General features: G+C 58.2%; 2 protein-coding genes across 3 annotated transcripts; one reads left to right on the forward strand and one right to left on the reverse strand.

Annotated features, from left to right (window-relative positions):
• Positions 1–1523: 1523 nt before the first annotated feature.
• Positions 1524–39186, forward strand: TMPRSS4 (transmembrane serine protease 4). Of its 2 annotated transcripts, XM_070426153.1 has the most exons (13): positions 1524–1728; positions 16541–16655; positions 22643–22756; positions 25589–25741; positions 26931–27060; positions 30260–30361; positions 31409–31449; positions 33231–33390; positions 34741–34907; positions 36102–36200; positions 36358–36500; positions 38187–38336; positions 38683–39186. In XM_070426153.1, the coding sequence occupies exons 1-13, from the start codon at positions 1726–1728 to the stop codon at positions 38692–38694; spliced, it is 1389 nt and encodes a 462-aa protein (XP_070282254.1). In that variant the 5' UTR covers positions 1524–1725; the 3' UTR covers positions 38695–39186. The 2 variants fall into 2 exon arrangements, with proteins under 2 accessions (XP_070282254.1, XP_070282255.1); XM_070426154.1 differs by lacking the exon at positions 25589–25741.
• A 14201-nt stretch (positions 39187–53387) lies between these two features.
• SCN4B (sodium voltage-gated channel beta subunit 4) lies at positions 53388–58945 on the reverse strand. Its single transcript, XM_070426155.1, has 3 exons — positions 58732–58945; positions 56797–56926; positions 53388–53793 (listed from the first exon to the last, which is right to left on the reverse strand). Exons 1-3 carry the CDS (start codon positions 58862–58864, stop codon positions 53700–53702), a joined length of 357 nt encoding a protein of 118 aa, XP_070282256.1. The 5' UTR covers positions 58865–58945; the 3' UTR covers positions 53388–53699.
• Positions 58946–59713: the final 768 nt, after the last annotated feature.

Genomic DNA, 59713 nt, shown 5'->3' on the forward strand with positions numbered 1-59713 from the left:
CCACGTGCAAACCTCAGGTCTGCCCCACTGTGTGATGTGGGCCAGTCACCCCCTGAGCCAGGAGCACGATCTCCCCAGCTGTCAATGGGACCAAATCCTCCTCAGAGGGTGGCTGTGAGAACTAGAGATGGTGCATAGACCCATTTTCAGTGGCAGGGCCACTACCCAGGTCTGACCTGGGCTGACCTCCAGGGCAGGCCCAGGCTGAGAAGTGGAGGAAGCTCTGGCCCTGAGCCTGGCACTGGGTCACTGTCGTGTGGGACCCTGGCTTCGCCTCTAGGATGCGGTGTCCTCGCCACAAGAGGTCAGAGCACAGCTGCCCAAGTGTCCTTCGCTCCATGGCTCTGGGGTCCCACACCCCGTCCCGGCCCTCAGGCCTCACCATACAGCAGGATGCCAATCAGAAGAGACCCTGTGAGGAGGGGAGACCCGGGTCCGAGCCATGGCACTCACGGTGATGTGAAATGGTACGTACCTGAGGCAGGAAAGACGCTCTCGGCGGGATACTGTGGACACACAGTGGACACTGCGGGCACATTGTGGGATACTGAGGGCACACAGGGGATACTGCGGGCACACAGGGGATACTGCGGGCACATTGTGGGATACTGAGGGCACACGGGGGATACTGAGGGCACACGGGGGATACTGCGGGCACATTGTGGGATACTGAGGGCACACGGGGGATACTGAGGGCACACGGGGGATACTGAGGGCACACGGGGGATACTGCGGGCACATTGTGGGATACTGAGGGCACACAGGGGATACTGAGGGCACACGGGGGATACTGCGGGCACATTGTGGGATACTGAGGGCACACGGGGGATACTGCGGGCACACGGGGATACTGAGGGCACACGGGGGATACTGAGGGCACACGGGGGATACTGCGGGCACACGGGGGATACTGAGGGCACACGGGGGATACTGCGGGCACATTGTGGGATACTGGCTGGCACACGGGGGATACTGAGGGCACACGGGGGATACTGAGAGCACACGGGGAATACTGAGGGCACACGGGGGATACTGCGGGCACACGGGGGATACTGAGGGCACACGGGGGATACTGTGGTCACACGGGGGATACTGCAGGCACACGGGGGATATTGGCGGGCACGTGGCAGGAGAGCCCTGTGCTTAAAGTATGCATCAGGCCGTGTTTCTATCCTAAGAGAGGGCAGCAATCCGTCCCACGGAGCATAAATGGTGTCATCCCAATCCCCAAACTCCTCCCACTTACCCCAGCCCCGAGCAGAAGCACCCACAGGAGTGAGAGCTCACACACCAGGAGAGGGTGCCTCTCGCACCCGGCAGCCCTCGCCTGTTGGCTGGTGGAAGCCATTTGGGCGGGAAGACTTTGCGACAAGGAGGTGTGTCCCCAGCTCTCAAGCCCAGGGCCCAGCAGCAGCTCCAGGTGCTGTTCCAGCCCCTCAGATGGTGTCAGGTTACAGACGTACAATCATTCCAGTTTGGCAACTCCACCTGAAGGGCTGTTTCCCGCCCGTCCACACCCCACCTCACTCCTTACAGGTACAGCAGCGCCAGGAGGGGCAGCTCGCTGAGCGGGAGGGATGCCGGGCACCTAGGCCTCCTCCTGCCAAAGCTTCCGGGGGCTCTGACCTGCTGACCAGCCGGGGCCCCAGTCAGGAGGCCCTGCTCCCAACTCTGGTTGCTGACCTCAGCTCCAGGCCTAACAGAAAGCAAGATCTCAGAGCCAGCATGGTGAGTGTGGGGGCCCTGCTCTGAAGACGGGGTGGGGGTGGGGCTCCCTATAAAGAGCCCTTCAGGCAGCCTAAGAGGTCATCCGCTGAGAATTCCCTAACACCCTGGCCGGCTGGTGTGGCTCAGTGGTTGAGCATCGACCTATGAACCAGGAGGTCACGGTTCAGTTCCTGGTCAGGGCACATGCCTGGGTTGTGGGCTCAAACCCCAGTGTGGGGTGTGCAGGAGGCAGCGATCAATTGATTCTCTCTCATCATTGGTTTCTATCTCTCTCTCCCTCTCCCTTCCCTCTGAAATCAATTTAAATATATATTTTAAAGAGGTCACACTGCTTTGCCCCCACCCTCCAGCCCTCACCTCTCTCAGCACCCACCGGCCCGTCTCCCTCCCTCCCAGCAGTCCTTGCACCTGCACCGAGGAAGCTGAGACACGGCGGCCAAGGCTGCCTTCCTGACGGCCCCGTCCTGAGCCCACCTGCTCCCTTGCTGGAGTCTCCTGGCCACCTGGAAGAGGCTGGCACTTTCCCGAGAGCCAGGGGCTGTTCTGACACCTCATGACCTTTGCCACCTCCCTGGAGAGACGACTCCTTTTCCTTTTAAAGAAACCTGTGGCGCTGCCTCGGAGCCCCAAGGCTTCTGTGGCAGTTCCTCTTCCTCTCCCTCTGCCTGCCCTCTCTCCTCCTCCTCCCAATACTGGAGCTGCTCCGCTGCCTGAAGCAGAGAGAACAGACCCCAGACAGCGGCCACAGGGAGAGAGTAAATGTGGGTCTGAGGGGCCCAGAGAACCTGCCCTCTCCGATCGTGGCCAAGATGCTGCAGGTGCCCAGCAACCAGCATGGCAGCGAGCGGTGAGCGGGCAGGGAAGGGACAGGCAGGGCAGCAGAAGCTTCCTGTCCAGCAGAGAGGTGACTGAGGGCCCTCAAGGCACTCGGCCCGGCCGCGCCCTGGGGATCCTCTGGGAAGTCTTGCCCCGCTTCGGCCCAGCACTAGGGTGGGGAGGCTGGGGGAGGGGGGGGCCTGGCCCCGCCGATCCAGCCTTGTCCCGCAAGCTCCCAGCCTGTGCACAGAGCAGCCCGGGGCCTCGGACTGGGGGGGTAGGGGGGCGCGGTGCAGAGGAATCAGCACCAGCACCGACCTGAGCTGCCCCAGGGAACCAGGTGCCTGGGGGAGCCTGGGGGCGGCGGGAGGGGTAGTTTCTAGGCCAAGGACAAGAGCACTAGCTGTGAGTTAAGAGGGGTGTGCAGCTCCCTGTGCCGCTGAGACTGGACTCTTCCGGGACTCTGTCCGCTCTCTGTGAAAGGGCAGTACCGTCCGCACCGCCCAGGCGCACGCGGGTTCATGGAGGCGGCGGGCGGCTAAGGATGCATGTGAGCAGCTCTGCAAACCTGAGGCCTGTGCAAATGTGAGGGGTTGCTCCAGGAAGTGAATGGCAGGTCCGCAGCCTGGCCACCTTGCCCGATACTCAGGGAAGGGGCTGGGCTTTGCTGGACAAGGGCGGGAGGGTGGGCAGGCTCACTACGGTGGAGGCCGGGCCCCGAAGGCCAGGCAGCAGCGAAGGCCAGGCAGCAGCGTGGCCAGGATCCGGGCTGAGACAGGAGCCTCTGGCCCCAAGCGAGTTTAAAACCACCTGCGCCTAATTACCCCCATTCTCCTCTAATGAGGCCAGGGCAGCGTAGCTCCCAGGCCAGGAAAGGCGGGACAGCTCATGCCCAGGCCCAGCCCTCCCTCCCCCACAGCCCCTCCCAGGACAGAGTCAGTCCTGAGAGTCTGGTGTGGTTGCTGTTTCCTAACAATGTTCTCCCTTGAGCCTCTTATGTGGGTGTGCCCAGCGGCAACAGAGGCGGGGAAGGCTGGCAGAGGGCGGGGCACCGTCTCTGTCCCCAAGGGGATCGTGTCCCTGCAGGGACTCGGCAGCTCCCAGGGGGCCTCACCGTGAGCCCCCAGAGCAGAGTGCTGCGTGCCGGCCACTCCCACCCTCTGGCTGCCCTCCCGTCCCTGCCTTACCAGCTGCCACAGGCCCAGGGCCTTGGGAAGGACATTCACAACCAGAATCACCCAGAGACGCACGCGACTCTGAGACCTCGGGGTCCTCAGTGCACAGGTGAGGGCCACTCAGCAGGAGGAGTCGGGGCCGGGACTCCGAGCTCTGGGACCCCAGCACCAAGGGCCTGCCTTCCATTTGCCCTCCTTCTCCTCCAAGACGTGTCACCATGAGTCCTGAACTTGAAACTGGAACTTGAAATAGACACTAAAAACCAGGGGCCGCACTCCCTCACCTGGAAGCTGATGGGTGTTATGATGAAGTGGACACGGGCGGAGCCTGAAAGGCAGCACCTGCCCGCCAGGAGATGGCACCCCTCGCTCATCTACAAAAGGTCACCAACGAGGAGACACTCACAGACAAAGACAAGCGCGATTAACCTGGACCATCGAGAAGACAGAGGTGAAGTCTCACACCCAGGGCTGCTTAGGGAACAGAACAGCACGAGCTCCTTAATGTAAAACACGGATTTGAAGGGAGAATTGTCAGTAAGTCAGGCCTGAAGCGAGTCCCTCTGAGGGAGGCCGCTGCACTCGGGCGGCCAGCAGGGCCTCCACAGCGCAGGCCCCGAGGAAAGGGCCTGGGAGGCCCAAATCTCTTTCTGCCTCAGACCCCTTCGCCACCGGCATTTAAGTAGAACCAACATGTGGAAAACGGAGAAGACACCAGAGCTGCAGTGTTCACAAGCACCTTGATCCCCCAAATCCCGCCGCCTCCCTCCCTCTGCAGCAGCCTCTGGGGCCCCACCCCACCCCACCCACCCCAGGCGCTATGGAGCCTCATCTGGCCTTGCCTTTGTCTGTGGAACTCTCCTTCTCCATCCAGCTTCTACCCACACACCTCCTGTTGCTTAAAATAATCTTCCCACCCGACCAGCATGGCTCAGTGGTTGGTTGAGTGTCGACCTATGAACCAGGAGGTAACGGTTTGATTCCCGGTCAGGGCACAGGCCCGGGTTTCGGGCTCGATCCCCAGTGTGGGGCGTGCAAGAGGCAGCCAATCAGTGATTCTCTCTCATCATAGATGTTTCTCTCTCTCCCTCTCCCTTCCTCTCTGAAATCAATAAAAATATTTTTAAAGTAATAATAATAATCCTCTCTGTGCGAGGGGGGAGCAGGCCTCTGTCCCTTCCTCACTGCTCCCAGCATCCTCTCTGCCTCCTCATGGAACCGGCCCTCCCCTGAGCAAATGCAGGTCTTTGCTCTCTGGACTGCATCCTCCACCCTGGGCCACGCTCCCAGGACGTCCGGTCCGCGGCTTCCCTCCGAAGTCAGGCCCTCGGCCTGTGGACCAGACCACGGCTGCCACCCACTCAGCGCCAGCACATCCACGCGAGGCCCCGGCTCGTCCCCATTCATAATTAGTGAGTTTTCCGTATCTACTATGTCAGGCACTTGCTAGGTTCTGTGTTAATAGTGTTATTAATTGTTAATAAAATAATAGAATAATAGACTTTGCCACTTTTGTTTACTGCTGTATATTCAGCCCCCAGAACAGTGCCTGGCTGAAAGAATAAAGTATTATTATTAGAATAAAGTATTATTATTATTATTTTAATCATCACCCGGGGATGTTTTTATAATTGATTTTTTGAGAGAGAGAGGAGAGACAGAGAGAGAGAAACATCAATCGGTTGCCTCCCGTACGCACCCAACCGGGGATCAAACCCGAAACTGGGTATGTATCCTGACCGGGAATCAAACCGAAACCTTTTGGTGTATGGGACGACGCACCAACCCACTGGGCCACCGGCCAGGACACGCACCATCATTGTTTATCTTTGTTGTGATCACCAGCATGTACTGTGTTCTTACTGCGCGCCCGGCAGTGTGCTGGGCCCTCTGTGAGCACACTGGCGTCACTGAGCGCAGGCCTTCTAGAGTCTCCCTTTCCCTCTTTCTCATGACACTGGGGCTCCGGGTGGTTAAGTTGCTTGAGGCCTAGGCTCCACCCACTTTCAGTAAAATCCCGCCTCCCTGGCAAAGGGCTGCTCCCAGGAGGACACCTTCACGGAGCCAGGAAAGTGGTACGGAGCTGCGGAGAGCGGGGAGGCCCCCGGGCCACCTGCCCAAGATGCTGCTTCGGGGTCCACACTCGGCTCCAAGGGGAGATGGGCCACGCAGACTGTGGGAACCACTCCAGGTCCCCGGATAGCCAAGGCCGGTGGGAGCACAGAGGCCTTGTTATCAACACACCAGGATGGCCACAGGCCGCGCTGGGCATGTGCCTAAACGGATGTCCAAGGACTCTGAGCCTGGGAATCCTCATCAGGCCAAGATACCATGAGCGGGTGCAAGGACACACGGCACACTGTGCCCTTCAGTAGCCAGTGTGATTGATGTCACTGTTGGCACCAAGCCTTCGGTGTCTAAATGGTGTAAAAGTAGGTTACTGACCAGCTAGTCGGCTGGAGTGAGAAGTCAGCTGGACAGAGCAGCTGGGATGGAGGGAGAAGAAGTCTGCTGGAGAATGGAGAGAGCAGCTGGGATGGAGGGAGAAGTCTGCTAGAGAGAGCAGATGGGATGGAGGGAGAAGAAGTCTGCTGGAGAGAGCAGCTGGGATGGAGGGAGAAGTCTGCTGGACAGAGCAGCTGGGATGGAGGGAGAAGTCTGCTGGAGAGAGCAGCTGGGATGGAGGAAGAAGTCTGCTGGAGAGAGCAGCTGGGATGGAGGGAGAAGAAGTCTGCTGGAGAGAGCAGCTGGGATGGAGGGAGAAGAAGTCTGCTGGACAGAGCAGGTGGGATGGAGGGAGAAGTCTGCTGGACAGAGCAGCTGGGATGGAGGGAGAAGAAGTCTGCTGGAGAGAGCAGCTGGGATGGAGGGAGAAGAAGTCTGCTGGAGAGAGCAGCTGGGATGGAGGGAGAAGAAGTCTGCTGGACAGAGCAGGTGGGATGGAGGGAGAAGTCTGCTGGAGAGAGCAGCTGGGATGGAGGAAGAAGTCTGCTGGAGAGAGCAGCTGGGATGGAGGGAGAAGAAGTCTGCTGGAGAGAGCAGCTGGGATGGAGGGAGAAGAAGTCTGCTGGACAGAGCAGCTGGGATGGAGGGAGAAGAAGTCTGCTGGACAGAGCAGGTGGGATGGAGGGAGAAGTCTGCTGGAGAGAGCAGCTGGGATGGAGGGAGAAGAAGTCTGCTGGAGAGAGCAGCTGGGATGGAGGGAGAAGAAGTCTGCTGGACAGAGCAGCTGGGATGGAGGGAGAAGAAGTCTGCTGGACAGAGCAGCTGGGATGGAGAGATGGAGAAGCTGCTGAGCCGGAGCTCAGGTGCGGCTATGACGTGAGGCGGTGAGTCTAGGAGGCAGCATGCGGCTGCTCAGCTGAAGCTGTGGGTGCAGGGACAGATGCTGCTTCATGGGGAAGACCTATGCTCACCAGCCAGTGTCCGCTGCCTGCCTGGGTGGACTTGGCTGCGGGGACTGTTCTGTCTGATGGCCACTAGCTTCTGCAATAAGGACTCATCCTTATACACCCACAGCCTCTCATGGCTTCTCCATCTGAGACCCGGCATCCTAGAAGGTCCAGCCCCAGGCAGAGGGGCTCGGACCCAACACCTGCTGTCCAGTGAGCAGAGGAGAGAGGAGGAACTTGGGCCAAGTTCCCAACAGCCAGCTCAGTGGGCAGGGTTCGAGGAGGACCAGCCCTGGCGTGGTCGGATGGGAGGATTTAGAAGAAAACACGGACTCAGAACAAGACACAGCCACTCGGAGCACCAGAGCTCGCGTGGGGCTCCTGCTCCGTGCTCTACACAGACCTTCACCCGAGATGCAGCTGCCAAGCTCCCCCTCCCCCAGGGCGCCCCGGGAGCAGCCAGAACAAGGAGAACGCTCAGCCGCCCTGCACAGTCAGCCCGCGGCCCCGATGCTGTGGCTCTGCTCCCCGAGCCCCCGGCTGACTGCAGCTGAGGGAACCACCTTTCACCGACGAAACCCCTCTACAGGGCAAGCCCGAGCCAGGAGCACTCCGGCAGCATCCGGGCCAATCCTCACCCCATCTTTGAAGTGGACCATTTTACAGATGAGGAGACTGAGATGGAAAACAAAGTCACTTGCCTGGGAGCCCGTGGCTTGCAAGGGGCACAGGCGCCGCTGAGACCCTCAAACCCAAAGACCAAGAGAGGGAACGACCGAGCAGGGGCTCCCGTGGCTGCAAAGGACCTGTGACCAGCAGGGGCCCCAGCGGAGCCTCCCCTCCCCGCGTGGTCGCCCCCACTCCCGCTCTCCACCTCCTTAGCATTCAAACCAGAGGACAGGACAAGTCGGGGCCAGGAAAGGGAGCGGGGCTTCAGAGGCCGTCCACACGTGTGGGATTCCTTCGTGAGCATCGACGCCTCCTGGACGGCAGCTCAGGTCAACGGCCACGCGAGAGCCGCCGAGCGTTCAGGCCCCTCGCCCTTCCTCAGCCCTTCCTACCACGAGGCTGAGTCCCTGCGTCTGGGTCCTGGCTCCTGGCTGCTCTCTGAGTCCCCCTCGGCCACGCCCAGGCATTGCCCTCGGCTGTGCAAAAGTGGGGCGCCCTCCTTCCCCTCAGACCCGCTGACCTGCTGCCCTGAGACGGAAGGAAAGACCACTGAGCAGAGCGGAATTGTTGGGAGCTCAGAGGACAGGAGGGCTGTCTGCCGGCCCGAGGGCGGACTGGGAGGGCCTGGAGCCGCAGTGACAGCGGCACCCGGAGCCAAGGGCCTTCCTCCGGTTGGCCCCCTCGGCGACAGGCACTGGCCTCACTCCCGCCCCTCCGCTGCCTTGACATGCAACTTGGTGACAGAGAGGACAGTGGCTCTGTGCCTCAGTTCCTCCATTGGTGACGGAGGGGCAGTTACACCTCCCGCCTCTCCCCTGGCCTTCCTGGAGGTAAGACAAGGCTGGCACACAGAGGCCGAGTCTGAGCCGAGGGCAGCTGGGCAGCAGCTGGCAGTGGGGTACTAGTGGGTACCTGACCCCGTCTGAGATGGGAAGTGGGCGATTGGACGCTGCTGGGCATCCCAGCCTGGCTCACCCCGGGAAACCCTGCCCGCCTCCTGTGCCCCCTCACCTTACCTGTCATTGCTTGAGGCGCCCAGGAGAGAGGGTTTTGCTACCGCCTGGCAAAGGGATCCAATTGCTTTACCCAAGAGGCAGGGGGTGAGGACAGGGCCTCTGGCCGAGGGGCAGGGTAGGATGCAGGGTCAGGGGTCAGAGTGCAGTGTGAGGCCCTCAGGACAGCCCCCAGAACACCGGAGCCCGAGGCGGCCAGTGGCCAAGCTCTGCTCTGAGCTGCCTGTGAGCAGCCTCTGCTCGCCCAGAACTTCCCCTACTCCCCCTCCCCTGGGTCCCCCCACTGTGTCCCTGCCTCGGCAACCTCACTGCTGCCTGCAGGGCCCAGAGGACCTGTTTATTCCATCACCTAGCAACGCAGCATCCTGGCCCTGGGTTCTCCCTGGGAGACGTGGGGAGCAAGGCATTGGCCCCCAGGGGAGCCTGAATCTACCCCAGAACCAGGGCCAGAAGCCCCTCCAGGTGCCCCTGCGCTCTGCCTTCTCCTACACCCCGACCATCCCCGCTCTGCCCCTGCCAACTCCATCCAGAAAACGAATGCAGAGCGGCATTACAGTGAGGGGAGGGAACACGGCCGGGCAGGCTGCTTGGCCAGAGCAGCAGGCAGAGGAGCTGGCTCTCGGCTCCTGTGGCCTCTGCGAGCCTCTTCTAGGTCTCCTCGTGTGTCATGGTGCCATCGTTCCCCTGGTGGAGGACACCCCTCCACTGTGGGTTCTGAACTCTTATCCGAGAGAGAGTTCCCAAGGACCCTGACCCTACGGGACCTTGAGGTTAGAGAGGTTGAGGGCTGTGCCCAAGGCGGCCCAGCAAGTCAGAAGACAAGGCAAGATAAAAAAAAAAAAAGCACACTCCCCAGGCTGGGTTTTTGTGGCTTCTCTGCAGCACACGTAATCCTCACCCCCCTTTTAAAGTAACTCCCCCACCCCCAGCCCAGCCCAGCCCACGTGTCTGGATCCAGCATCTCTGAGCTGGAAGGTGAGACAGCAGAGTTTCTCTGGGATCTGACACCCAGAGGCCGAGCGTAGCTGGTAAGAGAAGCGGGGAGCAGGGTGCACATCCACCAGCAGAGCAGAGAGACGGCCGGTCTCAATAAAGACCCTGCTGGGTGCCACGCACTCAGTAGGCGCTTCCCCAGGCGCCAGGAGAGGGCAGGCCTCTCGCCCCTGTTCAAAGATGACGCCCCAGAGCAGAACCTAGCAGAGGTGGGGGCGCCCTCAGCTGAGGAGGGGCTGGAGAAGCCGGTGGAACCTCTGCGTGTTTGTGGCACGCTCACTACATGCCACCAGGCTGCACTGCGGGCAGTAAAGAAGCCAAAGGCCCAGCACCGGCCAGTGACACCCACGCAGGGTCCTGAAAGGGTGGGAGATGCAAACAGCAGCCCACGGGTCCAAGGGCCTGGCCCAGGGGCTGGACCCGTCACTCCTCGCGCTGGGGCCACAGGAGCCCCCTCATCGGCAGGAGCCGTGGTGTCCTCTCCGGGAATCGGAGCTCATCCCTCGGGGCTGTTCTGAGGCTCGGCTGTGATAGCATTGATGGAAGACACTGCACACCATGCACCCGGCCCGGCTGCTGTGGCTAATGTTCTGCCTCCGCATCTGGGTCTTGGATGAATGTCCTGCCGCCACCAGTAACCAACCGAGGAGCAGGCCAGGTGACCCTCTGACCAACCGGCAGCCGGCAGGTGTTTCCAGGCATCCTGACCCCTGCCAGGTCCCCTCGAAGCCTCCCGCCCAGCTCCCCGGCCCCGGCCCTCCTGGGCTCTGGGATCTGAGCCTTCTTCCCAGGCCAGCCCTCGTGGAACCCAGGTTGGGCGGGATCTGTGCGTCAGGGCCTGCAGCACTGAATCAGCAGGGCGCACAGGCCCGCCCCGCCCGCAGCCCAGCACAGAGCAAAAGGCCAGCCTGCCCGGGCTGTGTGGCCAGGGGCTGGGCCAAGCTGGGGATAAACAGACACCTCCGGCAAAGCAGAAGTGACACCGTTGGCCTCTGGTGGGCTCTCAGCCCATCAACTCCAGGGCCAGACATGTCCCGTCCGGCCTGTTTCCTCTGGGGGTGGTCCCCAGGGACCCTTTCGGCTCTGCGTCCTGTGATCAGGGCAGGGCCTCACCGCAGTGCAGCGGCCCGGACAGATCCCTGCGTCCTACCTGCACCCACCTCGCTCAGCCCGTCCGCTCCTTCCCCAGCTCGGGACTGACTGGGCGGAGGCCATGCGATGTGCTGGGTCCCCATCTCCGTCCTGCTCAGGAAAGCCCCTGGCACTGTGGACCCCCCTGCATGCAGAGGCCTAACGTGCACCCGCCTTTCCCTGCCCATCATCCCCAACACCCATGACCTTCAGCAACCCCTCTTCCCAGCAGCCCATCACCTCTGACCTCTGTGCCCAGGAAGTTTGCCAGAGAGGCTTCCAGAAAGGCCAGCAGCAGCAGCAGAGGCAGAGCGGGGGCAGAGCCAGAGACAGAGGGGGGCAGAGCAGGGGCAGAGCGGGGGCAGAGCCAGAGACAGAGGGGGGCAGAGCAGGGGCAGAGCAGGGGCAGAGCCGGAGACAGAGGGGGGCAGAGCAGGGGCAGAGCGGGGGCAGAGCCAGAGACAGAGGGGGGCAGAGCAGGGGCAGAGCGGGGGCAGAGCCGGAGACAGAGGGGGGCAGAGCAGGGGCAGAGCCAGAGACAGAGGGGGGCAGAGCAGGGGCAGTGCGGGGGCAGAGCCGGAGACAGAGGGGGGCAGAGCAGGGGCAGAGCGGGGGCAGAGCCGGAGACAGAGGGGGGCAGAGCAGGGGCAGAGCCAGAGACAGAGGGGGGCAGAGCGGGGGCAGAGCGGGGGCAGAGCCAGAGTTGGCTCCTCGGGCCCCTCCGCGTGTCCGGGCAGGTGCTTTGCGTTGTCTCTGACCCTCAGACACTTGGCGCCGAGGGCGTCAGAATCCTCGCTCCTTCACATTGGTCCATGCAGAGCCTGGTGTCACTCACCAGGTGGTCGATGGTTTTAAGAAGGAATAAGCCTCCACATCCCGCCACCCAAGGCAAAAGCTAGGACTTAGCAATATCTACGTCTGATCGTGACACCCTTCTGCTGAGGCAGGTGGGCAAGTCTCTGCTTTAATGATTCAAAGGTCTTTTTTTTAATATATGTTTTTATTGACTTTAGAGAGGACGGGAGAGAGAGAGAGAAACATCAATGCTGAGAGAGAACATTGATCGTCTGCCTCCTGCACCCCCCCCACCCCCCCACTGGGGATCGAGCCCGCAACCCGGGCATGTGCCCCAACCCGAATGGAACCGTGACCTCCTGGTTCATAGGTCAGCACTCAACCACTGAGCCACGCCGCTGGGCAACTCGGCAGGTCTTTGATAGGCCGGGGGCGGTGCCAAAGTCAGCAGCATCCCCAGTCCATGGCCACATCTCCTTGCTTCTTTATGAAAGAGGGCCTGCGTTCTGTGTGATATTTGGGGACTTACTAGTACTCTCTCCTCTGACACTGCTCTGCTAACACCATCTCTGTTATTTGGTGGCGCCAGACTCCATCTGTTTTGACTGCAGCTTAATATCCCTCTGGTTGAATATGACACAGTCAGTGTTCTCAAGGCTGGCCCGGGACTGCGTCCTTCCACACATATTTATTAAATACCAGCTGTGTGCCGGGGGTTGCAGGGGACCCCGGGACGCAGTCAATACCCTGAGAACACGGTCCCTCTCTTTCTCGCCTACGGTCTTTATTTAGTTTATTCGTTTCTCTTTCTGTCTTGCTTTCAAAAGGGCGAGACCCTTGTCCGCACGACCTCTGTTCAGTGCGGAGCACCTGAAACATGAGTCACGGGCTGAGGTCCCTGCAGGTCCAAGACGAGCAACTCAAGGTCCAGAAAATGCGGAGTGTGAGCGTCTTCATTCCCTGTGTCTCAGCTTCTAGCACATTCCAGGCCCATCAAAGCCTTACGGTCAATATTTGTTGAATTAATAATAAACAAAAGGGACTTGCCCTACCTACTCCCACTAAGGCGGGCTTGCATGTGCAGACTCAGTGGAAAGGAATGCATTGCCTGGGGAAGGGCCACTAAATGGGTGTCCATGCCACCCCTCCAGCCTGCCCCTCCTGTCCTACCTCTCAGCCAGTACCCTCTCACCTGCTCACTGAACCCCAAGAGCCTCCAATCCACGGGCGAGGCCTGTGCCTTCATCTACCCAGCCTCCGCCTCCCTGCTCTGTCCCCAGCCATGTGGGCCTCTCGCTTTTCTGCTGTATCTGTGTGGCCTGCTGCCCACCTGCCTGCCTGGCTACTTCATGTCATTCAAGCCTCAGCCAGCAGCCCGCCCTAACCCCCGGCCCCTCCCCTCAGCCTCCCACTCTAACTCCCCATCCAGCCACTGTCTCCTCACTGGCTTTACTCTCAGCACAACGCCCGTCACTCTCTGACCTTTTCTGCTGTATCCGTGGTCCTCCTCCCTGCTTCTCCCATCCACCCCCATCCCCGCCTCTCCTGAGGGGAGGGCAGGACCCCACCTGCTTGTCTGGGCCCTTCTCCCACCCCGCTGCACTTACTTCTCATTTGTCTTTGACCCATAGCTCCTAGACCAGCTCCTGATATAACAGAGACACTCAGTAAGTATTGGTTTGGTTAGTAATTATTTCGTGCTACACATACTGGTTATCAGACAATTAGGGTCAATCCTATTCACCCTTAAATTGGACTCAGACAGAGGACTTTGTCATGTGCCATGTGTGTGCCTATCACCGTCGTCATTATTGTCACCTGACTCTTAGCCACAGCAAGGCAGAGCGCCGGTTCACTCCATCTTTATTGTGGAAACTGACCCTGTCCAGCCCTGGTGATGGAGGGAAATGTCTGGAAATGAACCACAGTGCAGAGGCCTGAGTTCAGCTCCATCCAGCAGGCATTTCTTGGGTCTTTGCTAAGAATAAGCTAATGCAAAACCCTGAGGACACGAAGGCCGTAAGAAAGAGGAACCCCAGCCCTGGCTGGTGTGGCTCAGTGGATAGAACGTTGGCCCATGGACTGAAGGGTCCCGGGTTCAATTCTGGTCAAGGACACGTATGTCAGTTGCAGGTTCCCGGGCCCTGGTCGGAGTGCATGCAGGAGGCAACCAATTGATGTTTCTCTCACATCGATGTTTCTCTGTCTCTCCTCCCCTTTCTCTAAAAATCAATGGGAAAATATCCTCGGGTGAGGATTAACGAGAGAGAGAGAGAGAGAGAGAGAGAGAGGAGAGAAGCAGATGCCAGCGGAGGGTGAGTGATGAAGTCCTGCACGAACGGGCACAGGGTGGCAGGGCACAGGGCGGGGCCTCCGTGTCCAGCCAGCACTCCCACCAGGCGTCTCAGCTCATCCTCGCTGCGGCCCTCGGAAGTCGGGTGTTTCCCCGCGTTACAGAGGGCAATGCTGACGCTCAGGGCGGTGAAGCGCCCTCCCCAAGGCTCACAGTTCAGGGAGGCAGCGCTGGGTGACAACGCGGCCTGCAGACTCGAGGGCCTGGCTGTCTGCTATGACCCCGGCCGCCCGGGGCCTGGTGTCACCAGAGGGCAAGCCAGGCATTCCCTCAGCAGACTACAGTTTTTAAAGGAAGCTCCTTCGCCGCCAGCGTGGCTTAGTGGTTAAGCATGGACCTATGAACTAGGAGGTCAGGGTTTGATTCCTGGTCAGGGACATGCCCGGGTTGTGGGCTCCATCCCCAGTGGGGGCCGTGCAGTAGGCAGCCGATCCATGATTCTCTCTTATGGTTGATGTTTCTGTCTCTCTCTCTCCCTCCCTCTTCCTCTCTGAAATCAATAAAAACATATTTATAAAGAAAGGAAGCTCCTTCTTCCAGTGACTGTCTGCCGTGGTCAGCCATGGGAGCAGGCAGCACCCAGGGCCTCCCCATCTCTGACCTGGGGCACGCACAGGGGCGAGGAGACACACTCTCCCTCCCAGGTGGGACGGGAACATTCCCTGCCAGCAACGTCTAGGGTCCCGCGGTTTCTCCCCTCACCGCTGGTGCAGCCAGACCCTCAACACAGCACCCGCAGGTCCCCGACCGGAGACCTCGCATTAGGAGCTGCTGGGACCCAGCCTGTGCGGTCCCAGCCCTGGGCCCAATCCTGGGCCCGACCTGGAGAGGGGAGAGACAACGGAGGCTCTGGAAGGCACAAGAGCCAGGGCAGGTTTCAGGGAGTGTGCACACTGGCAACGCCCTCTCCCTTGCCCTTCGCCTGGCAGAAAGCGTAGCATGTGCCTTGTGCATGGCTCCTTCCGTGTGTGCCCGTGTGGCCGTATGTGCCGAGCCCGCACAGGAAGCCATGTGACTAAGTGCAACACAGAGCCTTGCATGCATCTGTGCACGTGTGTCAATGGGGCCCTAGGACTGCACCCTGAGGTGCTGTGGGAGTTCCGTGTTCTTGTTTGTCTGCTTGTTTTATGAGGAGTAACATCCAATGCAGTAAAGTATTCAAACCGGTGATACCACTCAATGAGTGTTTACCTATACCCGCCCCATGCAGCCGGCACTTCGATTAAGACCTGTAAGTTTCCAACATTACAAACAGCTCCTCCAGGCTCCTTGCAGCCCCTCCCCTCTCCCCAGCGGTGAGCACTGTCCTGATCTCTATCACTGCGCACCATTTGCCTTTCCCACGGATCTGAGTGAAGTCAGACGGAGAATGCTCTTCTGTGTATAGTTTCTTTCCTTCATTGTGTCTGAGATCCATGCAGGCCTCATTGCACTTAGCATTAGTGCTTGTCCACTTGGACTTGTTCCGTTAGGTGAACAGACCATAATGATCGATCTCCTCCCCCAGGGATTGATGTGTGGGTTTTTCCAGTGTTTAGCTATTGTGAGTGAAGCTACCACAGCATTCGTGCGCTGGCTTTGCGCTAGGTATATGCTCCTGTTTCTCTTGCTATAGTTGCCAGGTCATGGCCCCATAGAGTCATCACAGGGTTAGCTTTGGTAGGTTCAGCCACACTATTCTCCAAAGTATTTGTACTCCCACCAACAATGTCTAAGAATTCCAGTTGCTCCACATCCTCATCGACTTGGTATTCTCAGGATTTTTGTTTTTTTAATCCTCACCCCAGGATATTTTCCCATTGATTTTTAGGGAGAGTGGAAGAGAGAGGGAAAGACCGAAAGAAACATCGATGTAGGAGAAACACATTGATCGGTTGCCTCCTGAACGCACCTCAACCAGGCCAGGGCCGGGGAGGAGCCTGCAACTGAGGTACCTGTCCTTGACTGGAATTGATCCCAGGACCCTTTAATCCACAGGCCAGTGCCCTGTCCACTTAGCCACACCAGCCAGGGCTGTCAGGCTTTTTAATTTTAGCCATTCTAGTGTCGGTGTAGAGATATTTCCTTGTGGTTTGAATTTGCATGTTGAGCGCCTTTGGGACTTACTGGCCATGGCGTGCCCCTGTGTGGAGGACTGTTAAGTGTTTGCAGAATCACACCTGTGAAAACGGACAGTGACGGACGCAGCAGACAGAATCGTCTCAAGAAACTCGGCAGCACACACAACAAGGCAGCAACCAGCCATCTCTACTCTGGCAACTGCTCACCCCGATAAGGAAACGGGTTGCACCAGGTCGCATGGGTGAAAACTAAATTTCATTTTCTGAACCAAGTAGTTGGATGTCACAGAGACCCTCCGCTTCGCTTCCGCAGGAGAAGGGAACACGGGCGAGAACCCAGCGCCTCCCCGGGCCTGTCAGCCCCAACACGAGAGGTTTGTCCCTCAGCTCACTGCGTGTTGTCCTTCAATTTCAGGATCCCGACAGTGATCGGCCCCTGAATGGTGATCGGCCCCTGAACAGGGATCAGCCCCTGAACAGTGATCAGCCCCTGAACAGTGATCGGCCGGTGAACAGCGACCGGCCCCTCGGTAAGCTTGGGTCTGGCTTTCCTTTGTCTCCTCGGGTTCTGAGTTTCAATCCGGTCCCGGGCAGGTGCGAACCTCTCTCGCGTGGCCCTCACTACCTCCATCCAGGGCTAAATGCTGTGGGAAACACCCTCCCCCCTCCATCCACGGTGCAGCAAACACGTACGAAACAACGGGGAGAGCAGGATTCATTCCAGAAGGGGAAGGCCTGGCGTCTGGGGGAAGGACCAGCAAACCTGAAGCCCCGAGAGCAGGGATTCCTCCTCTCCTTGCTTCCATGACTCGTTCTCTCCCTCCTCCAACGCCAGCGCCTGCCACGTGTGGGCTCTGGGCTGGACCCCGGGCCACAGTGGCCATCAGGCAGCCGAGGCCCTGTCCTGGGGAGTCCACATTCTGGCCAGGCTGCCAGGGGACACGCCGGCTACACGCACTTTCACAGGTGGAACAGGAGAAAACTGGGTGAACAGACAGTGTTCCCAAGTTTAAGGGGCATTTCTTCTCCCAGTCCATTTTCTTTCCTTTTTAAATATATTTTTAATGATTTCAGAGAAGAAGGGAAAGAGGGAGGTAGAAACACCAGTGAGAGAGAATCATTGACTGGCTGCCTCCTGCACACCTGCAACTGGTGATCAAGCCGGAAACCTGGGCATGTGCCCTGACTGGGAATCAAACTGTGACCTGGCTCATAGGTCAACGCTCAACCACTGAGCCACGCCGGCCGGGCTCCCCTTCCGTTTTCTTAAACCACCGATACCCGCTCCCGATCGCCCACTGGATCAGCAAAGCAAGTGAGCAGAGCAACTCCGTGGCCAATAAGGAAATGACCAACCTCACTCACTCTGCAGCGTTTTTATTTCGGGTTGCAAGTTAATCATGGTCACAAAGGACGTCACCTCCCACCAGTTGTGTGCCTTGGGGTTCCATGTATGGATAGGCCACAGTGTCCCTCAAGCCCATCGCTGGCCAAGGTCTCCCCACCGAGTGAGCCTGAGACCGGCCGACCGAACAAGCCCACTCTGCAACAGTGCCCGCGGGGAGGGGGGCACAGGAGAGGCGCCAGTGCCCAGCCATCAGGGACCTGTCCTGAGGCAGGCAGACTGTGACAGGAGCCCCACGGGAGTAAACTGTCGGAAACAGAAGGAAGAGCCCTGGCTGGTTTGGCTCAGTGGGTAGAGCGTCAGCCTGCAGACTGAAGGGTCCCAGGTTTGATTCTGGTCAAGGGCACATGCCTGGGTTGAGGGCTCAATCCCCAGTAGGGTGCATGCAGGAGGCAGCCGATCAATGCTTCTCTCTCAGCATTGATGTGTCTATCTCTCTCTCCCACTCCCTTCCTCTCTGAAATCAATCTATATATATAAAGGCCTAAGCGACCAGAATGACCAGAACAACCAGAACAACCAGTCGACCAGTCACTATGATGCGCACTGACCACCAGGGGGCAGACACTCAAGGCAGGAGCTGCCCGCTGGTGGTCAGTGTGCTCCCATGGTGGGGGGTTGGGGGGCTGCTCAGCCAGAAGCTGGGCTCATGGCTGGCAAGTGCAGCTGCGGCAGTGGGAGCTCTCCTGACTCCACAGCAGCACTACGGAGCAGCGGCAGCAAGTGCAGGGGCTGGGATGAGCACGAAGGGCACTATGCCCAGCCCCAGTTCTGGCTCCTCCCTGGCTGCCTGCCGCTTGGTGCATTGCTACATCCCTCGGGGGATGTCCAACTGCCAGTTAAGGCACAATCCCCGCAGGCCAGGCTGGGATTGGGTCTAAACCAGCAGTTGGACATTCCCTGAGGGGTCCTGGATTGTGAGAGGGCGCAGGCTGGGCTGAGGGACCCCCCCCCCCCACACACACACACACAGTGCACGAATTTCGTACACCAGGCCTCTAGTAATATATATATAAAATATATTTTAAAGTGTATAGTCTTAATGAAAAAAGAAAGGAAGACAGAAGGAAGCACTGGAAGTCTCTGGTGGAGGGAAGAGCAGGAGCAAAGACCCAGAGCTGCACAAGGGCCAAGCCTGTCTGGAGGACCGGGCTGGCCGCAGCCCACAGTGGGAAGCCCACTTGGTGGGAGAGGCAGGCTGGACTGCACTGGCTCCGAGAGCCTGAGCAGAGCTGGTCCAGTTACGGAAGACATGGGAGCCCCTGGAGGTTCTTGAGCAGGGGAGGGCAGATGAACGCTCTCTCGGCAGCTGGGCAGGGCAGCTGGAGGCCAGCACAGTGCAGGCAGGGAGGCCATTCACAGCTCAGTGGGTTCGTGAACTGAGACCAACAGGAGACAACACACCGAGGAAGCCCGTCCTCTGTGATGCTCCTCTCCCTGCGAGCGGCTGAGAGGCAGAGGCCTCGGCCCCGGGCACGGGAGTTCAGCAGGGGGCTCCCCATAGGCCGTTCGTCTCTGAGGAAATGAGCCAGCACGTCCCAGAAGCAGGTGCTGGATCAATAGCCATCATGAATGAGTGAACGCACAGTTGCTGTGTCCATGGCCATGGGAAGGAGGAACAGGGTGGCTGGCGCTGTAAAGGCACCATCAGCTGACACTGAACCCACTCGGTGCGGGGTCCTGGCAACAGCGGGCGGTGCCAGCCTCGTCCTCCACCAGAGCCTGTGCCTGAGTTAAACTCTCCCTGGAGGAGACGGGTTCCCTGAGCTTCCCCTTCAGCAGAGCCCAGGGCTCCGGAGGCTGCCATTCTCTGCTTCTGAAGAGTTGAGGAAAGAGTCAGACACCATGCGATCCACCGCGGGATGAGATGAGGCCCCAAGGAAGACGGGGCACGCGCTGCTCCAGGCAGCAGATATGTGCTGAGCGCCTCCTGCAGGCCAGGCCGGGTCTAGACGCCAGGGGCCGAGCAGCCAACACAACAGACAAACCCCTCTTCATGGAGCCTTCCTGCCCGGCAGGGGCGGAGGGTACAGAAACATACCACACAGGTCCAATACAGAGCACGCAGAGGGGCTAGTGCTTTGGGGGGGAACGGGGAAGGAGGGTGGGAAATAATAGAAGATTGCCTTTTCAAAAAATATTTTCATTGATTTCAGAGAGGAAGAGAGAGGGAGAGAGAGATAGAAGCATCAATGATGAGAGAGAATCATGGATCGGCTGCCTCCTGCATGCCCCACACTGGGGATGGAGCCCGCAATCCGGGCAGAAGATTGCCTTTTAAATGGGGGCTTCAGGAAGGCCTCACGAAGGGGGTGATGGACAGTTTGAAAGGACGAGGGAGCAGCCACCTGGCAGTGAAGAGGAGGAGCTGACCACCGCCTTGCAGAGCCCTGCGCAGCTCCGGCCTCAGTTCCCCCTGGAAACTTCTCATGTGGCCTTCCCTGCTGGCTACCTGCAAGGGAGGGACACTGAGGAACCCCATCTGCTATTCCCAAGAATTAGCTTTCAAAGCCTCGCCCGCGGGCCCTCCCCTCAGATACAGTGTGAGATGGTCAGTATAGTTCTTGTTCCCCCTCCTTTAAGCACCAACAGGTTCCCACCTGGTCTCCTGGGCCCCGATTCTTGTTCCAACTCATCTCCTCGCCAAGGAAGGATGCGTCTCCTTAAATATTCATGTGTCTCTGAGGCTCAGCTTCCCATGGCTCCTCGCTGCCTTTGGGCTAAACTCCAAACCCGGATGTGGTCTTCAAGGCTCTCCACCAACGGACTCTGCCCGGTTCCACCTCCACGACACGCTCCCTCCGTCCCCACACCCCGGTCCCCCAGGAGCTCACGTCCCCACCCCCAGCTCCGTCAGCTGGTCCAGCGCCTGCCTCTCCCATCTCCGCCCACAGAGGCCCACTTAAGCGCTTTGCTGGTGTCCTGGGCGGGACTGACAGTGGTACCTCTGTCTGCCTCTCCCCAAAATTGTCATCTCCTTAAAGACAAACGCTGTTCCTGAGACAGAGAGGCATTCACTAGAGCGTATTTTTGTTTAGTTGTTGTTGTTTTTTCAAAATATATTTTTATTGATTTCAGAGAGGAAGGGAAAGGAAGAGAGAGAAACATCAATGATGAGAGAGAATCATTGATCGGCTGCCTCCTGCATGTGCCCTGACCGGAATCGAACCGTGACCTCCTGGTTTATAGGTCGATGCTCAACCCCTGAGCTACGCCTCTATGAGGCACACACTGACAGAGGCCCAGCCCTGCTGGAGCTTCTAGTTAAATCAAAAGATAAGTCAGGAGCCCTACTGGTGTGGCTCAGTGGATAGAGCATCAGCCTGGGGACCAAAGGGTCCGGGTTAGAGTCTGATCAAGGGCAGGTACCTCAGAGTCGGCCTGGTGGTCAAATCCCTCTAGTATTAACTACAACAATTAAGGCTTAACTAGAACAAGACTGTGCACAAAGACCACAAGGGGGTGCACCAAGAAAGCATAAAAGATGCGGAGACAAAAAAACATGACAGAAATGGAGGATATGGAGCTAAAAATCGCAATTTTGAGGGCTTGCAATAAACTTGAGCAGAGCCTCACGAAAACTAATGAGACCCTTGATGCTACGATAAAGAAATTAGAAAGTAAGCATACATGGACTGAAATAAAGAATATTATACCCAATAGCAGACCAGAGGAGCACAAGAATCAAACCAAAGATTTGAAAGCAAAAAACACCCAACTGGAAAAGCAAAATGAAAAAAGAATCCGAAAGTGTGAAGATAGTGTAAGGAGCCTCTGGGAGAGCTTCAAGCGGACTAATATCAGAATAATAGGAGTGCCAGAAGATGAGAGACAGCAAGATATTGAAAACCTATTTGAAGAAATAATGGCAGAAAACTTCCCCCACCTGGTAAAAGAAATGGACTTACAGGTCCAAGAAGCGCAGAGAACCCCAAACAAAAGGAATCCAAAGAGGACCACACCAAGACACATCATAATTAAAATGCCAAGAGCAAAAGACAAAGAGAGAATCTTAAAAGCAGCAAGAGAAAGAGACTCAATTACCTACAAGGGAATACCCATACGACTGTCAGCTGATTTCTCAACAGAAATTTTGCAGGCCAGAAGGGAATGGCAAGAAATATTCAAAGTGATGAATACCAAGAACCTACAACCAAGATTACTTTATCCAGCAAAGCTATCATTCAGAATTGAAGGTCAGATAAAGAGCTTCACAGATAAGGAAAAGCTAAAGGAGTTCATCACCACTAAACCAGTATTATACGAAATGCTGAAAGGTATCCTTTAAGAAGAGGAAGAAGAAAAAGGTAAAGATACAAATTGTGAACAACAAACATGCATCTATCAACAAGTGAATCTAAAAATCAAGTGAATAAATAATCTGATGTACAGAATGAACTGGTGATTATAATGAATCAGGGACATAGAAAGGGAATGGACTGACTATTCTTGGGGGGGAAAGGGGAATGGGAGATTCGGGAAGAGACTGGACAAAAATCGTGCACCTATGGATGAGGACAGTGGGTGGGGAGTGAGGGCGGAGGGTGGGGCGGGAACTGGGAGGAGGGGAGTTATGGGAGGGGGGGGGAAGAGGAACAAATGTAATCTGAACAATAAAGATTTAATTTAAAAAAAAATAATAAAAAAAGGGCAGGTACCTCAGTCGCAGGTTCCTCCCCTGCCCGGGTCCTGGTCGGGGCACGTGTAGGAGGCAACCAATCGAGTGTTTCCCTCACATCGACGTCTCCCTCTGTCTTTCCCTCTCTCTCCCACTCTCTCTAAAATCAGTGGGAAAATGTCCTCCGGGGAGGATTAACCAAAAGGACAAGTCAGGAAAGAGGATGAGTGATAGCAAAATGCATGATGGTACCTCTCAGGGCAGAGGCAGGGCAGGCTGGAGGGGCACATCCTAGCGCCCCCCTTAAGGCCGGGGGGCGCCACGGTCTGAGGCCCCCCTGAGGCCTGCGAATGGAAAAGCCTGGCTGGTGCTGAGGAAGCTGAGCTGTTCTGAGGGAGTAGCCACCCCCATTGCTAACCACAGCGCCCCCCAGGCCGGGCAGGGAGACGAGAGGCCTCCCAGCGCTGACGCAGGCTCTTCCCTCCGCTTCACAGACAGGACCCGCCTGCGCAAACCCCGCACGCCGCTGGAGACCTTCAGGAAAGTGGGGGTCCCCATCCTCGCAGCACTGCTGAGCCTGGCGATCATTGTCATCGTGGCTGTGCTCAGTAAGTGGAACCCCTCACCCTCATTACGGCCCCCACTCCCACCTTCACCCCTCATTACGGCCCCCACTCCCACCTTCACCCCTCATTACGGCCCCCACTCCCACCTTCACCCCTCATTACGGCCCCCACTCCCACCTTCACCCCTCATTACGGCCCCCACTCCCACCTTCACCCCTCATTACGGCCCCCACTCCCACCTTCACCCCTCATTACGGCCCCCACTCCCACCTTCACCCCTCATTACGGCCCCCACTCCCACCTTCACCCCTCATTACGGCCCCCACGCCCACCTTCACCCCTCATTACGGCCCCCACTCCCACCTTCACCCCTCATTACGGCCCCCACTCCCACCTTCACCCCTCATTACGGCCCCCACTCCCACCTTCACCCCTCATTACAGCCCCCACGCCCACCTTCACCCCTCATTACGGCCCCCACGCCCACCTTCACCCCTCATTACGGCCCCCACTCCCACCTTCACCCCTCATTACAGCCCCCACGCCCACCTTCACCCCTCATTACGGCCCCCACGCCCACCTTCACCCCCACAGTAAGTGGCAGCCCCTCTCACCGCTCCCCTGTCCCCACCTCCGAGTGACACCCTGGCCTTCTTTCCACCTGAGTCACGGGCGGGCCCTACTAATGTGTTGTAGCCACAGGCACCGCCTGCTTTGAAGGGGCCTCCTGTAAGAGAGGAAGGACAGCCCGGCCCGCGTGGCTCGGTGGTTGAGCATCGACCTACGAACCAGGAGGTCATGGTTCACTTCCTGGTCAGGGCACGTCCCTGGGTTGTGGACTTGATCCACAGTGTGCGGTGTGCAGGAGGCAGCCGATCGATGCTTCTCTCTCAGCATTGATGTTTCTCTCTCTCCCTCTGCCTTTCTTAAATGAATATTTTTTTAAAAGAGACAGAGAGGGAGGACATGAACTCAGCCCATCTGTTCAGGCGGCTTCTCCACCCGTGATCCTCTGCAGGGAGGGCACACGTGCACACGATACACACCCACACAGGCGTCCACATGGCAGACATGCCGCCTGCCTGCCCCGCCCCATCTGCAGACGAGCTGAGTGGCGAGCAGCCCTGTGGCTGGAAGAGCAGAGCATCTGCTGTGAGGGGAGATGAGAGAGGAGGCATCAGGACCCGGGGCAGAAATCACCCTCCGCCTTTAGCACCATCTTCATCGTCTGCGTGTGGCCAGTGCCTGGACCTGTGTGGCAGGCCACTCTAGACCGAGGAGAAAAGTGAATGAGCAGGGATTCCCGAGCCCCTCCCTCTCCACACCCATATTCCACGGTGAGGCCTCGCCTTCCTCTCCCCCAGTCACCGCAGGCTCCCGCCTCAGCTGTCACACGGGAGTAAAGCGCTGCCCTGGAGACTGGGCGGGGCCCTGGCACCGCCACTGGCTCCTGTGCGGCCTGGAGTAAGTGCCTCAGCCTCGCTGAGCTGCAGTCCTCCCGTCTACGAATGTCCTGCCTCCTCAGGGAACATCGGAGAGCTGAGGAGACAGCGTGTAAAGTGCCTGATAAACACCAGGCTGTGCACACGCGGGGCCACCGAACAGCGTGCAGGGGAGGAACCAAGGTCACACGCCTGCTCACGGGCCGGACGGCCCTCAGGGACCGGCACTTGGCACCACCTCGCCGAGGACACTCAGGGGTCATCTGGTCAAATCCTCGTTCTGTCGTGAGCACCGGGGCTCAGAAGGCACGGCAAGGGGACACTGAGCCAGCCCCAGGCCCCTGAGCAGGCCCATTGCTGCCTGTGGCTGTGGAAGCGCAGCCGCACAGCACGGACACCAGCGGACCCGAGAGCCCCGCAGGGGCCGGAGGTGCAGACTGCCCTCCCTCGGCCGGTGCATCCGCCAAAGCGTGGTGGTCTCAGGGCCAGCGGGTTCTCCCTGGGCTGCAGAAGAGCGCCGGCCCGAGGCACTCGGCCTGCAGGGAGGTTAGGAAAGCGGGGAGGGGCGTGCTCCCTGAGGAGGTAAAGCAGCAGCTCATCCCGTCGCCCGGGCAGCAGAGGAGCCACAGACCCGGAGGCAGCAGGCGGAGGGCAAAACCAGCTCGAAACATCAACCTCTCCGGGGTCTTGCAGCCCCAGATGAGAGTGCCTCCTCCTAGACCCGCACTTGACGCGGCCACACTCTCACAGCCGCCAGATATTCTCACGCCCGGGAGGGTGCACCACCCTCTGTGCAGGCGGGACACTGAGCCCCAGAGGGTACACGATCTGCCTGAAGTCGCACAGCAGGGCCAAGCCAGCTCTTGGGCCTCCAGACTCCAGGCCCAGCGTGGCTCCTTTCTTTGTTTAATTCTCACCCGAGGACATTTTCCATTGATTTTTAGGGAGAGTGGAAGAGAGAGGGAAAGACAGAGAGAAACATCAATGTGAGAGAAGCACATCGATTGGTTGCCTCCTGCACAGGCCCCAACCAGGGCCCTGGCTGGGGAGGAGCCCACAACCGGGCATGTGCCCTTGATCAGAATCGAACCCGAGACCCTGCAGTCCGTAGGCTGACGCTCTATCCACTGAGCCACACCGGCTAGGGAATGTGTCTCCTCCTTGCTCACAGGACTGTGCCGGCCGTGGGGGTGTGAGGCGAGGGGGCTCCGTCTACATTTCTCCCCCCCTAACTCCCCCCCCCCCCCCCCCCACACACACACACACAGCATCTCGCTGAACTCCCCAGCCATCTGCAGGCCTGGCCCAGGCTTTATCTCACCCGCTTTACCGAGAGGACTTGTGGCAGCACTGAGACCGGGTCTGCCTGGCTCCACGCCCAGTGCGTGTCCAGGAAGCTCAGCCCTCTCTGCCCCCTGCCCTCGCCTTCCAGTCAAGGTCATCCTGGACAAGTACTACTTCCTCTGTGGGCCGCCCCTCCGCTTCATCCCCAGGCGGCAGGTGTGCGACGGCCAGCAGAACTGCGCCTCGGGGGACGACGAGCGATTCTGCGTGGAGAACTTTCCCGAGGGGCCCCCAGTGCCAGGTGAGCCCGGGCTGAGGGCTAGAGCAGGGCTCAGAGGGACGTCGGCACGGGCTCCACTGGCGGCTCCTGCCACCTGTCAGCTTGCATCCCTGCTGTGAGGTTCTTGACAGCAGGACCACATCTTGCTCACAAGACCCCGCGCTTAGTATATAGCGAACACTCAGCGAACATGTGGACCAATGTGAGCCAACGGAAACAGAACCGCCCGAGCTGCCCACTTCCGCTGTGCCGTGTGGCACGGAGGTGGGGGTTGGATCAGGAGACCTGGGGGAGTGCCCTCCTCTCTGCTTCTTCCAGAGGATGGAACGCTGTGAGGCCGCTCACCCTCCTGTCCGGTAGACGCGTGTTTTATAGCGTGATGCGTGACAAGGCGGAGCCAGGCCCTTCAAAGGAACATGAGAAACCCATGCTCTTTCTCACACTGGGCTCTGGAGAGGATGTAGCCCAGGATATGAGTGACTGAGGCTTTTTTGTTTTTTAATGTTTTTATTGATCTCAGAGAGGAAGGGAGAGGGAGAGAGAGAAACATCAAGGATGAGAGAGAATCATGGATCGGCTGACTCCTGCATGCTCCCTACTGGGGATTGAGCTCGCAACCCGGGCATGTGCCCCCACCAGGTGTCCCGACCAGAAATTGAACCGTGACCTCTTGGCTCATAGTTCAACGCTCAACCCCGGAGCCAGGCCGGCGGGTGGTGATGGGGCTTTTGAGGAGCAGGCTGAGTGACGGCCTGTGTATTTGGGTTTTTATAAATCAGAAGTCAAATGCCTATGGGCACCCCCACTCCGCTGCCTCAGTCCTCAGTCCTCGCTCACGCTCCCCTCGGACCTTGAGGTCCCTCGTTGAGGAGTTCCCCAGGCTGTGCAGGCTGTGTGAGCCGTGGGTAGGGCCATGTAATACATCATCAAAGCTGGCACCTCGAGAGCGGAAGGAGGAGCTATTAATAATGATGCCAGGCAGCAGGCAAAGTGGAGGCAGGCCCAGGACATCTGGTCTCCCCAGCTACGGTCAACACAGGCTCAGCCAAGCAAAGCCAGATGCGGAGCCGCCCTGGAGGCTGGAGGGCTGGTGTTCTGTGACACCCTGGGGCAGGATGGGGTGGGAGTTGGAGGGGAGGGGCCGGTCTCAACGCCTAAGGAGGGAAACAGGCGGTGGGCCCTCACAGTTGACCCAGCTTCCCCCCTGCAGTCCGCCTCTCCAGCGACAGGTCCACCCTCCAGCTGCTGGACCCGGCCACGGGGACCTGGGCCTCTGCCTGCTTTGACGGCTTCACAGGAGCCCTGGCCCAGACCGCCTGTGGGATGATGGGCTTTCACAGGTACCCAGCCCAGCCTCCAAGGCGGTCACCTCCTCCTGGGACCTCCCTCCTTCGCTGTGGTCCTCCCTCTTCCCCTCTGCTTCCCGCTGTCTTCCTTCTCGCCTCCTTTCCTGAAAGCCCAGGTGTGGGGCAGACAGACGGCTTCCTCCCAGCACGGCACGCACAAGCCTCGGTTCAGGCTCCAAAGCCCCGGCTCACTCAGGAGCCGCCGGGAAGAGCAGTGCCAGCCTCATGGGGTTCATGTGAGGTGCCAGGGAGAGTCGCGCCCACACGCCCCAGTTCCTTGGCAGCCTCCCCTGTCCTTCACTCCCAGCCTCACCCCTTATCCTGCAGCCCGTCCCCCCGAAAAGGCAGTCCTCTGGTCAAATTTGGTTTGAACAAACTCGATTTCCCTGAGGTTCCATCAGCAATCCCTGCTCTCTCAGCAAATTCAAAAGCAGTCCCAGGTGATGGGTGGTGAAGAAGGATGTAATTATAAGGGTGACGAGCATTATATATTTATATTCATCTGATCTTGGCAAAAGCCAAAAAAGTATTACTATATCTATTTTAAATTTATTTTTAATCGATTTTAGAGGGGAAGGGAGAGGGAGAGAGAGAGAGAAACATCAATGATGAGAAAGAATCATTGATTGGCTGCTTTCTGCATGCCCCCTACTGGGGATGGAGCCTGCAACCTGGGCATGTGTCCTGACAAGGAATTGAACCATGACTTCCTGGTTTATAGGTTTGTGTGTTTTTTTAAATATCACTTGTTTTATTTATTTATTTTTTATACATTTTTATTGATTTCAGAGAGGAAGGGAGAGGGAGAGATAGAAACATCAATGATGAGAAAGAATCATTGATTAGCTGCCTCCTGCATGCCCCCTACTGGGGATCGAGCCTGCAACCTGGACTTGTGCCCTGACTGGAATCAAACCTGGGACCCTTCAGTCCGCAGGCTGACTTGACGCTCTATCCACTGAGCCAAACCAGCTAGGGCTGGTTTATAGGTTGATGCTTAACCACTGAGCCATGCTGGCCGGCCTATTATATCTACAGTGGGGCCTTGACTTACGAGTGTCCCGACTAACGAGTTTTTTGAGATATCAGCTGTCTCTCCGCCGATGTTTTGCATTGAGTTGATAGAGTAATTTGAGTTAACGAGCTCTGTCACGGAACGAATTAAACTCGTAGGTCAAGGCCCCACTGTATTTTAGAAATAGGTTTGGAGGAAGTAAGTGACTTCCTGGATAGTAGCTGGGAGGGAGCGGCTGGGTCTGTGCCCAGGCCCCTAGTTCCTGGGCTCAGGAGTTCTAGCAGGCTGGCTGTTTTCTCTGCCTGGCGTGCCATCTGTAACGGGAGGGAGAGTGGGCCTCTCCGAGGGCCCAGCCGCAGGGATGGGAGGTCCAGGCACTCAGGGCGGAGTGGGGTGGCCTCTCCCTGACAGGCCCCCAACTTCAGGATTTTAAGAAACGGCACTCAGAGACAGGCAGGAATGACGGATGCCAGGCCCACCACCCACCAACCACAGAACTCGCCCTCCGTCCCTCGAGCAGCCTCAAGGTTCCTTTCCAATGGATGCTCCAGGCAGCCTTTCCTAACCCTTCAGACCTGCTTGCCCCGTTCTCGGGGTGCCAGGCTTCTGCTGGTCTCGGCCCCCAGGGAGGCGACTCCCAGCGCCTCTGGAGAGGGAAGCTCACCACTGTCATTTCTGTCATTTTGAGGAGGCTGGGAAGGCTGGCCCCGCCCTGCGCTTCTCCCTGCTCCCCACAGCCCAGCCCCAGCAGGCTCGGCTGCACCGCCCAGCAGGCTCGGCTTGGCTGGGGAAACAGGAAGTCCTGAAATGCCCTCAGGTAGGAGACTCCTGGAGTCTCTCCCTCCACGGCTCAAACCGCCTGCTCTTGAGCTAGACAGAACCAGAGCCGGTCCACGTGATCCTTACCTTTCCTGGGACTGCCCGTTGCCACCCTTGTCCCTGCTTCTGGGTCTCAGACTCCTCCAGGTTTCTTCTTCCGCCGGGACAGGAGGTCCTACTCGTCCCAGGACACAAAGCCCTGCCTGGTTAGAAGTGAGAGGGACTCTAGAGACCATCTGCCCCTCCCCCCCGACCCCATCATCTTGCAGAGGAGAAAGGAGGCTTAGGAGACCTGGGAAGGGCGGGCCTGCCCGGTTGTACTCCAAGCCGGTGCCGGTGCCAGGACAGGCACCTCAGTCCCTCCCGAGGGCTGTAACACAAAGCCCCGCCGACTCCAGTCCTCCTGGAGGCGGCATCAGCTCCCAGAGCCAGTTCCGGCTGGGACTGTGAGGATGTGCCGGTCAGCCAGGGCCGGGGGTGGGTCTGATCCCTGCAGGCAGAGCTGGTGCTGGCCTGACTTGGGGGTGGGGAAGGATGCCAGGAGTAAAGAAACAACGGGAAAGCCCTGGCCAGTGTGGCTCAGTGGATAGAGTGTCAGCCTGCGGACTAAAAGGTCCCGGGTTCAATTCCTGGTCAAGGCACATGCCCAGGTTGTGGACTCGATCCCCAGTAGCAGGCATGCAGGAGGCAGCTGATCAATGATTCTCTCTCATCATTGATATTTCTCTTTCTTCCTCTCCCTTCCCCTCTGAAATCAATAAAAATCTATTTTAAAAAAGAAAAGAAAGAAACGAAGGGAAAGATGGGTGTCATCCGGGAAGCCATCCTGGAGGAGGACAACTGAAGCCCAGGGTCTGGAAGAAGCATGGGTTTGCAGAGAGAAAGGAGAGGGGTCCAGGAGAGCAGCGCCGCCTGGACTCCTGTGAAGGCCGGCCGTGCTCTGTCCTCTGCCCCAGGGGCTGGAATGCACCTCCACCCCCCACTGCAGGCGAGGTGCCTTAGGGACCCAGATCCACATCCTGTCCCCGCCGAGGGGGGCAGCTACCCTGGGTCCTGCTAGGCCCTTTGGGATAGGGACAGAGCTGGGAGTTAGGAAGGGTGACCCTAACATTTCTCCTAAGCTCTGGTCAGGACTGTCCCCTGCCCGGGAAGGCGAGGCCACGACAGCATTGCACCTGGATGGGGTCCTGGAAGGCCAGGGACTCGCTCGGGACCACCCGCGCTGACCAAGGCCCCCTGCCCCCTGCGGCGCCCACGACGTGGTCCCGGCCACTTTCTCTCCTGAGGGGGGCTGTTCCCACCCTCTGGTTCTAAACTCCTGCCCCAACTCACATCTCTCTCTCCCGCCGACATGAGCAGCAAACCCACCTTCCAAGCCGAGAAGATCGGTCCAGACCAAGAGCTGGACGTGGTTGTCATCACAGCGGCCAGCCAGGAGCTCCAGGTGCAGCACCCCCGCGGGTGAGTGAGGGGCAGCCCCAACCCTGACGCTCACACCGGGTGCATCCGGGCAGACGTGGCGAGGGGGTGCGCGCCCACGACAGGAAGAAGGCAGATAGCGAGGGCGGGAGAGCCACAGTTCTGAGACTGTCCATGCTGACTCTCTTTTTATTTTATTTTTTTAAATATGTTTTTATTGATTTCGGAGAGGAAGGGATAGGGAGAGAGAGAGAAACATCAATGATGAGAGAGAATCGTTGATCGGCTGCCTCCTGCATGCCCCCTACCCCACGTGAGGATCAAGCCCACAACCCAGGCATGTGACCTGACCAGGAGTCAAAAGTGACTTCCTGGTTCAGAGGTTGACACTCAACCACTGAGCCTCACCGGTCGGGCTTGACTCTTTTTAAATCAATGGACAGCTGGACAGAGGTGTGTCCACACCTTGGTGACCTTCCCATCAGCCGACAAGTAAAACCGTCTCTCTTCCCATTGCCGATGCTTCCTCCTATTCCCCAGGCCACTGGGCCTTCCCCTCAAGCACAGGCCAGCGTAGGCCGTCCGCACCCCAGCGCCCGGCAGGCCTCGCAGCATCCGGTCCCCACGCCTCCCCCGGAGTCAGAGCTACGTCTGCCAGCCTCCAGGGCAGCAGGCGGCTCCGGGAGGATGCTGGCTGCTTAGCCTTCGGGCTCGCTGCCCGGCTATCTATTTATCGAGGAACAAGTCTTGCAAAGGACGGGCTGGGAGCGGGGTGGTCATTGCTGGATTCCCTCGCAATCCCATCCTTCTTGGGCGAGGCTGCCGCGCAGCAGGTGCTGTTCCGGCTCTGCTTCCTCCTCGCAGCGGCCGAGAGCCGCGTGGGCTCTGCCTGGGGCCCAGCCTGTCCTGGACGCTTGTCACTGGGGCGGTCGAGTCCAATCAGGTAAACTCGAACGGAACCGAGTGGCAGTGCAGCAGCCGGGGCAGAGTCCAGCTCCCCAGGCTGGGAGGGGCTTGAGTCAGTGTGTCCAGGAGACCAGGGCTGGCCTCCCAGCAGAGCAGGCGCAGACAGCAGCCGTGTCTCCGCAGGCCCTGCCTCTCGGGCTCCCTGGTCTCCCTGCGCTGCCTGGGTGAGTACCCCTCTCGGGGGGAGGGGGAGCCAGCCATCGCGGGCACAAAGGAGGGCCTGGTGCTCGTCCTAAACCTCTCCGACTCCGAGTCTCACCCTGGTCTGTCCCAGCCTCCTCTCGGGGCCTGTGCTCCTGCGAGCGGTGGGCATGGAGACCCCCTCCGTCCACACGCCTGTCCTTCCCACTCAATGCACTGGAGGCACCCAGGCTTCGGTCACTCACCCTCCCTGAGGAGCCGGAGGTCTCGCTGCTGAGAGCCTGACCGTGGCAATGAAAGGCTGGCCACGGCCACCTGACCTCCGAGAGGAAGCTCCTCCGGGGGACGAGTGGCCAGGAGGCGGCGCCCAGAGGGCAGGGACCGCGTCTGTCTGTCTGTCTGTCTGTCCATCACTCTCTGCTCAGCTCCCTGAGGCACAGCAGGCACTCGTGTACATGGGCTCAGATGATTTGGGAAAATGGGGAGGAGCTAGTGGCGCACAGGCAGGGCCTGCCTGGAACAGACCAGGAGGACTGACAGCTCCGGGGAAACTGTACGTGGGACCGCGGGCGGCTGCGGGGGAGCTAAACCCTGCCGGGCAAACGGAGGGGCACGGGGCTCTGCCAGGAGCTGGCGGCAGGCACACAGCGCTGTTCGCTGTTGCTGCTCTGAGGGCGATGGTGTTTGGAAGTCCCTGGCCAGCGGGCCCAGGAGGGCGGCCTGTCCGTGAGAGCCGCGTTGGGGGAGCCGTGTGGGGGCAGCCGCATACAGTTCAAGGACTGAAGAGGCTGAGAACAGGGCAGCGGGATGGCAGGTTTCTTTTTTTTTTTCCTTTATTGAGTAAGACAGCGGTTCTCAACCTGTGGGTCGCACCCCCTTTGGCGGTCGAAGGACCCTTTCACAGGGGTCACCTAAGACCATCGGAAAACACATACATAATTACATATTGTTTTTGTGATTAATCACTACGCTTTAATTATGTTCAATTTGTAACAATGAAATTGGGGGTCACCACAACATGAGGAACTGTATTAAAGGGTCGCAGCATTAGGAAGGTTGAGAACCACTGGATTAAGATATTACAAATATGTCCTTATCCCCCCAATGTCCCCTCATCCCCCCAATCCTGCCCTCACCCTCACCCCTGTTGTCCACATCCATCGCTTATGCTTATATGCACGCATACGAGTCCTTTGGTTGACCTCTCCCCCTCACCCACCCTCCCCTACCTTCCCTCGGAGTTTTGAGCATTATGCTAAGTGAAATAAGCCAGTCAGAGAAAGATAAATATCTCATGCTCTCACTCATTTGTGGATTATAATGAGCAACATAAACCGATGAACAAAAACAGATCCAGAGACAGAGAAGCATCCATCAGATGCTCAAACCTCAGAGGGACGGCAGGTTTCTGCGAGTCGCGTGCGAGGTTCCCTAGAAAAGCCAGGAGGTGGGATGAGAGAGGGAGGCTCGCTCAGAGAGCAGGGACTTGGAGGAGGTGACCTTAGGGTGGGAAGAGCCTGTTTTTGAAACTTTCTTCCCACTTCCGGCTCCCAGATCAGCGGCTGGGGCACGGGGTCCCGCATCCCAGTTCAGTGTGAAGGTCATAAACTGCCCGCACAGGGGACACCGTGTGCACAGTAATGCCAAGCGCACCCGGCGCTGACAAAGGAGGCGAGGGGCTTGGGGAGCCCCGATCTGGGGCCCCCATAGCGACCCAGGAGCCTAGGAGCGGGCCGGCCGTCTCCACCGCGCTGGCCCTCCCAGCCTCCCTGAGCCCGGTCCCTGCTCTCCCTCCCGAGCCCAGCCTGCGGGGACAGCCCGAAGGCCCCGCGCGTGGTGGGCGGGCAGCAGGCCTCCGTGGAGTCCTGGCCGTGGCAGGTCAGCATCCAGTACCACCAGCAGCACGTCTGCGGCGGGAGCATCCTGGACCCGCACTGGGTGCTCACGGCGGCCCACTGCTTCAGGTAAGCCCAGCGCCCGCAGGCCTGTGGAGCCAGAGCCTCCAGGGCCTTAGGCCCGGGCCCCTTCCTCTGCCCTTAAACACTGTCCTAGGGCAGCGGTTCTCAACCTGTGGGCCGCGACCCCTTTGAGGGTCAAATGACCCTTTCACAGGGGTCACCTAAGACCATCAGAAAACACATATATAATTACATATTGTTTTTGTGATGAATCACTATGCTTTAATTATGTTCAATTTGTAGCAATGAAAATTGGGGGTCACTACAACATGAGGAACTGGATTAAAGGGTCACGGCATTAGGAAGGTTGAGAACCACTGTCCTAGGGTGTGGCCACCCCGTGGGATGCCGGACACAAGGTCCTTTGTTGAACGTGGTCTGAGCAGAGGGTGGGAAGCATCAGAAACCCATGTCCTCAGCCGCCCTGTCATGCACCCCATGCAGGCTCCTCCCACCTGCCCGGAGCAAGCACCCTCTCCCTCTTCCCTGGTCTTCCAGGAAGGGGTCCTGGGGTCTGGAGCCCTGCCGCTCCCTCGCTGTGTTCAGAAACTTAACAACAAGCCAACAAGCATAGATTTCCTCCCAGGCCAGCCCGGGCCTGCCCGCCCCTCTGGGGGAAGCCCACCCCCAGGCCTTTACTTCATTCATTCATTCATTCATTCTGCATCTGAGGAGTTCCTACAAGGTACCAAACCGTACACTGTGTCCGTGGACATTAGCCCCATTACTGCCTTAGAGGAATCACAGTGTAGGCCAGTGATTCTTTATGTATATTACTGACTCAGAGAGGAAGGAAGAGAAAGAGAGAGAAACATCAATGATGAGAGAGAATCATGGATCAGCTGTCTCCTGCACACCCCACACTGGGGATCGAGCCCGCAACCTGGGCATGTGCCATCCGACGCTCTATCCACTGAGCAAACCAGCTAGGGTTAGGCCAATTTCTTAACCTTTTTTGAGAATCTGACAAAAGGTGTAAACCTCTCCTGGGAAACCATCCCTAAGCTGTGTCTGGTGTCAGAGGAAGAAAGCCGCGCACATAAGTAACTGCCCACATGCAGGTACCATGAGCGACTGTGACGAGAAGCAGGGAAGGCCCCACGCTCCGGCCTGGAGGCAGCCCTCCACAGCCCTCCAGCTGGAAGTTTGCTTGGGCAGGTTTCCCTGGGAAAAGGGGGATCACATCCCCTTTTAGACTTGGCCTGTGGTCGGAGATTCCTCAGACCGGCCGGCCCCTCTCCAGCACCCCTGCCAGCACCATCCTTACCCCCTGAGGCAGGCACCTGGAGCTCCCACCCCCAGGGCCCTGGGGGCCCGGCCATTGGCAAAGCCCCCTCCTGCTTGGCTCTGCCCCAGGAAGCACCTCGATGTGCCCGGCTGGAAGGTGAGGGTCGGCTCAGACAGACTGGGCAGCTTCCCAGCCCTGCCTGTGGCCAAGATCTTCGTCACCGAGCACAACGCCACGTCCCCCAAAGAGAAGGATATCGCTCTGGTGAAGCTGCGGGACCCGCTCACACTCTCAGGTGAGTGATGGCACCTGGGCAAAGCCCTTAGCTCAGCTCCATTCCCGCTCTGCCGCCCGCTCACTAAGTGGCCTTGAGCTCGTCACTTCTCTAAAGCCCCAGCTGCCCATCTGTTCCCAGCAAATCCGCCAGCCTAGCATCCTGGACGTCAGGAGGCTCAGGTCGGCCAGCGGACACCCCACTATCCCTCACCAGCGCTCCGGGGCGGCACCCTAAGTGAGGGTCACAGGTCCCTCCAGTCGTGGAGGTCACAGTCCATCCTCCACCCCCAGCCGATGCCAAGCGCCTCCCACTATCCCTGCCAAGGGGTCCGTGTGCCCATTGCTCTCCTGCAGGGCAGGGACTCACCGCTAGCAAGGCTGCCACAGCACCTGGTGCAGTTCTGTTGTACGACTCATGCCTACACAGGACAGTATTTCATTTGTTTTAATATATTTTTATTGATTTCAGAGAGGAAGGAAGAAGGAGAGAGAGAGATAGAAACATCAATGATGAGAGAGAATCATTGATTGGCTGCCTCCTGCATGCCCCACACTGGGGATTGAGCCTGCAACCCAGGCATGTGCCCTTGACCAGGAATCGAACCCTGACCTCCTGGTACATAGGTCAACACTCAACCACTGAGCAAAACCGGCCGGGCTATCGGGCAGTATTTAAATCAGCATTTCCAACTGTTGGTTCCACAGGACATGGGTCCCTTAGGACAGTGGTCGGCAAACTCATTAGTCAACAGAGCCAAATATCAACAGTACAACGATTGAAATTTCTTTTGAGAGCCAAATTTTTTAAACTTAAACTATATAGGTAGGTACATTGTTATTAACTTAATTAGGGTACTCCTAAGGCTTAGGAAGAGCCACACTCAAGGGGCCAAAGAGCCGCATGTGGCTCGCAAGCCACAGTTTGCCGACCACGGCCTTAGGGAAAAGAAGGGTTCCTTCTCAAATAAGTTTGGGAAACATTTTTATAACTTTAGCTCTTTTTGGAGCACTTTAGTATACTAAAGATGGAGACATTTTTAAATTTTTTTTTAAATAATTTGTTTTATTCTGTTTAACCCACATTTTCTAAATTTATTTATAGAACCCTTTTTCTCCTTCCCCTTCTGTTAACATCGTGTGGACTGTGTGTTGTGGAGGCTTAACGCCAGGGCCTCCTGCACACGGGGCCCCCCTTCCTCTCCGCTCCCCGCAGGCCTCGTCAGGCCCATCTGCCTGCCCTTCGAGGACGAGGAGCTCCCTCCGGCCACCCCGGTGTGGGTCATTGGATGGGGCTTTACAGAACAGGGGGCAGGTGAGTCCTGGGCGCAGGGCGGCAGGGCCGAGGGGGCATGTTCAGAGGGGGTGGGAAGGAGGGCCATCGGTCAGGGTGCCCGGTGACCCGGAGCGTTACCTGAGCTGGGGCCAAGGCAAGGACAAGGACGAGAAAGTGGGTGTGCCTCCGCCTCCAGGGAAGATGTCTGACCAGCTGCTGCAGGCGTCGGTCCAGGTCATCGACAGGGCGCGGTGCAACGCCGAGGACGCGTACCAGGGGGAGGTCACCACGGAGATGCTGTGCGCGGGCGTCCTGCAGGGCGGCGTGGACACCTGCCAGGTGAGCCTCCAAGGAGCAGAGGGAATCCCAAGGGTAGGAGCGTGGGCCCTAGAGAGACAAGGAAGCCAGGAGCCGAGCGCCCAAGGAAGTCTCGCACATGGAAGGGAAGAAGGGAGAGAAGCAGGGAGAGAGGTGACGGTCGGAGAACGACCGACACAGGGATGGATGGACCGGTGGCTGGAGACGAGCAGAAGGATGTTAAGTGGATCCGTATTTCACACCCTCCCACCCACCACAGGGCCCATTGTCTATGGAGTAAGGGCCCCTGAGGGCAGGAATTCCGCCCGGTTTCTCTGTCCTCAGCTACTGCACTGCCCTCGAGAGAGCGCCCTCGTGCTGGTGGGCCCGGCGCTGTGTCCCGCCCTGGCCATGTCTCACTTCCCTCCCCCAGAAGCTCTTCTGAGATCCTCTCATTAAAACCCCTCACCCTGACCTGGCCGGTGTGGCTCAGTGGATAGAGCGTTGGTTTGTGGACCAAAGGGTCCCAGGTTCGAGTCCAGTCAAGAGCACGTACCTCGTTTGCAGGCTCCACCCTGGCCCAGCCCCTGGTCAGGGCTCATGCAAGAGGCAACCAATCAATGTCTCTCTCACATCAATGTTTCTCTCTGTCTTTCCCTCTCTCTTCCACTCTCCCTAAAAATCAACAAAAAAATATCCTCGGGTGAGGATTAAAAAATAATAAATACATAAATATGTAAATAAATAAATAAACCCCCGTCCTCACCGCTCAGTTCTCTCACTCGGGAGGTGCCTCTCAGTCACCTCTTAGCCAGGTAAGGGCTGGGCGGGGGACAATGTCTTCCCTTGGGAGGTGCACGTGAGGGTGAGGGGTGTGCACAGCAGGTTGGCCACCAAGTTACTGGGTTTTGAAGGAAGAGTCCTCAAGGGTTATAGGAACTGAAAAGGCAGACACCCAAGTAGGTGCACTTTTTATTCTGACATTTCTGTCTGTCTTGTGTGCTTACCCTCTCTCCCTCTTTTTCTCTCTCCCTCCCTCCCTCACCCTCTCTCCCTCTCTCTCTCTTCCTCTCTTCCCCCCCCCCCTCTCTCTCCTCTCCATTTGATTCTAAGCTACCCAAAGGCAGGGATCTTTGCTCTTTTCATGGGTTGAATCCAATTGCCTAGAACAGTGGTGGCAAACTGTGGCTCTCGAGCCACATGCGGCTCTTTGGCCCCTTTGAGTGTGGCTCTTCCACAAAATACCGACTTCTGTGCATGGACCACGAAGTTTCAATTGCACTGTACGTGCGCACCCGCACTTGGTATTTTGTGGAAGAGCCACACTCAAGGGGCCAAAGAGCCGCGTGTGGCTCGCAAGCCGCAGTTTGCCAACCACTGGCCGAGAACATGCTAATTGCCACGCTGTGGGTTCAGCACCTTGAGAAATGCTGTATGAAAGGAAGATGACCCGCTTCCTGCTGCAGGGCCCTTGGCGCCTCAGCCTCCGCCGCTGGGGTGAGCTGTGGGTCTCCACAGGAGGGGCCCGGGCACACCCACAACTCACTTGACCTCCAACTGAACCTTTTTGCCCCCAAAGAGAAGGACACTCTAGGCTCAGGGACAGTGCGAGCAGAGAGAGGCAGGGCACAGCCAGCACCGGGCGGGCGGGTGCAGGGGGCACAGGGACACCCACCCTCCACCCTGCCCGCCTGCCTGCCCAGCAGCCCCTGCTCTGCCCTCTCCCAGGGAGACAGCGGGGGACCCCTGATGCATCACTCCAACCAGTGGCAAGTCGTGGGCATCGTGAGCTGGGGCCACGGCTGTGGGGGCCCGAGCACCCCGGGAGTGTACACCAAGGTCGCGGCCTATCTCAACTGGATCCACAGTGTCCGCCAGGTGAGCCCTCCCCCCTCCTCTGCTCTAGGCTTCACCCAGAAGCTGAGGCAGCGTCCACACCCCAGCGTTGTCCCCACCAGTGAGCAGCCTGGGCTTCCCACCACGAGGGCTGAGAGTCCTTAGCTCGGAGAGGCCGTGCAACGCACATGTTAGAGTGTGGGCTGCGCCCAGCTGCCTCACCAGAGAGCAGCTTTCCATGGGGGCGGGGGGGGGGTGCATCTGAGGCCTCCCCACGGGGGAGCGGGAGGGGCCACGAGCTTCGGGAAAGGGAGTTAATTTTGCACACAGCACTGCTGTGTCCGCTTTCAAATCCTCTGACTCGCTCTCTATTGGTCTCTTATTCTAGTCTGAGGCCTGATGCCGCGGCCCCTCTGCAGGCCTGGGGACCCCGGATGCCAGGCACCGGGCAAGCGCCCCTCGGCACGCCCCTCTGCCCACAGCCTCAGCTTGTCCGGGTGCAGCTAAGGGCCTCCATCCCTGTAAGCGACCCTGTGGCCCACAGAGCTCAAGAGGAGCGCAGCAGCCTGCTCAGCAGCCCTGCTCGGCCAGCCCTGGTGCTCCCCGCACCCCCAGGAGAGACTCCGCCCCCTGGAGGTCTCGGAGGCATTGCCAAGCCCTGAAGGAGCATCCCCACTCCGCAGACTCTCTGGGGAGAGCCCAGGTCACTGTGAGCTGGAGTGAGGGAGGAGAGGGTCTGAGCGAGCCTGGCCCTCTCACACATCCCCAGGTCTCCCAGGCAGGAACCAGCTGTGGTGGAAAGTGCAGTCCCTGGGGCACAGCTACTGTGCCTGCTGCTGCTGTCACTGCTCCCTACGTGGTTGCTTTTATTAAACAGGAATGTGACATCTGACATATCTGACTGGGCTGCTTCATCAGAACTGAGTGGGACTATTGAGCCACAATCTATTTTTTTATTTAATTTTATTTTCTTTATCTTTATTGTTGAAAGTATTACATATGTCCCCCTCCGCCCCCATCAACCCCGACCAGGCCACCCCGCCCCAGGCCCTCACCTCCCTATTGTCTGTGTCCATGGGCCATGCATACATGCACACAAGGTCTTAGGTTGATTGTCTCCCACCACCCTCCCTGCCCCATCTTCCCTCCGAGATTCCGCACTCTGTCCCCTGCTTCCATGTCTCTGGGTCCACTCTGTTCATCAGTTCATTTTGTTCCTTAGATTCCACATGTGAGTGAGATCCTGTGATATTTGTCTTTCTCTGACTGGCTCATTTCACTTAGCGTGATACTCTCCAGGCCCCTCCATGTTGTCTCAAAGGGTAAGAGACCCTTCATTGTTACTGCTGCACAGTATTCCATGGCGTAAATGTCCCACAGCTGTTTATTCACTCGTCTGCTGATGGGCCCTTGGGCTGTTTCCAGGTCTTAGCTATTGTGAATTGTGCTGCTATGACACAGGGGTGCAAGTATGCTTTCTGAGTGGTGCTTCGGGTCTCTTAGGGTATATTCCTGCAAGTGGATCACTGGGTCAAACGGCAGTTCCACACTGTTTTCCATAGTGGCTCACCAGCCTGCATTCCCACCAGCAGTGCACTAGGCTGAACCACAGTCTTTATTCTTTGGCCTGGGTAGGGACAGGCCTGCGGAGACAGTGGATCCTCAGAGTAGAGGACTGGGAAGAAGGAGACCAGCGGCGCTGGGTGGGAGCAGTAGTGAGCTGTGGACTAGGGGAGCCAGGCGAGCAAGGCTCCTTCCATACAAGCCGCCAACCACTGCCCTCCCCGCTTCCTCCTGCCTGTGGTATCAGCCATGGGCCAGAGATAACCTATGACCTGGGAGGGCAATGACCTAGACATTCAAGGGTGACATTAAATCATGGCTCCCAAGAGAAACCAAGATGGCGGCATAGGTAAACACCGGAGATTTCTGCCTCACACAACCACTTCAAAAATACAACTAAAAGACGGAACGGACATCATCCAGAACCACAGGAAGGCTGGCTGAGTGGAAGTTCTACAACTAGGAGGAAAGAGAAAAGCATACCGAGACTCAGAGGAGGTGCAGTGCTGAAGTAAAATACTAAGGTGCGGAGGTGCATGTGGAGCGGGCTGGCGGCTGAGGGCGCGGTTGTCGTTTTCAATCAGGAGGGAGTCTCAGGCTCTGAGCTCCAGTTCCGGGCAAGTCTCTAGGGACCCAGACTCATATGGGAGAAGCAGGACTGTCTGGCATCGGTCGGAACCTGAGGGCAGCTTTCTCTCCGAGGGGCTTGCAGTGATTACCTGGACACTGAGAAGCAGAGCCTCTGAGGGCAAGACTGAGAGCAGCCATAACTGCTTGCTCCGCCCTGTTGATCCCATGGGACCTGCCCCACCCAAGCCCTGCAGGGAGGCTTTTGCTGGATAGCCTCAGGCAAAGGCTAGATTAGCACCTCCCTAGAGATCCAGGAGCCAGGAAGCCCAGAGGTCAGAGTGGGACCATCCAGTTTTCAGCTCTGTGGAACCATAAAAGACACACTCAGGGGGCAGACTCAGTGAGCACCAAAGCCCCATTGAAACAAGTCTTGCCCCAGAGGGGTGTCTCCAGCACAGAAGTTCTCCCACTGCAGACACAGCTGATTCTCACAACCAATTGGCCTGGAGGTAAATTCCTCACAGTGATAACTACAACAATCAAGGCTTAATTACAACAAGACTGTGCACAAAGCCCACAAGGGGGTGCACCAAGAGTGTCTACCTCAGGTAATTGGGACACCTAGCACAGAAAGGCACTCTATCGACACAGCGAAGCATAAAAAATGCTGAGACAAAGAAACAGGACACAAACGACAAAAATGGAGGAAAGCAAACTGCTGGATATAGAGTTCAAAACCACACTTTTAAGGTCTTTAAAGAACTGTCTAGAAGCCGCCAATAAATTTAGTAAGGCCCTCGAAAAGACTGGTGAGACCGCCGATAAATGTAGTGAGATCTTCAAGAAATCTAGTGAAACCCTTGATGTTGTGATAAAGAACCAACTAGAAATTAAGCATACACTGACTGAAATAAAGAATATTATACAGACTCCCAACAGCAGACCAGAGGATCGCAAGAATCAAGTCAAAGATTTGAAATATGAAGAAGCAAAAAACACCCAACCAGAAAAGCAAAATGAAAAAAGAATCCAAAAATACGAAGATAGTGTAAGGAGCCTCTGGGAGAGCTTCAAGTGTACCAACATCCGAATTATAGGGGTGCCAGAAGAAGAGAGAGAGCAAGATATTGAAAACCTATTTGAAGAAATAATTACAGAAAACTTACCCTACCTGGTGAAAGAAATAGACTTCCGCCAGAACCGGTTTGGCTGAGTGGATAGAGTGTCGGCCTGCGGACTGAGAGGTCCCGGGTTCAATTCTGGTCAAGGGCATGTACCTGGGTTGTGGGCACATCTCCAGTGGGAGGTGTGCAGGAGGCAACTGATCGATGTTTCTCTCTCATCGATGTTTCTAACTCTCTCTCTCTCTCCTTTCCTCTCTGTAAAAAATCAATAAAATATATTTAAAAAAAAAAGAAAGAAAGAAATAGACTTCCAAGTCCAGGAAGTACAGAGAACCCCAAACAAAAGGAATCCAAAGAGGACCACACCAACACACATCATAATTAAAATGCCAAGAGCAAAAGACAAAGAGAGGATCTTAAAAGCAGCAAGAGAAAGAAAATCAGTTACCTACAAGGGAGTACCCATACGACTGTCAGCTGATTTCTCAACAGAAACTTTGCAGGCCAGAAGGGAATGGCAAGAAATATTCAAGGTGATGAATACCAATAACCTACAACCAAGAGTACTTTATCCAGCAAAGCTATCATTCAGAATTGAAGGTCAGATAAAGAGCTTCACAGATAAGAAAAAGCTAAAGGAGTTCATCACCACTAAACCAGTATTATATGAAATGCTGAAAGGTGTCCTTTAAGAAGAGGAAGAAGAAGAAAAAGGTAAAGATACAAATTATGGACAACAAATACACATCTATCAACAAGTGAATCTAAAAACCAAGTGAATAAATAATCTGATGAACAGTATGAACTGGTGATTGTAATAGAATCAGGGACATAGAAAGGGAATGGACTGACTATTCTTGGGCGGGGGGGGGGGGGGGGAGGAGAGGTGTGGGGGGTGCAGGAAGAGATTGGACAATAATCGTGTACCTATGGATGAGGACAGTGGGTTGGGAGTGAGGGCGGAGGGTGGGGTGGGAACTGGGTGGAGGGGAGTTATGGTGGTGTGTTGGGCTGCATATCTGGTGCTTTGGCCAGACGGGTCATGCTGTGCTGTCTGTTCCTAAAACACATAGATAGGAAGTACTGACATCAGGCCAGGCCTTGAGATTTGGTCTCATGGCCCCTTCCCAGCATGCAGGCCTTCTTTCTCAGAAGGAAGTCTCATTCCAAATTTGGGAAACAAAGGACTGGAAAAAGTATAAATAAAGAGAGTTTCCTCCATATTGGGGGCCCAGAATTTGAAAGACACATTTTCTCTGGGCCTCCACAAAATTTAATAATAAAATGTAACTCCTGTAGTAATCTGCACTGCAGTTCAGCCTCTGCTTTGGCAGGGTGCTGTGACTGTGGTCAGCTGGCCAGCTTAATAAAGGCTCTTAAATTTAAATTCTGAGTTGGTGGTCTATCTCGCTGAGTCAACCCATAACAGTGGGAAAAAAGAGGAACCAATGTAATAACCTGAACAATAAAGATTTAATTAAAAATAAATAAATAAATAATTAAATAAATAAATAAATAAATCATGGCTCCCCAGGTGGCTGGAAAGAGAGATTGCACCTCTGACTCCTAACCAATCTAGAGAGCCCGGGGTGTGGTTTTTATCATTCTTTTTTTAAGTCATTCATCACCTGCCAAGTATGAGGTGGTCCCCACACTGGGTTCTGGGAACATGAGTTCCTACACTCAGAGAAGGGAGCTCATGGGCTTCTCTGGCGACCATGTGGGAGTCCCAGTGTTTGGAGGACCCTCTGCGCTAGGTAACTCAGATCCCAGATGAAACATGCCAAGTCCTTAGGAAATGATAGAATCCTCAAAGATAGATACATATGAATCCATCAGAATCGTGAGCTGAAACTAAGGTGGAGATCTGGGAACAACAGCGAATTAAAATCTTGGGCTGCCCCAGGGATGAAGACCTATACGGAGGCCGAAGAGGCTGGCGAGGCCTGGAGAGGAGTCCAGAGAGGCTAGAGAAGAGCCGAGGCAGAGAGCTCAGCCGCTGCTGTGTGAAGCTGTGAGTCTGAGGCAGCGTGCGGCTGCTCAGATTACGGCTGTGGGTACAGCGACTGCTACAGCTTAATGGGAAAGGTGTGTTCGTTTATCAGCCGGTGTGCAGCTTCCCGTATGGGACTTTGCCGCAAAGGACTGTTTTGTCTGCTGGCTATATGGCCACTGGCTCCTACAATAAAGGCTTTCCTATATACACCCTCAACTTCTCATGGCTTCTCCGACTACCACCGGGTGTCCAAGAAGGTCCAGCCCCTGGCAGAGGGGCGTGGCCCCCACAGTTAGTGCCATGGGCGGGCGTGAGAAGGAACCTGCCCTGACAGTTGGGTAGTCAAGCAGAATTCAGAAGACTACACAGACTCAGAGCAGCTGTGCTCTGGCTGCCAGCTGCTCGGACACATGTTTTTGGTAAGTTCTTTCTCTCTTTTTTAATCCTCACCCGAGGATATTTTTCCATTGATTCTTAGGGAGAGTGGAAGAAAGAGGGAAAGACAGAGAGAAACATCGATGTGAGAGAAACACACCGATTGGTTGCCACCTGCATGAGCCCCGACCAGCGCCTGGGCAGGGGAGGAGCCTGCAACCAAGGTACATGCCCTTGAGTGGAATCGAACCCAGGACCTTTGGTTTGCAGGCTGATGCTCTATCCATTGAGCCAAACCGGCTAGGGCAGTTCTTTGAATTCTGCGAGGCTTTGGTTTGATCGTGGGTGAAATGGGCATTACGATGCCTGCCTTCTGAGAGTTTAATCAGACACAGTGTTGTAGGGAGGTAACTAGCAAGTCTGGGAATTGGGTGGCTGTTCGCCTTAGTCGTCACAGGACAGAGGCTGGGTCTGCCTGGCCTCCTCCCAGAGCCTCCACACTTGCTGCTGAGCCCCTGTTCAGTCAGGAGAGAGAAACCCCGAAAGAAGGACAAGCCCCTGCAGCTGAAGCCAACACTGAACGCCTGCCTGCCTGCCTGCACACTGTTCCTGCCATCCTTAAAAAGGAGTTCCTGGAATCCTATTTCAACCAATAGGACTGAGGCTTTCCCTCAGCTCTGGCCAATCAGGGTGGCTCTATTCTGACCAATCAGGACAGTGCCTTTTGGACCAATCAAATTACAAGGACTTAGAATCCTCATTTGCATGAAGACAGACCAATTAGGGGCGAGGACTTCTGGCCATATAAATCAGCTCCTCTCTCCCCGGGAGCACCCTTTCCTTTAAGACTGGGTCTCCCTGGGTGAGCTGAAACACTGACCCTGGCTCTCCAGAGCAGAGCTGCCTGGCTGGAGAGGGGACTGGCCCGAGTTGCCTTGCAACTGTGCTGCATCACCATGGGGTTGTTTTGCACTGAATAATGTTTCCTTTTTCAAATAATGTTTCCAAATTGGGGACTCCTGTTAGCATTGAAGGGTGCAGGGGGAGTACTTTGTACTTCCTGGGAGACATGCCAAAGGGATTGCCTCAGTAGCGGTGAGATGGGCCCGAGGTGACGCTGTCCCCCAACCCTGGCTGGGGGTTCCCCTGGCCTTGGGGACTTGCCTCACACACCAGCTGTCAGCACTCAGAATCCAGGGCCGTCCGCAGGTCCCTGGCGCTGCACATTCTCCCTGCCTTCGCCTTCCCAGGTCCTCAGAGCCTCCATCAACGCGCTCTGGCCCCTGCACTCCAGCCTGGAAATTCTCCCCAGGCCATTCGCTGGGCCAATAGGAGGGCTCGCCTCCTTTGTTCCTCCCTCTCAGGGTCATCAGCCTCCATCCCTTTTGTCCCATGTCATTTTCCCCACCTGTTTGTTGGTGGTGGAATAAGAGTAAATGATCCCCATTGGAGACCAGGCTCAGGCCGGGCGAGGGCAGCAGCAGGAAGCCCGGCAAGGAAGCTAGCGCCCTAATTCAGGGGAGAGCTGTGGGGGGACTGGCCAGGGTCAGGGTGCTGCTGGGTGATCCAGGGGAGAGCTGTGGGGGAACTGGCCAGGGTCAGGGTGCTGCTGGTAATCCAGGAAGACCTGCGGGGGACCTGACCTGGGTCGGGGTGCTGCTGGTGATCCAGGAAGACCTGTGGGGGACCTGACCTGGGTCGGGGTGCTGCTGGTGATCCAGGAAGACCTGCGTGGGACCTGAGCAGGGTCGAGGTGCTGCTGGTGATCCAGGAAGACCTGCGGGGGACCTGACCTGGGTCGGGGTGCTGCTGGTGAGAGGTGGTTGAGTTCAGGCTGCACTGTGAACATGCATCTGATGAGATTTGCTGATGAGAAGGATTCAGGTGTCTAGCTGGACATGAGGAGTCATGGCAGACCTTGCTATTTTCGGCCTGAATGATGGGTGACCAGGGAGGACGGGACGAGCAGCTTTGGGGTTGAAATGAGGTGAGATCATTTTTTTGTTTTGTTTTGTTGTGTTTTTTTAAAATATACTTTTATTGATTTCAGAGGAAGGGAGAGGGAGAGAGAGAAACATCAGTGATGAGAGGGAATCATTGACTGGCTGCCTCCTGCACGCCCCCCACTGAGGATGGAGCCCACACTAGGGCCTGAGCCCTGACCGGGAATCAAACCCTGTCCTCCTGGTTCATAGGTCTACGCTCAAACACTGAGCCACGCCGGCGGGGCACGAGGCTCCTTTTGATCAGCTGACTTAACTGTGTCTGCAAGGAAGTCATTTGAACACCGCCCCCCTTCCCTAGTCTGCCCCTCAGACAGCCTCCCCGAGCAGGAGCAGGAGGGAGGGAGGGAGCTCAGTGATGCTCGCCCAGGCCTGCCTCCCTCCCATGGCCCTGCCTCCGCGGTCTTTGCCTTGGGCCCTGGGACGCTCGTGGACACATTATGCCAGCCCCGAGGAGGCTCAAAGCACTTCACTCCCGCTGCCTGGTGTCGTGTTGTCCTCGCCAGAGCAGCAGGAATTGGAGTGACCATCCCCTTTGCGGGCCGGGGAGGGGGTGGCGCCCAGGCCTCGCACTGGCAAGCCACGGAGTGAGCGCTTACAGCCAGAGTCTGGGTTCCGAGTCCAGGGTGGCTCTTCCCGCACCTGCCTCCGGCAGGGAGCGGACTGCACCTGAGCTGCCAGCCCAGGGCGCTGCTCTGAGCCATGATGAGCTGGGGCATGCCCTCCGCCCACTGCAGGGAAGGATCTACCGCCCCCCTGAGCAAGTGCGGGCACTGGCGGCCTAACTGGGAGGGCCAGGGGCTGTCTGTGTCTTCAATCTTGTCTGCTCTACCAAGATCTGACAACAGGAGGAGCCAGACACCATGAGGAAAATCTCTCCATCTCCGGCCCTAACCCTCCCTGCAAATTCATCCACATTCGAGTCCCCTGGACCCCTTTCCCTGGGGCGGCAGCAGAGGTGGAAGCCCACCATCAAAAGCCAGTCACCCCGCCTGCCCTCTGGCCTCATCCTCGGGCTCCACCCAGAAGATTCCCTACTCTCAGCACAGGGCCTTCTCGCCCCGACGCCTCCCGGGAGGATGTGTGTGTTATGGGAGGTGGGAGGATGTGTGTTATGGGAGGAGGGATGGTGTGTGTTATGGGAGGAGGGAGGATGTGTGTTATGGGAGGAGGGAGCATGTATGTGTGTTATGGGAGGAGGGAGGATGTGTGTTATGTGAGGAGGGAGGATGTGTGTTATGGGAGGAGGGAGGATGTGTGTTATGGGAGGAGGGAGGATGTGTGTGTTATGGGAGGAGGGCGCATGCGTCTTATGGGAGGAGGAAGGGTGTGTGTGTTATGGGAGGAGGGAGGATGTGCGTTATGGGAGGAGGGAGGATGTGTGTTATGGGAGGAGAGAGCATGTGTGTTGTGGGAGGAGGGAGCATGTGTGTTATGGGAGGATGGAGGATGTGTGTTATGGGAGGAGGGAGGATGTGTGTTATGGGAGGAGGGAGGATGTGTGCTATGGGAGGAGGGACCATGTGTGTTATGGGAGGAGGGAGCATGTGTGTTATGGGAGGAGGGAGCATGTGTGTTATGGGAGGAGGGAGGGTGTGTGTGTTATGGGAAGAGGGAGGATGTGTGTTATGGGAGGAGGGAGAATGTGTGTTATGGGAGGAGGGAGGATGTGTGCTATGGGAGGAGGGAGGATGTGTGCTATGGGAGGAGGGAGCATGTGTGTTATGGGAGGAGAGAGCATGTGTGTTGTGGGAGGAGGGAGGATGTGTGTTATGGGAGGAGGGAGCATGTGTGTTATGGGAGGAGGGAGGATGTGTGTGTTATGGGAGGTGGGAGGATGTGTGTTATGGGAGGAGGGAGCATGTGTGTTGTGGGAGGAGGGAGGATGTGTGTTATGGGAGGAGGGAGGATGTGTGTTATGGGAGGAGGGAGGATGTGTGTTATGGGAGGAGAGAGCATGTGTGTTGTGGGAGGAGGGAGGATGTGTGTTATGGGAGGAGGGAGCATGTGTGTTATGGGAGGAGGGAGGATGTGTGTGTTATGGGAGGAGGGAGCATGTGTGTTATGGGAGGAGGGAGGGTGTGTGTGTTATGGGAGGAGGGAGGATGTGTGTTATGGGAGGAGGGAGGATGTGTGTTATGGGAGGAGGAAGGGTGTGTGTGTTATGGGAGGAGGGAGGATGTGCGTTATGGGAGGAGGGAGGATGTGTGTTATGGGAGGAGGGAGGATGTATGTGTTATGGGACGACGGAGGATGTGTGTTATGGGAGGAGGGAGCATGTGTGTTATGGGAGGAGGGAGGATGTGTGTGATGGGAGGAGGGAGGATGTGTGTGTTATGGGAGGAGGGAGGGTGTGTGTGTTATGGGAGGAGGGAGGGTGTGTGTGTTATGGGAGGAGGGAGGATGTGTGTTATGGGAGGAGGGAGCATGTGTGTTATGGGAGGAGGGAGGATGTGTGTGTTATGGGAGGTGGGAGGATGTGTGTTATGGGAGGAGGGAGCATGTGTGTTGTGGGAGGAGGGAGGATGTGTGTTATGGGAGGAGGGAGGATGTGTGTTATGGGAGGAGGGAGGATGTGTGTTATGGGAGGAGAGAGCATGTGTGTTGTGGGAGGAGGGAGCATGTGTGTTATGGGAGGATGGAGGATGTGTGTTATGGGAGGATGGAGGATGTGTGCTATGGGAGGAGGGAGGATGTGTGCTATGGGAGGAGGGAGCATGTGTGTTATGGGAGGAGGGAGCATGTGTGTTATGGGAGGAGGGAGCATGTGTGTTATGGGAGGAGGGAGGGTGTGTGTGTTATGGGAAGAGGGAGGATGTGTGTTATGGTAGAAGGGAGCATGTGTGTTATGGGAGGAGGGAGGATGTGTGTTATGGGAGGAGAGAGGATGTGTGTTATGGGAGGAGGGAGCATGTGTGTTATGGGAGGAGGGAGCATGTGTGTTATGGGAGGAGGGAGCATGTGTGTGATATGGGAGGTGGGAGGATGTGTGTTATGGGAGGAGGGAGGGTGTGTGTTATGGGAGGAGGGAGGATGTGTGTGTTATGGGAGGTGGGAGGATGTGTGTTATGGGAGGTGGGAGGATGTGTGTTATGGGAGGAGGGAGGGTGTGTGTTATGGGAGGAGGGAGGGTGTGTGTGTTATGGGAGGAGGGAGGATGTATGTGTGTTATGGGAGGAGGGAGGATGTGTGTTATGGGAGGAGGGAGGATGTGTTATGGGAGGAGGGAGGGTGTGTTATGGGAGGAGAGAGGGTGTGTGTGTTATGGGAGGAGGGAGGATGTGTTTTATGGGAGGAAGGAGCATGTGTGTTTGGGAGGAGGGAGGGTGTGTGTTATGGGAGGAGGGAGGATGTGTGTGTTATGGGAGGAGGGAGGATGTGTTTTATGGGAGGAAGGAGCATGTGTGTTATGGGAGGAGGGAGGATGTGTGTTATGGGAGGAGGGAGGATGTGTTATGGGAGGAGAGAGGGTGTGTGTGTTATGGGAGGAGGGAGGATGTGTTTTATGGGAGGAAGGAGCATGTGTGTTTGGGAGGAGGGAGGGTGTGTGTGTTATGGGAGGAGGGAGGATGTGTGTTATGGGAGGAGGGAGGATGTGTGTTATGGGAGGAGGGCGGATGTGTGTTATGGGAGGAGGGAGGAGTATGGATGGCATTTAGTGGCACCAGAATCATGGCGCCACCCCAGCCCAGGGAGGCCTGTAGGTGGTCAGTGTCACTCCCACCTCGCCAGCCCCTGTGGTGTGGATCCCATGAGACACCCTCAGGCCAGGCATGTACTCACCAGGCCAGGAACTGCGTTTTAATGCTCAGCACAGTGTTGTTGTTATTGTTTTTAATATGTTTTTATTGATTTCGGAGAGGAAGGGAGAGGAAGAGAGAGAGAGACATCAATGATGAGAGAGAATCATGGATCGGCTGCCTCTTACATGCCCCACACTGGGGATCGAGCCCATAATCTGGGCATGTGCCCTGACCGGGAATCGAACCATGACCTCCTGGGTCATAGGTCGACGCTCAACTACTGAGCCACGCTGTCCAAGTGGTAACATTTTAGACACAACTCGACCGAGGCTGGTGACAAGCCAGCAGGTGACGAGACTGGAACCCAGTCCCCAATTAGCCAACAATGAGGACCACACACCACGTCTGTTCAACATCGCATTTATTTCTTCCAAGGCAAAGCGAAATAAAGCCCTGCAATGTAGTCAGGTTGTAAAGGCGAGACCGCCCGGCCACCCCGGGCTGGACCCCGAGCCCGCGCTGAGGTGCTCACAGCCGGCCACCCGCGGCCGGTCCCGGGCCTCCAGCCTGCTGCGCACGGACCTGTGGCCGTCCAGGGAGTTGGCTGTGGGAGTTGCTGTGGCCCCAGCCAGGGAAACCGTGCATGAGAGTCAGAAGCACTGCAGACCCGGGCGGGGTGGGAGGGGGAGAGAGGGGAGCGGCTCCGGCCGGGGAGGGAGGACAGTGGGGCGCGCACGATTTCATTTCTCCCAGGGGCGCGGGTGTCCTCCCCAGCGCTCCGATGGCAGCTGGGGTGCCGGTGAGGTGCAGACATTGAGCCACGGAGCACAGGGGTGTGGCTGGTCTCCCCCTCCTCCCTGCCCCCTGGTTTCCTATCCTTTCTCAGCCTCTGGGTGCCCCCCAGTCACGCTGAACCAGACCAGAGCTCCCGCAATGCAGGCTGCCCGCCTCAGGCACCCCAGCCTTTGCCCCCCTCCAGCACCCGCTCTCTCCCGGCCACCGCCCACAGTCATGAATTCCCACCTGCACCTGCCACCTTGGGAACATGCCTCCGCCTCCACCCCCTCCAGCTCCCGTGGGCCAGCCGCCGGGGAACGGGGGGAACGTTGGGGCTCCACCGGCATCCCAGGCCCCGCTAGCAGCCCGGGGCCATTCTGGCCGCCTTCTGCTCAGTTCCTGCCCGAGGAGCCCCAGGCCTGGGGTGCGGAGCCGGCGGTCAGGGCCAGGAAGGGGAGCTGGGAAAGACCTGTCTCTGCTCGCACTCACCTTACTGCCCCCCAGCCGCAGCGCCCGGGGCCCCCAGGACATGGTGCAGATGGCTCTGTGGGGCCCACAGGCCCTGACACCCCCTCCTCCCTGGGATCGCTGGGAGGCGCTCCCGGTGGGTCTGCGGGGAGACGGCTGTGGTTCACCGCAGCACACGTCAGTGTTCCCAGGGGTGTGGTCCCGGCGTCGGGCAGGACCGCTCTTTGTGTGGGGACTAATCTAACCTCCTCCGCCCACTTACAGGGGCCACCAGGAGTCCCCGGCAGTCCCCCTGCCTCCGCTGGAAGCCGCCCACCAAGTGTCCTAACAGGAGCCTCAAGCATCCGGGCCCAGGTTCCTGACAACAAACACTGAAATAGTCCCCAGGGGAGCCCTGGGAAGGCAGGAGGCAGGGGGAGAGGGGGAGACATGGAGGGAGGGAGGGAGAGAAGGGGAAAGGGGGGAGGGAGAAAGGGGGAGGAGGATGTGTGTGTTATGGGAGGAGGGAGGATGTGTGTTATGGGAGGAGGGAGCATGTGTGTTATGAGAGGAGGGAGGATGTGTGTTATGGGAGGAGGGAGGATGTGTGTTGTTCGGAGGAGGGAGGATGTGTGTTATGGGAGGAGGGAGGATGTGTGTTATGGGAGGAGGGAGGATGTGTGTTGTTCGGAGGAGGGAGGATGTGTGTTATGGGAGGAGGGAGGATGTGTGTTATGAGAGGAGGGAGGATGTGTGTTATGGGAGGAGGGAGGATGTGTGTTGTTCGGAGGAGGGAGGATGTGTGTTATGAGAGGAGGGAGGATGTGTGTTATGGGAGGAGGGAGCATGTGTGTTATGGGAGGTGGGAGGATGTGTGTTATGGGAGGAGGGAGGATGTGTGTTATGGAGGAGGGAGGATGTGTGTTATGGGAGGACAGAGGATGTGTGTTGTACGGAGGAGGGAGCATGTGTGTTATGGGAGGACAGAGGATGTGTGTTGTACGGAGGAGGGAGCATGTGTGTTATGGAGGACAGAGGATGTGTGTTGTTTGGAGGAGGGAGCATGTGTGTTGTAGGGAAGGGACACAGAGAGGAGGACAGGACAAACTTGACCATCCCACCAATTATAATGCTGGCCTCCTAGGTCACTTTCCAAGCCCAAAGGACTTTTTAAACACAACTCGCGCCCTAGCTGGTTTGGCTCAGCAGATGGAGCGTCGGCCTGCGGACTGAAGGGTCCCAGGTTCGATTCCAGTCAAGGGCATGTACCTGGGTTGCAGGCACATCCCCAGTAGGCGATGTGCAGGAGGCAGCTGAATCCATGTTTCTCTCTCATCGATGTTTCTAACTTGCTATCCCTCTCCCTTCCTCTCTGTAAAAAAATCAATAAAATATATTTAAAAAAATAAATAAATAAAATAAACACAACTCGCCAAGCCTCACAATAGTCCTGTGAGGTAGGTAGGCATTAGGCCGCCCATTGGAGAGATGGGGAAGCTGAGTCAGAGACGTGCTGGCCGGGTGTGAGTCAGCAGCAGAGGCAGCGAGGGGCGCCCCCTCCTGTCCAGGGCCTGGGCCTGGCTGGCAGCCTGTCCTCAGCGGGAGCAGGCTGGGCGCTGGCGGGAGCGGCTGCAGGAAGGCAGCATAGTTCCCCCAGTGCCTGGTGGCTCTGCTCTGCCTGCTCCCAGTGCCAGGAACCCGGGGATGAGTTCTGGGAGCAGAAGGACAGAAGGGACAGCGGCAGCTGGTGGGGACCCTGAGCTCATGGGGGGGTGGGGGGGCAGGGACAGCCCGCAGTGCTGCTGCCCCCAGTTTCCTTCCCGCCCTGTCTCCACCCTGAGGAAGCTGCTGCCGCCTCTGGAAGAGGAGCAGGAGCCGAGGCAGCCCCCACCCTCTGGAGGAGGGGCTCCTGCCTCCCCTCCCCCCAGGGCCCAGGAGCACATCTCAGGGGTTCTGAGAGCCTGGCAGTGGGCGCAGACGTGACCTCCGAATGCCACCTCCTGCCACTGACTTCTGCCTCCCACCCGGGGACAGCACCTGGGGCCACTCCCGCACCTCCACATCCACATCCTAGCCGGGGCCCCCGGGAGCCTGGGAGCCAACTCTGTGACTCAGCCATTGCCCACGGGGCCACAGTGACACGCCCCCGCCCCAGCCCCTGCCTGGGGGGGGGGGTCACAGGGAGCCGTCAGCAGTGCCACAGGAGAGGGGGGGGCATGAGGGGGAGGGGGAGGGGGACCTGGAGCTAAGGCACAGTCTAGCCCCACACGGGGCGGGCGCAGCCAGTTCTGGAAAAGCAGAGGGCGCTCTCCCCAAGGAAGGGGACCTGAGGCGGAGGCCGGGGGGGGGGGGGGGGGGGGGTGCCCACACACAACCCTGGGTCAGGGGAGCAGGTGTGAGGGCACCGAGGCACCCACAGCAGGATGGGCCCCCTGTGCCCCGGGAAGGGCTGGCGGGGTGGGGGACGGGGTAAGGGGTCGGGAACCCATCAAGGCCTCTCCCTGCACCCTCCAGTCCCCCCCCCATCCTGCCAGGGCCCCTGAGGCCAATGCGCCCAGAAGGGTTAGAGCTCCCAGGGCGCCGGCGTCCTCTGCCAGGGGGAAGAGGAGCGCCACCTGCCAGGGGTGAGGCCGGGCCCGCCTGACCCTCCCACCGCACCCCACCCCCTTCTCCTGGGGGGCAGGCCAGGCAGAACCCGGGCTCCCACAGGAAAACGAGAGTTTGAGCCAAGCAGCAGCAGCAAGCAGGTGGCCCACGGGCCTGCGATTCACCCTCACACAGGGCGCCCTGGGCTGTGGCCCCCAGGCTCACGCCTTGCTGGGCGCCTTCTCTTCGGCCTTGGAGCCCTGCAGCCCGTTCTCCGTGTTGTCATTCCCTGAGGAGCTCACAAGGCATTCCTTCCTGGGGTGGGGGACAGTGAGGGGGAGGGGAGGGCACTGTGAGGGGAGCAGGGGGGATGGAGCAGTGATGGGGGAGGGAGCAGTGATGGGGGAGGGAGCAGTGATGGGGGAGGGGAAGGTGCTGTGAGGGGAGAAGGGGGAGGAGCAGTGATGGGGGATGGAGCAGTGATGGGGGAGGGAGCAGTGATGGGGGTGGGAGCAGTGATGGGGGATGGAGCAGTGATGGGGATGGAGCAGTGATGGGGGAGGAGCAGTGATGGGGGATGGAGCAGTGATGGGGGAGGGAGCAGTGATGGGGGAGGGAGCAGTGATGGGGGAGGGAGTAATGATGGGGGAGCAGCAGTGATGGGGGATGGAGCAGTGATGGGGAGGGAGCAGTGATGGGGGATGGAGCAGTGATGGGGGAGGAGCAGTGATGGGGGAGGGGAAGGTGCTGTGAGGGGAGAAGGGGGAGGAGCAGTGATGTGGGAGGAGCAGTGATGGGGGATGGAGCAATGATGGGGGATGGAACAGTGATGGGGGAGAGAGCAGTGATGGGGGAGGGAACAGTGATGGGGGAGGGAGCAGTGATGGGGGATGGAACAGTGATGGGGGAGGAGCAGTGATGGGGGATGGAGCAGTGATGGGGGAGGGAGCAGTGATGGGGGAGGGAGCAGTGATGGGGAGGGAGCAGTAATGGGGGAGGGAGCAGTGATGGGGGATGGAGCAGTGATGGGGGAGGAGCAGTGATGGGGAGGGAGAAGTGATGGGGGAGGGAGGAGTGATGGGGAAGGGAGCAGTGATGGGGAGGGAGGAGTAATGGGGGAGGGGAGGGTGCTGTGAGGGGAGCAGGAGGATGGAGCAGTGATGGGGGATGGAGCAGTGATGGGGGATGGAGCAGTGATGGGGGATGGAGCAGTGATGGGGGAGGGAGCAGTGATGGGGGAGGGAGCAGTGATGGGGAGGGAGCAGTGGTGGGGAGGGAGGAGTAATGGGGGAGGGGAGGGTGCTGTGAGGGGAGCAGGAGGATGGAGCAGTGATGGGGGAGGGAGCAGTGATGGGAGGCTGTGAGCCCTATGCCCAGTCCTCTCACTGGCCTTCAAAGAGCTAAAGAAGCCAGAGGCCAAGCCCTACCCGTCCCTGTGCCCGCCTGTGGTCTGTGGATGGACCAGCGCCCCTTCTCGGTGGCGGCAGGAAGAGCTGGCGAGCGCCTGCCCAGGGAAGGCCCTCACCAGTCGCCTCAACATGGCAGGAGGCAGCTGTCAGGCCCTGTCCCAGGAGTCAGTGCTGAGGGAATCTAACCAGGTCCTCCCAGGCTGTGCCCCCCCGGGGCGGGCGGTGTGCCGAGGGGACCCAGCAGTGGAAGGAGCAGGAGGCTCTGCCCGGGGGGGGGGGGGGGGGGGGGTGGCAGGAGGCCCTGGGGGAGGAATAGGGGGGAAGACATCGCCCTTCCCTAGGGGCCTCCAGGGGGCAGCACCTGCCCCTGTGGGTTTCTTTGTCTCCCAGGGGATTTTCAGAATCTCCCAGGAACACTCCCATCTCCCTAGAAGGTCTCCCCCCGCAGCTTCTGCACATGGACTCTTACCTTTTCTCCGACTTGAAAAGGGAGGGACTCCTAAACCCTTGACTAGAGCCTTGGGTTAGGGCGACACGAGTAGAAAGAGGGAGGCTAATGGGGTGGGCAGAAGACAGTGGGGTGAGGAGCCCCAGGCTGCACCCCTGCCCTTGGGGAACTGAGCAGCCGCCACAGAAACCTCCTGGCGGCAGGAAGAGGGAGCGGTTAGTGCGGGAGCGGGGAGCCGGGAGCGCCTGGCGGGGCTAGGAAGGCGGCATGGGACAGGCAGATGGAAGGAGGAGGGCGATGGAAAGGGGAGGGCAGATGGAAGGAGGAAGGCAGATGGAAAGAGGAGGAAAATGGAGAAGGAGGGTGGATGGAAGGAGGAGGACCATAGAAGGAGGAGGATGGATGGAAGGAGGAGGGTGGATGGAAGGAGGAAGATGGATGGAAGGAGGAGGGTGGATGGAAGGAGGAGGGTGATGGAAGGAGGAGGGTGGATGGAAGGGGGAGGATGATAGAAGGAGGAGGGTGGATGGAAGGAGGAGGATGGATGGAAGGAGGAGGGTGATGGAAGGAGGAAGATGGATGGAAGGAGGAGGGTGGATGGAAGGAGGAGGGTGATGGAAGGAGGAAGATGGATGGAAGGAGGAGGGTGGATGGAAGGAGGAGGGTGATGGAAGGAGGAGGGTGGATGGAAGGGGGAGGATGATAGAAGGAGGAGGGTGGATGGAAGGAGGAGGATGGATGGAAGGAGGAGGGTGGATGGAAGGAGGAGGGTGATGGAAGGAGGAGGATGGATGGAAGGAGGAGGGTGGATGGAAGGAGGAGGGTGGATGGAAGGAGGAGGGTGATGGAAGGAGGAGGATGGATGGAAGGAGGAGGGTGGATGGAAGGAGGAGGGTGATGGAAGGAGGAAGATGGATGGAAGGAGGAGGGTGGATGGAAGGAGGAGGGTGATGGAAGGAGGAGGGAGATGGAAGGGGGAGGGCGATGGAAGGAGGAGGGTGGATGGAAGGAGGAGGGTGGATGGAAGGAGGAGGGCAGATGGAAGGAGGAGGGTGGATGGAAGGAGGAGGGTGGATGGAAGGGGGAGGGCAGATGGAAGGAGGAGGCCAGATGGAAGGAGGAGGGTGATGGAAGGAGGAGGGCAGATGGAAGGAGGAGGGTGATGGAAGGAGGAGGGCAGATGGAAGGAGGAGGGTGATGGAAGGAGGAGGGCAGATGGAAGGAGGAGGGTGATGGAAGGAGGAGGGCAGATGGAAGGGGGAGGGTGGATGGAAGGAGGAGGGCAGATGGAAGGAGGAGGGCGGATGGAAGGAGGAGGGCGGATGGAAGGGGGAGGGCAGATGGAAGGAGGAGGGCGATGGAAGGAGGAGGGCGATGGAAGGGGGAGGACAGTGGCCCCGGAGGATGCTGGGGCACCCACGGGCGAGTGGGTGAGGGAGAGGCGGCGATGGAGCCTCTTACTTCTTTTCCTGGGTCTTCTTGAGGATGAAGGTGACCAGCTTCTTGATCAGCAGGATGAGGACCAGGAGCCCAACGACGCCGCCCACCACCGACAGGATGATGAGTGTCAGCGTGTTGTCCACTTCCTCCACTGGCGGGGGGGACGGGGGGGGCAGACAGGGGCGCGGGGTCACCTGGAGCCGAGCACGGTGGCCGTCTAAGGCCGACACAGCCTCTGACCCCTGTGTCTGGGATGTCCACCTGTGCTCCTACCCTCCACCCCCCAGGGCCAAGCTTTAGGGATGGAGCAGAGAAGCTGGGACATAGGGGCCACTCAAAGGAGCCCCACATCCTCCCCCTGCCCCACACACGTCCTCCCACAGGCCCAGGTTCTGAAGAATTCAGACTCGGGACCCCCGAGCGCCACGTGAGAAGCGTGGCCTCTCTCTGGGGCTTTTCCCTGAGCAGAGAAAGTTAAGATTCCCTGTGTCTCCTGTGGTGGGAGAACTGGGGAGTCCGCCCGGCTTCCAACTGCAGGTCTCGGTGTCACTCCCGGGCTGGTGGCCCTGAGCAGGTCAGGGAACCCCTCGCCTGTCTCTCCTCTGGAGAGTGACCTCCTGGCTCCATCACCTGCCCCACCCACGGCCTCTCCCATCTCTCCAGCTGCTCCAACCAGAATCCGTGTGCGTCCTCACCCCTCTGTTCCTCACGCCGTCTCCACGCCCCTGAGGACCCCGATGCCCTAACTCCAAGACAATTCCGGAAGCCGACCTGTGGCCACCACGGCCATCTGGACATCCGGCGAGGATATCGGTCGCAGCCCCTGACCGGCCGCCATCTGCTCTGGGCCCAGCAGCAGAGTGGCCTCCAGCACTGAGTCTCCCGCTCGGAGCCCGCACAGAGAAGCCCGCTCCCACCCTCACACGGCCCCCAGAGTCTGGCCTAATCTGACTCGTCCTCACTCCCACCAAATGCTGGGACTCTCCTCCCAAAGGCCTCCTCACAGCCTCCTCCCTCCTCCTTCTGTGCCCTCGCCCTCTGCCGCCCGCCCTCGCCAGCAAGGCCTCCCCGAGCGACCCTGCCAGCACCACCTGCTTCCCTGCCCATGGTCCTTTCTCTCCACAACACTGACGCTGTTCTCTGATACAATGGAATGTTCCTCTCTATTCTGTTTTCTAGATGTCTCCTCCAACAGAAGGTACTCTCCATATGGGCAAGAATTGTCTGCCTCGCCCTGGCCCGTGTGGCTCAGTGGATAGAGCATCAGACTGTGGACTGAAGGGTCCCAGGTTCGGTTCCGGTCAGGGCGCATGCCGGGTTGCAGGCTCTATCCCAGTAGCTGGTGTGCAGGAGGCAGCCAGTCAATGATTCTCTCATCATTGATGTTTCTATCTCCCTCTCCCTCTCCCTTCCTCTCTGAAATCAATAAAAATATATTTTTAAAATAATAATAAACAAATAAGTATAAAAGTAAGAAAAGAATGTGTCCATCCTGTGCCTGCTACCGCCTCGCCCAGAGCAATGCCTGCCACAGGCAGGGGTTCAATGAGCATGGGCTGCAAGTGGGTGAATGAGTCTGTCACGTGACGGGACCACGGGCTTGAAGAAGCATGGGAGGCAGAGGAGCCACATGAGGGCGCCTCGCTCGGCGCCTGGCACTCAGCCGTGCCCGCAGACTGGGTGCCCTGCCCCTCTCCCTAGGGACAGGCTGAGCACCCCGAGGGTGGCCTCCAGAGAGCAAGAGGGGGGACAGACCTGCCTCTGAGGACGGACTCCAGGCTCAGACCACACGTGGCCCAGGTTCCCACTTCATCGGAACGCGGCGAGGGCACCCTGTCCTCCCCCCCCCCCCGCCCCGCCCCGTCCCCCCCACCCCACACCCCGCCCCGTCCCCCGCCCCCCGCCCCGCCCCGTCCCCCCCCCCCCCCCGTCCCCCCCCCGCCCCGCCCTGCGTACGCTTATCGACCACTTGGAGGAAGATGGTGGCCTGGTGCTGCAGGTCCTTCTCCTTGGGGTTCCGCACGTGGCAGGTGTAGCGGCCGGTGTCGCCGAAGTCCAGGTCCCGCAGCAGGATGGACAGGTTGTTCATCTTCTCCTTGGTGGAGCCCTCCAGCGTGATGCGCTCGTCGTTTCTCAGGTGCAGCCTGGGGTCCGACTTCTCGTTCTTCACGGTCCCGCTTAGGAGCTGCGAGGCGGTGGGAAGAGACAGTGACGAGAAGCATCCAGTCGGGACATCACTCCAGCCTCTGAGTCCCGCCCAGCTCGCCAGGAGCAGCCTGCGGCCAGAATGCTCCCTCCCCGCTGTCTCCCTCCCGCCAGTGCCTGCAGCTCTGCTGGCTTCGGCTTCGGCCGTGAGTCTCCCTGGGATGTAGCACAACACCTGCAAACCCCCCCCCCCCTCGCTCCCCTCTGCCGCCCCCCAGGTTTGCGGGCACCGCCCTCTGTCCCTCGGAACGGTGGCCCTCAACCCCACAGTCCGCGCTCAGAATGTCATTATGTGGAGGCGGCCATCCGTGGCTTCCCTGGTGGTCTTTCTGGTCCCCTGCGAGATCACAGGAGAGGCCTCAGTAACCTCTGTGGCTGACCCCCCCCCCCCCCCAGCCCTGGGGGTGCTCCTATAGGTCTCCCTGTCTTCTCGGCTCCCTCCCCCTGCTCTCCAAGTCCCTTCTCCTGTGTGGACTCTCCTCATTCCCTCTCCCCACGCCTTCCTCGCTCCTGCTTTAGAAATTAAACTATTCCTTTTTGCACAAGCAGTTCCGGCGTCAGGTACTCCTTCCGACCACACAGAAGACTCCAACAAGAATCCCAGTAGCCCCCAATCCCAGCCCCCTGGCGGCATGATCCCAGCATCCCTCCCGTGGGGGGCTCTTCCTGGGTCGGCTCTGCAAAGAGCACCAGGAGAAGCAAAGGATGGGGACCCTCACGGGGGGGCCAGTCT

The sequence above is a fragment of the Myotis yumanensis genome, unplaced genomic scaffold (genome assembly GCF_028538775.1).
Source record: "Myotis yumanensis isolate MYYU_CA2020_CCGP unplaced genomic scaffold, mMyoYum1.0.hap1 SCAF_10, whole genome shotgun sequence".
Classification (NCBI taxonomy): Eukaryota; Metazoa; Chordata; class Mammalia; order Chiroptera; family Vespertilionidae; genus Myotis; species Myotis yumanensis.

Bases quoted from the DNA above. Each gene is read 5' to 3' on its own strand.
- TMPRSS4 (XM_070426153.1), top strand. The intron at 31,450-33,230 runs GTGAGTACCCCT...TCCCGAGCCCAG, and splicing joins GGTCTCCCTGCGCTGCCTGG to CCTGCGGGGACAGCCCGAAG. The intron at 36,201-36,357 runs GTGAGTCCTGGG...CTCCGCCTCCAG, and splicing joins CTTTACAGAACAGGGGGCAG to GGAAGATGTCTGACCAGCTG.
- SCN4B (XM_070426155.1), bottom strand. From the start codon at position 58,864: ATGAACAACCTGTCCATCCTGCTGCGGGACCTGGACTTCGGCGACACC. The intron at 56,927-58,731 runs GTACGCAGGGCG...CCCCCCCGCCAG, and splicing joins CCTCCAAGTGGTCGATAAGC to TGGAGGAAGTGGACAACACG. The intron at 53,794-56,796 runs GTAAGAGGCTCC...CCCCCACCCCAG, and splicing joins AAGAAGACCCAGGAAAAGAA to GAAGGAATGCCTTGTGAGCT.